The sequence below is a fragment of the Schistocerca nitens genome, chromosome 3 (genome assembly GCF_023898315.1).
Source record: "Schistocerca nitens isolate TAMUIC-IGC-003100 chromosome 3, iqSchNite1.1, whole genome shotgun sequence".
NCBI classification, from domain to species: Eukaryota; Metazoa; Arthropoda; class Insecta; order Orthoptera; family Acrididae; genus Schistocerca; species Schistocerca nitens.
Window position 1 is genome coordinate 480,166,455 of NC_064616.1, and position 72,089 is coordinate 480,238,543.

At 44.4% G+C, this 72,089-nt stretch overlaps 1 protein-coding gene across 1 annotated transcript; it reads left to right on the forward strand.

The window, feature by feature from the left end:
• Positions 1 to 5,036: 5,036 nt before the first annotated feature.
• On the forward strand, positions 5,037 to 26,340 carry LOC126249284 (uncharacterized). Its single transcript, XM_049950938.1, has 3 exons — positions 5,037 to 5,112; positions 12,891 to 13,367; positions 26,312 to 26,340. The coding sequence occupies exons 1-3, from the start codon at positions 5,037 to 5,039 to the stop codon at positions 26,338 to 26,340; spliced, it is 582 nt and encodes a 193-aa protein (XP_049806895.1).
• Positions 26,341 to 72,089: the final 45,749 nt, after the last annotated feature.

Sequence of the window (72,089 nt, forward strand, 5' to 3'; positions counted from 1 at the left end):
AAAAGTATATGTATTCCTCTGACAGAGAGATTTCTGCTTGTAGCTACAAAATGCCATGGTGGTGTGATAATTTGGGAATTCTCTGTGATTAATGTCTGCACCGCAATGACCCTGACACAGAACCATCCTGAACATGTACCACAATAATAAAGAGCAGATACACAAGTAAATCTCCTATAAGTCACGATCTTGTAAGCGCTGATTATCGGTTGACAAAGTTGCCTAGAAGGGGTACAATTCTCTACACGGCGCCTCCCTCTTTGAATATCAACATTTAAGGCTCTCTAACTCACTATATCTTAAATGACAGCGATTGTGAACCACTAGACTGTAACACTGTGCTACATGCATTAATCGAGCAACTGCTGCTGCGGGCCGAAAGGAGGTGCCATAGAGGATTTAAGTCAGCTTGGAAAATTCCTAATGTGCCTCAGCTGCGAGGATGCTCATCACGGACAGCTGACCATCGTGCGTAAACCCCGTGGCCGGTGCTGCAAATCTGCAATTCTGCGACCAGCGCGCCCATGAGTAGATTCGAATGTTGGATTGCGCCTTGATCAACGCCGCGGAGTGAGCACTTCGATCTTCACTCTAAGGTGTCGTTCGGCCAACACTCTAAATCTCTCTCAAAACCTCCTTCTCCAAAAAGCTCCAAGTGGAACACCTCAACAAATTCTCAGTACCAGCTGTACGCGGCAGGATTTTACCACACCAATTGCATAATCAAATACTGGCGCACAGTCTCCCTCTGTGAGATGGGCATAAATCACTCCCCCATAGAATGACTTGCTGCCACAGATTACTGAGGCCCCTAGTTCGTCTTCTGACATCACCGTCAGATCCCCAATCGTGACGCTTATTTTCAGTGCGCACGGGAAATAGCTTGGCGTGGGAACCCAAACATCTCAAAAAGTGTGCCAGGTGTGCTGGTGAAACAGCGTCAGGCAAGCTGCAGTGCGGGGCTGCTTCACACTCTGAGGAGAAACGTTTTACAATTGTAATAGATAGGATCTTCTTAAAAAAGATACTCTGGTAGCAGACCCGCAAATACCTGCAGATTCCAAAAAAGGTTCTCTCCAGACAGCGAACAATTTCCAGAGCGCTGGCCCATTGTGGGATTAAGTCTGAAAGTCGTAAAAAAAGTCCCGCGGCTAGCATTGGGAACAATACATCTTGCAAGGGGACCCTCCATACTGTAAATCACGGATTTTGATGCGCTTCAAATATGTTGTAGAGGCACTTATCCTGAGTACCTGGCTATCCGGTTTTTTTGCGATGGGCCTTAGTTTTTGAGAAAATCGAAGTTCATATCGCGCTTTGTATACCCGTAACATTACATTTATTTGAAGCAAGTGAGCGTAGCGCAGCGGTAAAGGTTCACAGTTACCGCGCTGGAGGTAATGTGTTGGAAACCTGCTCGGGTACTACTTTTGTTTTTTTTTTTTCAAAATCGACCGAATTTTTCAATTTCATTTCAAAGAATATCAACAAACAGTGTAAGGTGTGCGACATTATAAAGATATATTCAATTATTAATTTTTTCAAATATTCATTCCGTTTGTGGTTCGCAGTTGGAGTTCCAAATGTTCGTACAACGGTCGCTTCTTATATTACCTGAAATCGATCTCCGCCCATTATCGTCCCCTCTCCCGTGAATACCGTTAGCCGTAACGGGAACCCGAGCTCCTAGGCCAATGAGGATGCGAGTTGTATTCCTTTACGTTCGCATCTAACTACAGCGTCAGTTGCTCGCAAAGCGTCTCTAGTGCCGTGTGTTAGAAAAATTCCGTGAAATGGAAGAACCAAGTGTTTCTGCAGTAGTGCAGCCAGAAGAAGATCCACAAGTAGAGGAGTTGAACGAAGAATCAAAAGGTGAAATCACAAATGCCATTAAATACGCCGAAAATCTACTCCTCGATTTGAATCTCGTAACGAATACACCACCTAGCGTGATCGCTGCCAATTCCGTTGCAATTGGCGATGTGAGATGTATCGCAATACAGGATCTCTTGGCCGAAAGACAGATCATTATTGATGATGAACTGATAGATTTCAACGAATAAGACGAATTGGGAGAATATGATGCGAACCACAAACGGAATGAATATTTGAAAAAAATAACAATTGAATATATCTTTATAATTTTGCACACCTTACACTATTTGTTGTTATTCTTTGAAATAAAACTGGAAAAATTCGGTCGATTTCGAAGAAAAGTACACGAGCAGGATTCGAACACGGTACGTCCAGCGCGGTAGCCGTGAATCTTTACCGCTGCGCTGTGATGACTTGCTCGAAATATAGGTAATGTTACGGGTATACAAAGCGAGCAATAAAATTCAAAATCGATTTTCTCAAAAACCAAGGCCCGTCGCTAAAAAACCGAATAGCCAGGTGCTCAGCGTAAGTGCCTGTACAACACATTTGAAGCGCATCAAAATCCGTGATTTACAGTATGGAGGGTCGCCTTGTAAGTGCCATTGTACTTGCAGACGGGTGCTTCCACCTTCCCAGAACGGCGGCCCATTAGGGTTTCATTGTAGCAGCTCTCTGAGCAGCATGTCTCCCCACAGAGAGGCAACATAAACAGATCACAGGATTTTTGTCATCAGAAAGAAAGACCTATCACCTCTAATTACCCACTGCAACTGGATACCAAGGCAAGCAATACGCAGTGACTGTCAACGCATTTCGTAAACCGTCATAACTCTCCTAGTCCCTTCCTATTTCAATAATAGTGCATTAAATATGCCTGTAATCATGACTGGAATTAATTAAAAATGAAAGGAGACAAGTTCTACGAACTTGCCACCTTTCACAACTTTCGAGGATCGGGGTACCTTACCTCAAATTTATACATTTACCCCTCTCCATTATAGTAAGTGCATCACACCTGAGGTTGTCACAAAATAGTCTTGTTGGCACGCGGAAAACCGTGTTGTAAACTACTCGAAAAAATGTCTGCTACTGCCAGTAACTTTGGTAAGCGGCCTAACTGAAGGTCAGTTGAAATATGTAAAATATATGGTTCAAATGGCTCTGAGCACTATGGGACTTAACTGCTGAGGTCATCAGTCCCCTAGACTTAGAACTACTTAAACCTAACTAACCTAAGGACATCACACACATCCATACCCGAGGCAGGCAGGATTCGAACCTGCGACCGTAGAAGCAGCGCGGTTCCGGACTGAAGCTCCTAGAACCGCTCGGCCACCGCGGCGGTCTCTGAATAAAAGAAAACTCAGAAAAGTGGACAAAGTTGTAACTGTGTGTCATAAAGGAACACCACGCCTGCCCATCTTTGTGACAGATGAATTATCCATGTCCGAGGCTTCACCTCACAATGTTGTCGTGAACTGGTTAGTATACCCTCCACCATACTGAAGGGGATATGTAAATATAGAAAAAAATTCTACCTTTTGAGAATTAGAAGCCCTCGAGCAACATTCATGGTCTCCTCCATACCTGAATGTGCGCAATACTGGGCCGTTCTCTACAACCGACCTAGTGTGCTTAACGTGACTGAGTCAAGCAGTATACCCTTAATACTATGTTTCAACGTTACAGGAATGTCTCTTCGCCCTTCCATTCACATCAACTTACATATACTCACATTTCCAAAAATTCCATCCACGTTATCCTTAACAACGAGATTATCCTGTGCATAGATCGCTTCCCTCCCTATCTGACACAACGATTGTGTACATCTCCGCGGGACGCCAGAAATTTGATGAACACGCGTCGTCGAGGATAATGTACTGAGTTCCATCAGTTAACATTCATTGTTTGAGAAAGTATTCCAGCATTTGCAACAAGATTTTGGTCTGTAGTACACTGCCTGGAAAAAACGTGAAGCACTCAGAGGGCGTGGTCAAGTGTCACCATAACCTCACCTCATCTCACCCCCCCCCCCCCCCCCCCACACACACACACACCAACCATCAGTACGTATGTCAATCGTCAGAGTTTTGATTCCCTGTGATATGTAGAACAGCTACCAGAGTGCATTAGAGTTGTTCTTGTTCAGAACTATTACCTAGCCTGGTGGGTATATAAGGGGCTTGAATAATGTCAGATATTGAGTGATCACTGTTGAACACACGGAAATGGAGGCTTTGTCAAGAGCACGCCTATGTTAATTATGAGGGAAGGAGTCACTGTGGATGTAGGATTAAGCCACAGAGCATTAATTTGAGGTTCAAAGAGAGCCCTAGTGGAAGCACCAATCCTTGCACGTCCCGATCTTTCTAAGGAGTTCTGAATAATCATGGACAGTGCGAGGATGGGATTAGGTGTAGTTTTCTTCCAAGAGTTAATGAGAAAGGACATGCCTTCGGTAGTAGGCTACTGTCAAAGTGTGAGAAAAACCACTCGATTAGAGAGCTTGAAGCATTTGCCGTCGTGTGGGGAATCGATAATTTTTATGTGGAAGGAAACCTGGAGTCCATATGGATTGCTAGGCACTACAGTACTTGTTAATTTTCTAGCTATCTCGTGGTCATTTACTTGGTACATCTGTGACCCTGAGAACTCTTGTAGGTACAGTACCGAACCGAGTCAGTGAACATTCTTGCCGATGGTCTACTGCTCTGTCCGATCGGTTTTGCAGAGACTGCTGAAGAGAAGCTGGAGGATAATCCCTCCAGCCCCTTTTATATGAAGAATGTGGCATTCGAGAACTGTGCGACCGTGTAACTCTGCAGTATCGCAAGCGAATAGGATTGGAACCCAGCACTACAGAGTTGAAGAACAAAGTGAGGGACAGGGAAGAAATAGCAATCCAGCAATTTCATCTACTGCAGAAGGAAGTTTTATTTTGGCAGCAGAATCTCAAAGAGTCGACCTGCCTGCTTTGCATACCTGAAGAGGGCCAATCTGCTTTCCTCATTAGAGTTATGCCCACTTTGGACTGTCAAAGTTTTTCTCGAAGTTATGTGCCAACAACAAGGAGCTAGAAGATGCGGGTGGTTACATTGGTATGCAAGCTGTGTCCAGACATCGCATCAGATTCCACTATTTCCGATTGTCCCAGAGGGATGTCAGCTTGGGGCCACGGAACTCCTAGGGCCACTACCGAGGACGAGAAGTGGCTTTTGCTACATGTTGGCCACGGTACAGCTGATATCGAAATCTGTGACGTTGGTGCCATTACGCATACCTACTGAGAAAAGTGTTTGTATGCCGCTCCAGTAGTTACTGATACAACACGTTGGAAGAGAGGAGATGTTGATCTCTGACTATGGTCCGCAGTTTCACTCCAATACATAGAAAGCAACACTGAGGAAGCAAAAGATTAGCCCAATCATTATTTCCTCCTTCCACCCCAGTAAGAACCCAGTCAACAGAATTATCGGTATGTGTGAACTGGGCTGTCTTTGTTGGCTGCATTGTGGAAAAATCATATATCGTGGAATATCTTTTTACCCGATTTCCAGGACGTTACGAATAATCTTCCACATACAATCTCTGCTCTTCCACTGATAACGATACTTAAGAACCAGGTGGCAGAACACAGGATCATGAACTGTTGGAATTTCCACTCAGCCGACATCATGCCATAAAGAAGTAATCTCCTTGACCACACAGAGAACACCCGAGGCTGCAAGGAAAAGAAACGAACGAGCTGATAGAATTGGAAATTTTAGGGAGTACCACGTCAGTCAGAAGGTGCTTATCAAATCGCATATGCGCTTTAACTAGCTAAACAGCTTGAGTAATAAGTTTTTACCACTGTACTATGGGTCCCTGTGCATTAGATGCTTTGAACATACTAACGTTGTGAAACAGAATCTCTGAAATCACACACGTCCTGTGGTACACGTCATTTGAGCAATGTTAAACCGTTTATGGAATAGATGTATTAGACTTAAGCGTCGAGTATTTTTAGGGTTTTGGTTACATGTGGTTAGCCTACTGGGAATTAATTAGTTGAGGAAGAGCTTTCTGTTGTATTTGTGAGTAATTAATTGAACCCAAAGTTTGGTATACGTATGTGGAAAGGCGAACGTTCTCCAGATTGAATGAGGTGGCGTTTTGTGGCGTTTTGTCTGAAGCACTTTCAGGTGATTTGCGAGGCTGCTGTTCACATCGGTTAGTTAACTAAATGTTCCACCGAGGTTCAGCCTCTGAAGACTTTAAGGGACTGTTCTCTCTCTCTCTCTCTCTGTGTGTGTGTGTGTGTGTGTGTGGTGGTAATGTACTCACCATGACGATGCTCACACAGGAAAGGAGGAGACATGATGGATTTTTTCAGGTGCACTAGGTGCAGTCCTAATTTGTGAGTTAACATGTGGCGTAGGTGTTGTCATTCTTGGTGTGGTGAATAGGAGGGAGCTTGTATTAGTGTTCAGGTAGAAAATATAGCGTTCATGGTAACTGCAGTATGGCGTAAGCTTCATTGGTGCGACTACTTTGAGTACTCGACCTTGTCACATGATGTCCGGAAGTTGTTACGATTATTAGAGATAAGTGAGGATGTGAGTGAGCCGTGCGGGATTAGCCGAGCGGTCTGAGGCGCTGCAGTCATAGACTGTACGGCTGGTCCCGGCGGAGGTTCGAGTCCTCCCTCGGGCATGGGTGTGTGTGTTTGTCCTTCGGAAAATTTAGGTTAAGTAGTGTGTAAGCTTAGGGACTGATGACCTTAGCAGTTAAGTCCACACATTTTTTGAGGATGTGAGTGATGTTTACATGCCCGCGCTAAAGAGCGTTTGTGTTTGTTCACGGAGTTGTGTTTATTTTTGCCCCATGTCGAAGGATCTGTAGACGACATTTTGCTGATTTTGTTGTATTTTGTGTTGTAGTCTCACGGAGCCAGTGAGAGGATGATGACGAACAAAGGAACCTGCCATATTTTAGTGAAGTCAGAGTTGTGAACGAGGGAGAAATTTCATGTGCTTTGTGAGGCGTTCAACTGCTGGCATAGGTGCGTAGGTGAATGGTATGGCAGTACTCGTGTAACGCTATCATTTTCTGTTTCTTAATAGTAGATGCAAGAGATCCACCGTGTAAGGAAGAATAGAAGGGGAAAAATATGAGATGTGAGAAAGATTCCGTATTTTGGGCAGTGGTAGCAGATTTTTCCATCTTAGAATATGTAAAAGAGATACAAAGTGGATATAACAATTAAGGAATCACACCAAATGAGGCACGTTACCTGTGTTAAAAATAAAAAAAGGGGGATTTTCTAGCTTGTCGTTTAATTTTAAGTTTGGGCCAGATTTGAAATTTCAGCAGGGTGACGACGATTTAATATTAAGATAAAGGGTAAACTCTTTTTGTTTTCTTTTTGAGATTTGCGTGTGTTGTCAGCTTGTTACAGATGGAACTAGGAGGTAGAGGAGCCAGTGCATGCTGAAACCGACGAGATAAGGGGATGTCATTGACGTCAAAGGATGAAATTTAAATTTGTTTTTTCAGCATGGATGGGAGCATGAGGTCGGTATTATGGTGTGTGATTAATCAGGGAATTCTTGTCTTTTACTATTTTTTTAATTTCTTTTAGTATTGTGCATGACTAAATATAGGTGCATGAGTGGAAGGTATTGTAACATAATGAGTTAGAATAACACATGAACTCTTAACTAATAATCGTCGCTAATCTTGTTGCGTTGCCTCCATACAGGAGCAAGAAGGGCTAAGTGCCTTGCTTTATGCGTGTTCCTTCTATGACACTATATTACTTGAATGTAGAGTCCCCTATGGACGATTAAGATTTGTCACTTTAAATTTTGAGATGATAGGAATGATAAACATCTGAGACCATCACGAAATTATACAATGTTTTTTGTATATTAACATAGTTTCTCTCTCAGCGTTTTGTTGGAAGTGGATTTTCAATTTTTCTGTATATAACTGAGATTTAGTAAATTGTTGAGTTAGTGTTGATAGTTGTAAGATGACGCATTTGAGCAACCAATGCTGAGGCCGTTGGCAGCTGGACACTGGGCACATGGCATCCAGCACACAAGGTCGCTTGGGTGCAGTCTCAAGTGACGCACTGGGTGTTTTCCCTATTGGCCAACTGGGAGGGTGGTTTGAATGGGCAAAGTGGATGCTGTTGCAGTCCCCTGGGCCAGTGCCTGACCACACAAGAAACGGGCAGTCCGCTCCTGAACTGATTCAAGGAGCCAGAGTTTCCTAAAGAGTGGATGATTCGGAAAAAATGAATGGTAGTGTTATATCCTAGCCAGTAATGCCAACCGAGCCCGCTGCCAAAAAGGTTGGCAGCATCAAAGTCCGGACGCCGTCCGCATAAGCAGCGCCAGCGATACAGGAAATCGCCGCAAGTCTGCACGCGCCACCGCTGGCTTCTGGCTTCTTAAGCGCTGGAGTCGCGAGCGCTAGGACAGTTCTGGATTCGCCGCTCAGTTGTAGACTCGCCACCGAATTGTGTACTTGCTAGTCAGTTGTGTGTTCATCGCAGCAGAGTTGTTGTCTGTCGTCAGCTGACGCTGACCTAGCCGCTCCGACTCGAACTAGACAGATTCTGTAGACCATGTTCACCACTGTGTTCTGTATCGTCGTTAATAAAGATAAGTACCGACTTTCATTTAATCCGAGTGTTTGGGTTCATCTTTCTGTTCACTGTTCCAGCGGACCGGTCGGCCCGCTATTAAAAGTGTGGCAGTGACTTCGTAGGCCGTTTCTACAGCGAAGTGTTGTCGCTACGAAGGCCGTCACAAAACTGGCGACGAGGACTTCCGAACTCGTGTGCAGGGCTGGTTTAACTTGTTTCTTGAGATAGAATTTTGGGGGCTGGTTTAATTTGTGTTCACTATGTCTGCTGAATTACAACAGTTGATCTTGTTACAGAGTCAGCAAATACAAAGTCTGGTGGAAGCAATCGCCAAACAAGCGGCTAATCCACCACCACACAAGGAACAAGCACAGGCAGCACCGCCTTTTCGTGCTTTTGAGGCATCACGAGAAGAATGGCAAGAATATTTCGCGCAGTTGCAGGCGCACATGTCAGTCTACAAAATCACAGGTAATGAACGGCAGCTTTATTTAATTTCCACTGCAGGCGTGGAAGTCTATAGACTACTTTGTAAGTTGTTCCCGGAATCCAAGCCAGAAGCTTTAGACTATGACGTTGTTGTTACCAAGCTTGCTGAGTATTTCGAGTCGCGAGTTCATGTGGCAGCGGCCAGATTCAAGTTCTTCAGATTAAAGAAACTGCCACATCAATCTAATAAACAGTGGTTAACAGATTTACGGGGCCTCACCCGTCAGTGCCGATTTAATTGTGTGTGTGGAGCTTCCTACAGTGATGTCATGTTACGCGACGCTATTACTCAAAACATTGCAGATTCTCGTATTCGTGCTGCTATCTTAAAGTTGCCTGACCCGTCATTAGAGACTGTGATGAACATTATTGAAGCCCAAGATACTTTTGACTATGCTGAGTGTGAGTTAGATCAGCCATGTATTTCTCAAATTGCCTGTGCTAAGCAAGTTATGTCACGCCCGCGGCCCCACCGGCAGTCAGACTGTAAACAATAGCCGGCCGCGTCATGTTAAACACATTCGTCAGCCGCGTGTGCAAAATGATAGACTTAAGTCTTGCCCTAAGTGTGTTCTTGCTCATCCTCGTGAACGTTGCCCGTTAAGAAACGCGGTTTGTCACTTTTGTCACAGGAAAGGACACATCCAGACTGTTTGTTTGCGTAAACGCAAGAACAATTCTAGTGCTGCCCAGCCCATGGATATTCATGTTCTTCAAAGCCAGCCCGCCCAGGAGGTCGCCTTTAAAGACTCTTCCACGGTTCGCGTGGGTAATAAACTTGTTCACAATAAGCCACCCACCCAGCCCTCTGCTATGCGACCCAAGCGTGATTCAAACGCTGTAAAAAGTAATGTACAGACTGCAAGTGAAGCGGGAGTTGTTGTTCCACCCGCCCAATCCACGAGTTGTAAGCAGCGAACACGCGCTAAACGCGCTGATTTTGTGTCTTCCGCCTCCGCTGCACCGATCCAGAGACAGTGTAATAAACTATTTGTGAAGCTACGCATCCAGGATAAGACCTTCAATTTTCAATTAGACACTGGTGCGTCTGTGACTCTCATAAATAGTGCTACGTATGCGGCTATCGGCCGCCCTAAACTTTCAGCGGCAAAACATTCTTTGGCTACTTATAGTGGCGAACACATTCCTGTGTTAGGTGTATGTAGCGTGCCAGCCACATTCCGGGGCAACACAAAAACAGTTTCATTCACAGTGCTCCGCGCTACAGACAGTGTAAACATTTTCGGATTAGACTGTTTTGACTTGTTTGGCCTGTCTATCCAAGACAATGTGTTGCAACTTAATTCTGTTGTTGTTCCTCAAGACAGCATAACCGATTTGTGTAAACGATACAGTGACATATTTAAAGACGAACTCGGTTGTGCTGCGAACTTTGCCGCTCATATTACGTTAAAAGATAATGCTCAGCCTCGATTTTTTCGTGCTCGTCCAGTGCCTCACGCCCTCCGGGCACCTGTAGAAGATGAACTTCGTCGTTGGCAAAACAACGGTGTTATTCAACCCGTTTCAGCGAGCCAGTGGGCTTCTCCCTTAGTTATTATAAAGAAACCGTCTGGAAAGTTACGTTTGTGTGCTGATTTTAAGTCGACAGTTAATCCTCAGACTGTCATTCATTCTTTTCCTTTACCTAGACCGGACGAGCTGATGGATAAGTTAGGGGAAGCTCGTTTCTTTTCCAAAATTGATCTCCGTGAAGCATATTTGCAATTGCCCCTCGACGAGCAATCACAACAGTATTTTGTCATAAACACGTCGTTGGGGTTGTTCCGTTTTCTGCGTTTGCCTTTTGGTTGTGCGTCAGCTCCAGCTGTTTTTCAGCGTTTTTTGTCCCAACTTTTGGCTACTGTGCCATCGTGTTGCAACTATTTAGACGATATTGTTGTGTCCGGTCGGACGCCTGCTGAACATATCCGTAATTTGGAGTGTTTGTTTACAGTGTTGTCTCAGGCAGGCCTACGTTGCAACATCGATAAATGTTCATTTTTCCTTACGGAGTTGGAGTATCTGGGACATGTTATTAATGCTCAAGGCATTCATCCCTCCCAGTCACATTTAGCAGCTATTCGTGATTTGCCCGCCCCTCGCAATCTGCATCAATTGCAAGCAGTTCTTGGCAAATTGACATATTATATTAGGTTTATACCTAATGCATCACAGATTGCTACACCGTTGCATCGTCTCCGCCGTAAGAATGTTCCGTTTGTGTGGTCAGCTGATTGCCAATCAGCCTTTCAGCAGCTAAAAGAGGCTTTATTGAATGATCGTTGTCTGGTCCATTACGACCCTAACAAGCCTCTGGTGTTAGCTTGTGATGCCTCTTCTTTCGGCCTCGGTGCTGTGTTGTCTCACCGAGTCGGTAACACCGAACGTCCTATTGCGTTCGCATCTAAATTGCTAAACAAAGCTCAGTGTAATTATAGCCAATTGGACAAGGAAGCGTTGGCTATTGTGTTCGGTGTCACAAAATTCCATCACTACCTCTATGGTAGACCATTCTATTTAGTAACAGATCACAAGCCTCTGACTTCGCTGTTTCATCCGTCTAAACCAGTTCCTCAGCGGACAGCTCAGAGACTACAACGTTGGGCTCTTTTGTTATCACAATACCAGTATGAGATACTGTATCGCCCTACAGCTCAGCATGCAAACGCTGACGCGCTTTCTAGATTGCCGATTGCTGCGGATGATGTCTTCGATTCCTCTGACGACTCTTGCCATCAGATTGACGCCGATGAGCATCAATCCCTCCGGGATTTTCCGATTGATTATCGTCAGGTGGCACGTGAGACAGCTACGGATCCTCATCTGAGTTTACTATTACGTTTTGTTCAACGTGGTTGGCCGTCCAAAGCAAAGGACATATCGGATCCTGTGGTTCGTCGCTATTATCCGCAACGTCATCTGTTGTCTGTTTCGCACGGAGTTTTGCTGTTACGCACCGAGAATGACCAGCTTCGTGTAGTGGTTCCCCAAGTGCTCCAATCCAAGGTCCTCGACTTGTTGCATCAAGGTCATTGGGGAGTGGTCCGCACCAAGCAGCTTGCCCGCCGTCATTGTACGTGGATCGGCATTGATAAGCAGATTACGCAGATGTCTACAGAGTGTTCGACGTGTGCCGAACACCAAGCTGCTCCGCCTCAACGCTATTTTGAGTGGGCACGCCCTGCCGGTCCCTGGCAGCGAGTACATATTGATTTCGCTGGTCCATATTGGAATTCTCGTTGGCTCATCGTGATAGATGCATTTAGTAATTTTCCGTTTGTTGTGCCCATGCAGTCTACAACGTCTGCACAAACTATACAGGCGTTGACTTCAATTTTTTGTATTGAGGGTCTTCCAGAAGTTTTAGTGTCTGACAATGGTCCACAATTTACCTCTGCTGAATTTGAAGGTTTTTGTTCTGCCAATGGCATTCGCCATGTTCTTACTCCGCCGTTCCACCCTCAATCGAATGGTGCAGCGGAACGTTTTGTACGCACATTCAAGAATCATATGGACCGCCTTCGTGCTACGCACTCTCGTCAGCAGGCCCTCATCACGTTCCTGTCGTCGTACCGGACCACGCCGCGCGACGGCCCTTCGCCTGCGGAGCTTCTCCACGGCCGTCGTCATCGCACCCTACTACGGTTGTTGCACCCCCCGGATCGACCCGCCGCTTCTGAGCATCGCACACGTTTTCAGCGCAACGACGCCGTTTTTTTCAGAGTTTATCACGGTCGCCGTCGTTGGGAACGTGGTACCGTGATAAGTGTCCAGGGTCGCGGTTTTTATACTGTTCAAGGTGCTACTGGGGTGCACAGGAGGCATCAGAACCAGTTGCGCCGCGCTGGCCGCCCGGATTCTGCCGCTCGTTCTTTGTCCACAGATTTGGTCCGCGGCGGGTTCCAGCCGCGCCTTCCGACTTCGCTGCCGCCCCCAGAGCAGCAGCAGCAGCCGTCGCCGCTACCACGCCGACAGCCCGTCCCGTTGATGCCTCCCGCGCAGCTTCATGCGGGAGCGCCCCGGGTGGTCGCTCCGGCGCCTGCGGTCCCTCTTCAGTCGCCACCGCCTTCGGAGCTGATGGACGTCGACCCCTCAGCCGGGCCGCCTTCCCAAGCGGTGGCTGTGCAGCCTGTACTGCAGCCGCTTTCCTTGGGCACCCCCAAGGAGTCTGACACCGCAGCGCCTTGTCCGGCGCCCACTCAGCAGCCGTCGACGCTGCGTCAAGAGACGCTGCCTCTCTTCGTGGGTCCCGACGCCCCGTCGCGTCCAGTACCAGAAGCTGCGCCCGTGGTCACAGGCGTGCACCCTGACCTCGGTTTTCAGTCGGTGTTTCCCGAGGCCCCGCGCAGCCAATGCTGGGGTGCGGACCGGGGACTGCCACCGATAACGGTCTCCGCCCCGGTCTCTTCTGCTACGTCTGCGGCCAGACCCCTCCCCCGCCGTCGACGCTCGCCACGTCATTATTCAACGACGGTGCGGCGATTTGGGGGGGGGGGGGGAGGAGTGTTATATCCTAGCCAGTAATGCCAACCGAGCCCGCTGCCAAAAAGGTTGGCAGCATCAAAGTCCGGACGCCGTCCGCATAAGCAGCGCCAGCGATACAGGAAATCGCCGCAAGTCTGCACGCGCCACCGCTGGCTTCTGGCTTCTTAAGCGCTGGAGTCGCGAGCGCTAGGACAGTTTCTGGATTCGCCGCTCAGTTGTAGACTCGCCACCGAATTGTGTACTTGCTAGTCAGTTGTGTGTTCATCGCAGCAGAGTTGTTGTTTGTCGTCAACCGACGCTGACCTAGCCGCTCCGACTCGAACTAGACAGATTCTGTAGACTATGTTCACCACTGTGTTCTGTATCGTCGTTAATAAAGGTAAGTACCGACTTTCATTTAATCCGAGTGTTTGGGTTCATCTTTCTGTTCACTGTTCCAGCGGACCGGTCGGCCCGCTATTAAAAGTGTGGCGGTGACTTCGTAGGCCGTTTCTACAGCGAAGTGTTGTCGCTACGAAGGCCGTCACAAAAGGTAGCTCACCTGATTTCAAAATTCGTCACTCGTGGCTGTAATGAGCGGGATGAAAATTCTGCACTAGGCTGCTGCAATGGCGGCTGACCCCACATTTTTAAGAGGACGTTTCGCAAGCTACAAAAAATGTTGTGTAGTCCATGTGCACATGTGGATTTACATACCGTATTAGCACACAAAGTTTTTCTCATCCATGAAAGCACAAAATAAAGAAAGCTTCTTTTTTCCTCAATTTATTGGCTGTCAGGCAGTACCCATTCAGCCATCACAATAGTAATAATAATTATGACGATATAAGGAAGCATAACACAACACCCAGTCTCTGAGTGGAAAAAGAAGTCCACTCAACTAGAAAGCTACCGAGGAAAACGAGCCAGAGGTGCTTCAGTACAATACGTTAACGTGGAAAACACTTCCAGGATCATGTTTGCGCTCTTAATTTCAAAAGAATGTGTCAAATTTCAGAAGCTCAATAAATATTTACGTATTTTTGAGTGAGCTAATACTTCTTATCTTTTGACTTACCATCACACACAGAATGTGTGACTAGTGAGCATAAAAGCTGCAGTTGGAGCATATCGCAATGCTGCCCAGGGATCACTTCCCTCCCAACAGCTCGGCGCCCCCCACCACTTTCACCGATCGGACCGTAAGACGTCTCTCTAGCTCACTGCTCCCCACCATTCTCAGGGAACGGATTACAAGGTAGCTAACTAGTTCATTGCTCCCCCACCACTTTTACTGATCGGACTATAAGGCAGCTCACTGCTCTCCCCACTCACGGACGAGATCGTACGAAGCAGACCACCCGGTGACTTGAGACGTCACTCTGTCCTCTGCTCTTTTGGCACAGTGATGCAGTTTGCAACTTGCTTTCTTGACTGAACAGCTCTCCAACCGAGTTCAGCTCTTTATTCTTTGTATCCCTTGTTCTAGTTGTTGGCTTCTTGTGTTGTTGCTCTTCTGTTTTCGTTTCGTGTGGGTGTGGGTGTTCTTGTTAGGTGTACTACTATGTCTTCTATGTCTGTTGCATTTATAGCTGCTGTTGTCAGTGTCTTGGTAGCCTTTACGCAAGTTTAAATTACTTTGGGTGGATAGGATACTAAATATAACGGCATGTATAACACACAATTATTTTAAATTACGTGATAGTCCGTGTATAAAGGTTGTCTAAGGAGAAATGGTCAATATTCAGAGATATGACAGGAACAATCATTTGAAGCAAAAAACTAAATATGAACATGTGCCCTGTTCCAGATGGTTTCTGAGATGGAACATATATAAAGTTATTTTTGTACGTTTTTCTTAATTAACATAAAATCCGCGGCCTCTAGCGAAAACTTGTCACAGTACAATTATTTAACTACATTAAATTTCCTTTAAAAAGGTCCAATTCATTTTTTCTCGAGAACTTACATGTTCCGTGAAGAGAGCAAGAGAATACGGAAAATCTTGCACAACGTACATGCGTTGAGGTGTAGGTACGCAGTTTGCGGTAGTTTCCCAACTTGATAGACCACATGTCCTATATCAAATTATTTGTCTCGGCTTTGTATACAGTACTATGGTACGTTGTAAACAACAACAGTATGCTGAACAATAAAGAAAATAAATAACAATGTACATTAAATACGTTCTATCTCAGAAACCATTTTCTCGAAGTTGTGTGCCAACAACAAGGAGCTAGAAGATGCGGGTGGTTACATTGGTATGCAAGCTGTGTCCAGACATCGCATCAGATTCCACTATTTCCGATTGTCCCAGAGGGATGTCAGCTTGGGGCCACGGAACTCCTAGGGCCACTACCGAGGACGAGAAGTGGCTTTTGCTACATGTTGGCCACGGTACAGCTGATATCGAAATCTGTGACGTTGGTGCTGTTGTGTCTAGTTCATACAGCATAGACACAATGAGGTAGCTAGGTGCACGCTAAACTAACGCAGACGGGCTTGAAGTACTGGAACAGGAGACTTATTAATGCACTAAAGAAAAGTACGTAGTTTTATAATACTTATCTTTAATTCTCTTGTTGGAATACATCTCTCTTGAATATTAGTACGCTATAAGCACTGATACAAATGGCGCCTTGCTAGGTAGTAGCTATAGACTAAGCTGAAGGCTATTCAATCTGTCTCTCGGCAAATGAGAGGAAAGCTTCGTACGTCTGGTCGCAAGCTATGTTGTCCGTACAACTGGGGCGAGGTCTAGTCCGTGTCTTGTGACCTGCCATGTGGTGGCGCTAGGTTTGCGATTACACAGTGGCGACACGCGGGTCCGACATGTACTACAGGACCGCGGCCGATTTAAGTTACCACCTAGCAAGTGTGGTGTCTAGCGGTGACACCACAGGTGCCATTACGCATACCGACTGAGAAAAGTGTTTGTATGCCGCTCCAGTAGTTATTGATACAACACGTTGGAAGAGAGGAGAGGTTGATCTCTGACTATGGTCCGCAGTTTCACTCTAATACATAGAAAGCAACACTGAGGAAGCAAAAGATTAGCCCAATCATTATTTCCTCCTTCCACCCCAGTAAGAACCCAGTCAACAGAATTATCGGTATGTGTGAACTGGGCTGTCTTTGTTGGCTGCATTGTGGAAAAATCATATATCGTGGAATATCTTTTTACCCGATTTCCAGGACGTTACGAATAATCTTCCACATACAATCTCTGCTCTTCCACTGATAACGATACTTAAGAACCAGGTGGCAGAACACAGGATCATGAACTGTTGGAATTTCCACTCAGCCGACATCATGCCATAAAGAAGTAATCTCCTTGACCACACAGAGAACACCCGAGGCTGCAAGGAAAAGAAACGAACGAGCTGATAGAATTGGAAATTTTAGGGAGTACCACGTCAGTCAGAAGGTGCTTATCAAATCGCATATGCGCTTTAACTAGCTAAACAGCTTGAGTAATAAGTTTTTACCACTGTACTATGGGTCCCTGTGCATTAGATGCTTTGTACATACTAACGTTGTGAAACAGAATCTCTGAAATCACACACGTCCTGTGGTACACATCATTTGAGCAATGTTAAACCGTTTATGGAATAGATGTATTAGACTTAAGCGTCGAGTATTTTTAGGGTTTTGGTTACATGTGGTTAGCCTACTGGGAATTAATTAGTTGAGGAAGAGCTTTCTGTTGTATTTGTGAGTAATTAATTGAACCCAAAGTTTGGTATACGTATGTGGAAAGGCGAACGTTCTCCAGATTGAATGAGGTGGCGTTTTGTGGCGTTTTGTCTGAAGCACTTTCAGGTGATTTGCGAGGCTGCTGTTCACATCGGTTAGTTAACTAAATGTTCCACCGAGGTTCAGCCTCTGAAGACTTTAAGGGACTGTGGTGGTAATGTACTCACCGTGACGATGCTCACACAGGAAACGAGAAGACATGATGGATTTTTTCAGGTGCACTAGGTGCAGTCCTAATTTGTGAGTTTCCACGTGAAGTTTTCTGCTTCACATGATCGTTCCTGTCTTATCCCTGAATATTGACCATTCATCCCGGGGCAACCAATATATTACGTTTAATTTTTTATTTGTTCATTTAACCGGAACAGATTAATGGCTTCGTGAGTCTCCTAACATCAGATAAGATTTTTTACATGTAATTAAAAAACTTATTAAAATCACAGTTACGTACAAAATGTTGAACATAATCTCTCTTGTTCTTCTCCTCGTAGCATATATTAGGCCTGTTACGCCCTCTTGGTTGAAATTGTCGATTTTCTTCGGTCTTCCAAAAAATCTTCTGCCCATTGGGTATTAATTATCAGTAATTTTGTTAATCTGTCGCCTTCTATTCTCATGACATAACCCTTCCAGTTGTTTCTGTATTCTTTAATCTGCTCATTTAAGCTTTTCACTTTCAGTCCTTTTCTGATGTCTGCATTCACTCTCCCGTCGGAAAGAGTGTATCCAGCTAGTCTTCTTAGCAATCGGATCTCTAGTGTTTGTATTCTGATGGGAACGACTGTTTCTGCTGTGTTGCCTGGGCAAGAGCTTCAACGTCTAGGGAGCAGTAATTATTATGAGCAGTGGTAGGTCAACAATAAGCTTGATCATTTGGACTGCGACGTTGGCCTGTACAGTAAATGATGAGCTGAAGGATTTTTCGACAGTATTGTCAGCTCAAGAAAGAATTTTTCGCAACTACAATAATTTACCACCGTGAAATAATTCACACTTGAATTTCACAGTGAAGGGCAGAATGTTTATGTTAGTGTTCCTAGCATTATTTGTTTGCTTCTAAGTCGGATCGAACTTTGAAAGGTCAGTTTTGAAAAAGGCTATCCCATCTACTTTCGGAGATCTGTAGAAGACGCACATCAGACAAATTTTCTTAAGGGATCTGATATTTACGAACATATATTTGTTTTGTTTGTCTTCATTACTACTGGATGTTAGTAGCACCGTCGGTAATAACTCAAAGCGTTTTAATGCCACTATTCCATCTGCTCATCTGTTAATTCTGTGGTGTGTTAGGACAGTGGAGTATATATTTAGGAAACTGGAGAGCATGCTTGCTTGAGTCGGGTGTCCACGTTCGTTAGAAAAAAAGACATGGATGTCGATATTCTGAAATACACTCCTGGAAATTGAAATAAGAACACCGTGAATTCATTGTCCCAGGAAGGGGAAACTTTATTGACACATTCCTGGGGTCAGATACATCACATGATCACACTGACAGAACCACAGGCACATAGACACAGGCAACAGAGCATGCACAATGTCGGCACTAGTACAGTGTATATCCACCTTTCGCAGCAATGCAGGCTGCTATCCTCCCATGGAGACGATCGTAGAGATGCTGGATGTAGTCCTGTGGAACGGCTTGCCATGCCATTTCCACATGGCGCCTCAGTTGGACCAGCGTTCGTGCTGGACGTGCAGACCGCGTGAGACGACGCTTCATCCAGTCCCAAACATGCTCAATGGGGGACAGATCCGGAGATCTTGGTGGCCAGGGTAGTTGACTTACACCTTCTAGAGCACGTTGGGTGGCACGGGATACATGCGGACGTGCATTGTCCTGTTGGAACAGCAAGTTCCCTTGCCGGTCTAGGAATGGTAGAACGATGGGTTCGATGACGGTTTGGATGTACCGTGCACTATTCAGTGTCCCCTCGACGATCACCAGTGGTGTACGGCCAGTGTAGGAGATCGCTCCCCACACCATGATGCCGGGTGTTGGCCCTGTGTGCCTCGGTCGTATGCAGTCCTGATTGTGGCGCCCACCTGCACGGCGCCAAACACGCATACGACCATCATTGGCACCAAGGCAGAAGCGACTCTCATCGCTGAAGACGACACGTCTCCATTCGTCCCTCCATTCACGCCTGTCGCGACACCACTGGAGGCGGGCTGCACGATGTTGGGGCGTGAGCGGAAGACGGCCTAACGGTGTGCGGGACCGTAGCCCAGCTTCATGGAGACGGTTGCGAATGGTCCTCGCCGATACCCCAGGAACAACAGTGTCCCTAATTTGCTGGGACGTGGCGGTGCGGTCCCCTACGGCACTGCGTAGGATCCTACGGTCTTGGCGTGCATCCGTGCGTCGCTGCGGTCCGGTCCCAGGTCGACGGGCACGTGCACCTTCCGCCGACCACTGGCGACAACATCGATGTACTGTGGAGACCTCACGCCCCACGTGTTGAGCAATTCGGCGGTACGTCCACCCGGCCTCCCGCATGCCCACTATACGCCCTCGCTCAAAGTCCGTCAACTGCACATACGGTTCACGTTCACGCTGTCGCGGCATGCTACCAGTGTTAAAGACTGCGATGGAGCTCCGTATGCCACGGTAAACTGGCTGACACTGACGGCGGCGGTGCACAAATGCTGCGCAGCTAGCGCCATTCGACGGCCAACACCGCGGTTCCTGGTGTGTCCGCTGTGCCGTGCGTGTGATCATTGCTTGTACAGCCCTCTCGCAGTGTCCGGAACAAGTATGGTGGGTCTGACACACCGGTGTCAATGTGTTCTTTTTTCCATTTCCAGGAGTGTATATGGCGGAGTTCCTCGAAATGAGTTGAAAGGGATGGCCAACTATATTCTACAGTAACAATACAGACATGCTAGTAGAACTAGTGTCTGCATGAGTAGACAAGTTTGTAGCTCCTTGAACATAGGCTTCAGAGTTCATTTGCACTGCTTTTTTCCGACTTTTTCCTCCGATCTCTTGTTTACGCTCAATGTAGCCCTAATTCGGATATCACATTATTCAAAATTTTTTTCTTTCAGCAGTGATATTCTCGCATATTGGCTTGTCTTCCCGAGTTTCTTAATCACTATGACTATTTGAGACGTTTTCGTGTATGATACGAACTTCACGATTGTGGGGCTAGGTTTCGGGAGATATAATATAATATAATTTTGTAAATATAATTTCTGATTATAAAACGTGCTGCATGTATATTTGTTCTCGATTTAAGCTTATACAATTTAAAATGGCTGTGTTAATAGTAAATATTTTAATTTTACTAGTGTACTTTCACTGCTGCACCACAATATGTCATCCACAATGCCTTCGCCTAGAAGAATTACGAGCGATGTTCGGTACCAGTACACAAAAATGGAAGGAAAAGGAAAATGCCGCTACTATCAGCAGATAATTTCCGTGGCTTCGGGCTCATTGCCAAACCTGAAGAGCCATCTAAAATAAAAGCAACCTACAGTAACTCTGCAACTATGTGGGTCAGGAAGCCGATCAAGATCGCCATCAATCGATGCAGAAATTCAAGAAATCATTTCTCGTGAACCGTCCTCACTGACGTCTACTTCTGCCTCGGGTGAAGGTATCCCCTCAGAAAGGCAAATTGAATCTCAAGCTGTTTCCAGCCCGCCAGTGTAGTCAGGTTCTGGACCAAGTCCTGATTTATTTCCTTTTGTGATGCCTTTGCCCCAAACTGCTTTCTATTTACAACGACCAATAAGGAATTGTTTTAACATTACGAATCCGCTCACATTAAATAAAAGTATAGCGTTACATGTACAGCTTTTGTGAAGAGACAGAATTTAAGATTATATATACAGGGTGTTACAAAAAGATACGGCCAAACTTTCAGGAAACATTCCTCTCACACAAATAAAGAAAAGTTATGTGGACATGTGTCCGGAAACGCTTAATTTCCATGTTAGAGCTCATTTTAGTTTCGTCAGTATGTACTGTACTTCCTCGATTCACCGCCAGTTGGCCCAATTGAAGGAAGGTAATGTTGACTTCGGTGCTTGTGTTGACATGCGACTCATTGCTCTACAGTACTAGCATCAAGCACATCAGTACGTAGCATCAACAGGTTAGTGTTCATCACGAACGTGGTTTTGCAGTCAGTGCAATGTTTACAAATGCGGAGTTGGCAGATGCCCATTTGATGTATGGATTAGCACGGGGCAATAGCCGTGGCGCGGTACGTTTTTATCGAGACAGATTTCCAGAACGAAGGTGTCCCGACAGGAAGACGTTCGAAGCAATTGATCGGCGTCTTAGGGAGCACGGAACATTCCAGCCTATGACTCGCGACTGGGGAAGACCTAGAACGACGAGAACACCTGCAATGGACGAGGCAGTTCTTCGTGCAGTTGACGATAACCCTAATGTCAGCGTCAGAGAAGTTGCTGCTGTACAAGGTAACGTTGACCACGTCACTGTACGGAGAGTGCTACAGGAGAACCAGTTGTTTCCGTACCATGTACAGCGTGTGCAGGCACTATCAGCAGCTGATTGGCCTCCACGGGTACACTTTTGCGAATGGTTCATCCAACAATGTGTCAATCCTCATATCAGTGCAAATGTTCTCTTTACGGATGAGGCTTCATTCCAACGTGATCAAATTGTAAATTTTCACAATCAACATGTCTGCCTGACGAGAATCCGCACTCAATTGTGCAATCACGTCATCAACACAGATTTTCTGTGAACGTTTGGGCAGGCATTGTTGGTAATGTCTTGATTGGGCCCCATGTTCTTCCACCTACGCTCAATGGAGCACGTTATCATGAATTCATACGGGATACTCTACCTTTGCTGCTAGAACATGTGCCTTTACAAGTACGACACAACATGTGGTTCATGCACGATGGAGCTCCTGCACATTTCAGTCGAAGTGTTCGTACGCTTCTCAACAGCAGATTCGGTGACCGCATGGATTGGTAGAGGCGGACCAATTCCATGGCCTCCACGCTCTCCTGACCTCAACCCTCTTGATTTTCATTTATGGGGGCATTTGAAAGCTCTTGTCTACGCAACCCCGGTACCAAATGTAGAGACTCTTCGTGCTCGTATTGTGGACGGCTGTGATACAATACGCCATTCTCCAGGGCTGCATCAGCGCATCAGGGATTCCATGCGACGGAGGGTGGATGCATGTATCCTCGGTAACGGAGGACATTTTGAACATTTCCTGTAACAAAGTGTTTGAAGTCACGCTCGTACGTTCTGTTGCTGTGTGTTTCCATTCCATGATTAATGTGATTTGAAGAGAAGTAATAAAATGAGCTCTAACATGGAAAGTAAGCGTTTCCGGACACATGTTCACATAACATATTTTCTTTCTTTGTGTGTGAGGAATGTTTCCTGAAAGTTTGGCAGTACCTTTTCGTAACACCATATATATATATGGCGAGTCACCTAACGTTACCGCTGGATATATTTCGTAAACCACATCAAATACTGACGAATCGATTCCACAGACCGAACGTGAGGAGAGGGGCTAGTGTAATTGTTTAATACAAACCATAAAAAAATGTACGGAAGTATGTTTTTTAACACAAACCTACGTTTTTTTTAAAATGGAACCACGTTAGTTTTGTTAGCACATCTGAATATATAAACAAATACGTAATCACTGCCGTTTGTTGCATTGTAAAATGTTAATTACATCCGGAGATATTGTAACCTAAAGTTGACGCTTGAAACCTCCGACGTTCAGTTGCGTGTTGTAACAAACACGGGTCACGGTCGGCGAGCAGCATCTGCAGGGACATGTTTACGATGACGACCGTGTTTACGAGTGTGGCTGTAGTGCACTGTTGTGGTTTGGTCTAGCTGTCAGGCCAATAGATGTTCAATGTGGTGGCCATCATTCGCTGCACACAATTGCAATCTCTGGCGTAATGAATGTCGTACACGCCGCAGTACATCTGGTGTAATGTCGCCGCAGGCTGCCACAATACGTTGTTTCATATCCTCTGGGGTTGTAGGCACATCACGGTACACATTCTTCTTTAACGTACCCCACAGAAAGAAGTCCAGAGGTGTAAGATCAGGAGAACGGGCTGGCCAATTTATGCGTCTGTAGAAACGCGATGGTTGCAGCTGTTTGGGCCCCTGCAATGAAGTGAGGACCAATGAGGTGGTCGCCAATGATTCCGCACCATACATTTACAGTCCACGGTCACTGTAGCTCTACCTGTCTGAGCCAGCGAGGATTGTCCACGGACTAGTAATGCATGTTCCGTAGATTCACTGCCCCGTGGTTTGTGAAACCTGCTTCATCGGTAAACAGGTAGAACTGCAACGCATTCTCTGTTAATGCCCATTGACAGAATTGCACTCGATGATTAAAGTCATCACCATGTAATTGCTCATGTAGCGACACATGAAACGGGTGAAAGCGGTGACGATGCAGTATGCGCATGACACTACTTTGACTCAGTCCACCGGCACTCGCAATGTCCCGTGTACTCATGTGTGGGTTCATGGCAACAGCAGCTAACACACCAACTGCACCCGCTTCTCCTGTGACGTGCCTGTTACGGACCCGTTTGCGTGCTACGACCATGCCTGTTCTATACAGTTGGCGGTAGATGTTTTGCAATGTGCGGCACGTTGGATGCTCTCTGTCCGGGTACCGTTCTGCATACACCCTGCAGGCTTCAGCTGCATTTCGTCGACACTCGCCATAGATGAGTATCATCTCCGCCTTTTCAGAGTTCGAATACACCATGGTCACAGTTCCTACAACACTACACTATCACAGACGTCTGGTAACACGGTGTACTACAGTTGGTCTGCGTGCGGAGACGAATGCAGAATAACAATAGCAGTAAGCGCTACATGCGGACACTGCGACAGCTAGACCAAACCACAACAGTGCACTACAGCCACACTCGTATACACGGTCGTCATCGTAAACATGTCCCTGCAGATGCTGCTCGCCGACCGTGGCCCGTGTTTGTTACAACACACAACTGAACGTCGGAGGTTTCAAGCGCCAACTTTAGGTTACAATATCTCCGGATGTAATTAACATTTTACAATGCAACAAACGGCAGTGATTACGTATTTGTTTATATGTTCAGATGTGCTAACAAAACTAACGTGGTTCCATTTAAAAAAACGTAGGTTTGTGTTAAAAAACATATTTCCGTGCATTTTTTTATGGTTTGTATTAACCATTTACACTAGCCCCTCTCCTCACGTTCGGTCTATGGAATCGATTCGTCAGTATTTGATGTGGTTTACGAAATATATCCAGCGGTAATGTTAGGTGACTCACCCTGTATGTACTTGGTTAATTACAATTTGAGCAAAGCATATATATATATATATATATATATATATATATATATATATATATATATATATATATATATATATGTATATATATATATATATATAATCTTAAATTCTGTCTCTTCAGAAAAGCTGTACATCTAATGCTATACTTTTATTGCTTGGCTCAAATTGTAATTAACCAAGAGGAAACATGTTGTCAATCTGTCTAATACCCACTCTGCATCATGAGTTATTTGATAAAATTAAAAGTGTTTTGACTAGCGCAAAGTCAGTGCATCTTTCATCTGATGCGTGGACAAGTGTAAATAACGTTAAATTCTATGCACTCACTGTACATTTCGTAGGTGATCAGACTAAGTCATACCTTTTCGAGTGCTTACAATTCGAAGACAGACACACTGCAGAAAACATCTCAAACTGGGTAAAGTCTGTTATCCCAAATACAATATCAGTTTTAAAATCACTTTCATAATAACAGAAAATAAGTCAAATATGAAATTAACTGCCATGCTTCTGAAACTTCCACATATCCCACGATTTGCACATTCTTTTCACCTCACTACGCAACATGCAATTCAGAAGTCCATAAAGAAAACAGTTGAAGATGTGAAATGAGTTGTTATCTTTCTTAAGGAGAGACCCTTTGCTTTAAACAAACTTGCTGAAAGGCAAAAAATTTGAAAAAAGACCGACTGAAACTGAAACAAGATGTCCCAACCAGATGGAACTCTACTTACGAAATGTTGCAAGGATTTACTTTAAATAAAGATCCCATAATTTCTTGCCTTGCTGTTTTAGGTGGAAAATCGATCACCTGTAACTTAAAAGGTACATCCTGGAAGATAATGCAACACGCTTTAGAGGTTTTGACAGTTCTTGTTGAGGTAACAAAAGAAGTGTCCTCAGAAAAACAGTCTCACTTTTAAAAACGAAAATCTTGCCAAGATTAATGGAATGGCAACTAAAATCTTTTAAAGACAAAAATAAAGAATGTCCCCAAGAAACAGAGTCATTGGCTGATAACTTGCTTCAAGGTTTATCATAGTGGTTTGGGGTTATCTCCAGCAATGAACTGATTAGTCAAGCAACGTTACTCGACCCCCGATTCAAAGGCAAGGGTTTTCAGACGACAAAACATTTCCGTACTTCTACATGAAGGCTGTTGCAGAAATGAAAGCGTTGATTGTTCAAAACAGAGCTCATTTCTGAGCCAGTTAATTAGACTTCTTCGATCTGTGAGGAGTTCAGTGAAACCATTAGTAAGCTTCAAGCAAGTCACGACCCAGAAACTACGGCAATTGACGAACTGGACAGATGTTTAGTGGAGGGATATTTGCCTAAAAACAGAAACGCCTTAAAATGCTGGGAGACAAGAAAATTGCTGTGGCCAGCGCTGTATCAGTTGGTTCTACTGTAAAAGTATTATGTATCACAGCAACATCAGTGGCCTGTGAACGAATATTTTCAAAAGCAGGACAGATGCGCACTAAGAAGAGAAAGAGACTCACATCAACTGAAACGGGTGAGATTTAATTTATAAATGAAAATATTGATTAATTTTTCCTTTATGGGAACACATATGGTAATACTGACTGTAAATGATAACTGCAGATACACTTCAACTACAGTTGTAATAACTTTTATATTTTTTCAATAAAATATCAAAATGTAACAAGAATCAGTCTTCATTCTTAAAATTTTTCTACTTGAGATAAAAATTTAGGATTTTGTTGTAATAATTATAATTTTCACAGCAGATGAAGTTGAAAAATTTTGTATCTGAAAATTACTAGGGATATCACACAAAATTATTACCCCTCTTTATATGCTCTTTCCAAATAGGACCAAACTAGATAAAAATACAGGTTTAGAGGCCTGAATTAAAAAGGCAGTGTACCTTCTTTTTAGTTATTTTTGTGAGTGAATGGTGGGTCCTGAATCATGAAAAAATAGCTAGTCCATTCCAATGAACGACCAGGTCTGGTCAGATCTCTGAAAAGAACAGTTTTGCCCATCTCTAGGCCACACCAAAGGTGGTAACACAAGCCGCTGCTTACCAGAGTACACTGACCTAGGCTGTCACATTTGCTGAACTATCTGATGACAGACGACTCAGCTTCACCCATTCCAGGTAGCAGCCTGGCTTTACAACTGAGTGGCTGTCCCGGTCAACTTCTCTTACGGCCTGAGCAGGCGCAGAACACCGAAACTAACATTTGCACCTGCATGCGTTGCTTACACAATGCACTGGAAAACCCATGGTGTACGCCGCAATTGAATCTAGTGCTTGAACCTGTTATTGTTCTTTGTGTGGGAATCACCAACCCTTCCTCAGCTGATATGCTTCGGTTTGAGTACAACACCTCCATATCCCCTATGGACACAACATCATATTAGGTGATTCCTGTTGCAGATGCCATAGAAATTTGCTCTAAGAGCACTAATTGTGATTCCCTGTTGTCGCAAGATCTAGCAACAACCAGAAATTTGCATTATGCATTTTTAGATTTCACTTGGTACAGCCAGCATATGAGTCACTCCATGGTGGGGTAACCATAATATGCACCTTGTGTATGAAGCTGGGCACTGTGAAATAGAATCCAGTCACCTCGTCCCTAATGAGGCCGGCGGTACTGCTTCGTCCCGGGACAGCAGTGACCAACAGCCAGCTGTCACTATGCCAGCTGGATGGAGCTCGAATACAGGATGATGGGCGCTACAACACAGGCATAGAGAGGCTGCGGATACAGTCGTCTTTGACAGTAGCAACCTCGCCCCTTTTTGGTGACTCAACTGTCCTAACTCTGCACCTTTCCATGTGTCAATGTCGCGTGACGATATACGAGGGCAGTTCAATAAGTAATGCAACACATTTTGTTTCTGAAACAGGGGTTGTTTTATTCAGCATTCAAATACACCAGGTTATTCCCCAATCTTTTAGCTACACAACACTATTTTTCAACGTAATCTCCATTCAGTGCTACGGCCTTACGCCACCTTGAAATGAGGGCCTGTATGCCTGCACGGTACCATTCCACTGGTCGATGTCGGAGCCAACGTCGTACTTCATCATCCGCGTAGTGCCTCCCACGGATTGCGTCCTTCATTGGGCCAAACATATGGAAATCCGACGGTGCGAGATCGGGGCTGTAGGGTGCATGAGGAAGAACAGTCCACTGAAGTTTTGTGAGCTCCTCTCGGGTGCGAAGACTTGTGTGAGGTCTTGCGTTGTCATGAAGTTCGTTCTGATTTTTGTGCCTACGAACACGCTGAAGTCGTTTCTTCAATTTCTGAAGAGTAGCACAATACACTTCAGAGTTGATCGTTTGACCATGGGGAAGGACATCGAACAGAATAACCCCTTCAGCGTCCCAGAAGACTGTAACCATGACTTTACCGGCTGAGGGTATGGCTTTAAACTTTTTCTTGATAGGGGAGTGGGTGTGGCGCAACTCCATTGATTGCCGTTTTGTTTCAGGTTCGAAGTGATGAACCCATGTTTCATCGCCTGTAACAATCTTTGACAAGAAATTGTCACCCTCAGCCACATGACGAGCAAGCAATCCCGCACAGATGGTTCTCCTTTGCTCTTTATGGTGTTCGGCTAGACAACGAGGGACCCAGCGGGAACAAACCTTTGAATATCCCAACTGGTGAACAATTGTGACAGCACTACCAACAGAGATGTCAAGTTGAGCACTGAGTTGTTTTGATGGTGATCCGTCGATCATCTCGAACGAGTGTGTTCGCACGCTCCGCCATTGCAGGACTCACAGCTGTGCACGGCCGGCCCGCACGCGGGAGATCAGACAGTCTTGCTTGACCTTGCGGCGATGATGACACACGCTTTGCCCAACGACTCACCGTGCTTTTGTCCACTGCCAGATCACAGTAGACATTCTGCAAGCGCCTATGAATATCTGAGATGCCCTGGTTTTCCGCCAAAAGAAACTCGATCACTGCCCGTTGTTTGCAACGTACATCCGTTACAGACGCCATTTTAACAGCTCCGTACAGCGCTGCCACTTGTCGGAAGTCAATGAAACTATACGAGACGAAGCGGGAATGTTTGAAAATATTCCAGAAGAAATTTCCGGTTTTTTCAACCAAAATTGGCCGAGAAAAAAGTGTGTTGCATTACTTATTGAACTGCCCTCGTATGATGCCGTACTGCATGTGTTATGTTATGACCAGACTACAGTCGTCCAGCCATTACCGTGGGTTCTTTGATTGATCTGGGAGAAGGCTCATTAGAACAACAACAGATGAAATATTAGTTCACTGTATTACATGAGTCATAAAAAGATTTGCTTAACTTAATACAATACTTAGCCACATGTGTGATTGATAATTTGCAACTGTCATAGACAATTAAAATATCACTTGATGCACTAATTAACAAACTGTTCTTGTGAAGTAAAATTTTCATCGTTTACCGAAGTACATCACCATCTGAGACTTGAATAACACTTCAGTCCTACTCGATGATATTGATTTCTTCAGGTGAGGTCATTAACTGGGCAGAACGGTTCCATGCTTGGCTCTGTATTGACCTCCATGCCAGAGTACTGCTGTTGTGAGAGAGAGGGCATGTCTTCTTCAGCCTCTCCAATTCGCCGTTGTGATTACAGCAAGACATCGCTAATATCTATGGTATCCAAGTGCGATTCTGGCTTTGGTGTGGTGCTGCGATCTTTGGACGATCCCACATTCCTCGCCCCCCCCCCCGCCCCCCTCCACCCCCTCCCCCACCAAAGCTCCACATCGGCGTCGGGTACGACATATGCACGTGACGAGGGTGGGGATGGGGGTGGGGAGGGATGAGGATTGAATGCAGATGTGAACGAGCAGGCAGGAAGGGTAACTGCGACTACTGGCGCCTCACCTCTCGCACCCCGGTGTCCACCGAGCAGTCGATGAGGAACACTGGCCGAAACACTAGTGCAGGGTACACGCCCATATCCAGAGACACAGACACTGTGGTTGGCTCGACGGTAAGAGGATTTTCTGGAGCGGTGAGATGACCTTCCGGGGGTAGCTCGGCCACGGACATCAGTTTGGGCAGCTGGGCGGGTGCCAGCACTGGTGACGTCATCGGCAAATGCTATGGTGGAGGCGGGGCGTCGATTTCCATGGGCACCACAGTCGAACGTATTGCTCACGACCAGCCGACAGACGGCTGCGACCGTGGACAAACATTCTATGGCAGAATCATTGACATACTCATACGCGCAGTGCAGCTGGTTTAGATGGCGCTGCCGAAGCCCAGCGCAACTGTTGACGACTTAAGATGAGCGCCTGATTGCTTTCGTAAAAGTCTTTGTAAGAGAATTCATCCTGCAGCTGAAACTCTTACCGACCTTGCGGAATGATTTGCTTCCGCGGCGACTGTAGAAGATGCAACAAGGTATGGTGCTTTCAGCCGTTTGACAGTTCTGCTAGTGACTTTCCGTCACGTCGCGACGAGTGATAGGACACAAAAATTTTCACTGCTTGTTCCCATGAGCGGGAGGAACGGAGTTTCTCCATGTGACTTTTGAACGTTCGAATGAACCGTTCAGCCTCAGCATTTGACTGTGGATAAAAAGGTGTAGTGGTCACATGGCATATGCCATTTGGTCGCACAAAACTGTTGGCGGCTCTATATTGACCTAAATGTGAGGGCGCTGCTATGCTAAGAGAGAGGGCGTCTCTTCTTCAGCCTCTCCCATCCGTCATTGTGGATTGCAGAAAGACGTCGCTAACGTCTGTGGTGGTCACCTCTGGAGTGGCACCGTGATCTTTGGACAGTAAAACATATTAAGGGAATCTGTATTCATCCTTCTTATGTGATATGTTTTTTGTTAATGAAGACTTCATTTATTTATGTGTAATGTTAGTTTGTTGATGTGTGAACCGTGTAAAATTTTGTGTGTAATGATGAGTTTTTATTGATGCTAATGAATCTTTCACATTCGTGGATGCTCGGTTTGTTGCCAGAAATTTTGTCTTATGCAATTGATATCTTGATTGATTTGGTTACTTAACGTAATTTGTTTAATGTCATGACACGGAATTTTGCTAACATTAATTTTTACACTTTTGGACGAACTTCTCGTCATGGAATTCGGCTTATGTGACTTGCCTTCTGGTAGCTTGTGTTGTTTCTCTTAAAATAGTTCATTAAGGATTTACAACCATCTGAGGAGTGTTCATTTACCTCATTAAGTGACCACTTGGGTCACCATGTTAAGTATACTTTGCAATTATTTGTGTCGATGTTGCCTCATTCAATTCTACACATATTTCGTAATCATGATGCTTACATGTAAATTATCATGGCTTAAACCTATGAGTTTTCCATTGAATTTCTTTTATGAGACATCATTATATGCGGGACTGTGTAATATTTTGGATAAAGATTTTGATGTGAAGTTGGGTTGGTCATATATTGTGAAATGTATATGTTTGTTTATCTGTGTAATAGTTTTTGGAAGAATTAAGTGCTGGAGCAGACGAACCATCACTTAGTTTTCTTGAGTGTATATACACCATCCTCAATGCTGTGAGAATGTGTTGTCTTACTGAAATGGAATGTTTGTGCTCAACAGTACGGGATTGTTGTTGAATCAGATCCTGCGGTAATGTATGATCTGGTTATGTAGGACATGTTTTTGATTGGTTGTAAAATGAAATTTCCCTCAACTATTGAATGTTTGAGGGTAGTGTCTTGACCCATACGCCTGAAGCATAACATCAATAACAAAAACTGAGCCAAACATATACAGAACTATTTTACTTTTCCCTTCGTTCTTTTCTGGTAACGAATTGTAAGAGTGTGGAGGCTGAAAAAGTTAATTGAATTTGCTGTACTAGGACCAGTCTAAGTACGACAACCTTGGCACAAATTTGTAACTGTCTGGGAAGGTGATGACACGATGGATCAGTAACACGATAGGTAGATCTTCTTGACGAGAATGTAATGCATATAATGTGGGGCTTAATTCTCAAGGGCCATGTGTGATGATTGCTGAGATTACTCATTCCTAATTTTAATGCACCTTGCTGCACTGAATCTGGGAAAGCAGAGCTCTGGAAGGGGATGTCGTTAGGGTAGGGCTGGAGGCGAGGTTGGAGTTTGAGAAACCGGTCGCTTGCAAGCCATTGCATAGACAAGAGTCGTAGGCCGTTTCGCTATGGTCCTTCAGTTGGGTTTCTATGTTTGAGGAGATAAAAGCTTCATACAACTAGCGGTGCCTGGATTGGCGTGTTCCGCCAGGCGCCCACCGCACTTCCGCTAGACTGCAATATTTTGTACAGAGTGTCCTAAAACTGCTATTTGGCCACCCGCATAGTGGGCGGTAGTGTTCGGCCGGAAAGAGGTAAAAGCGTGCGATTCTGGGCGCTTTGGCAAGATAAGATCACATCATTGTATTGTATTGTATTGTATTCTATGGGACTGGGGACCTAGAAACGACAGAGAAGCTTCGTCCCCGCCGTAGCCTCAGTGGTACACAACGCCACAACAGGCTTCAACAGTCCACTCACCCCACCGCCGCTCCAGACCGAACCCAAAGTTATTGTGCGGTTCGGCCCCCTGTGGACCACCCCCCTCCCCCCCACCCCCGCCTCACACCAGACGAGTGTAACCCCAACGTTTGCGTGGTAGAGTAATTATGGTGTACGCGTACGTGGAGACAGTGTTTGCGCAGCAATCGCCGACATAGTGTAACTGAGGCGGAGTATGGGGAACCAGCCCGCATTCGCCGAGGCAGGTGGAAAACCACCTTAAAAACTATACACAGACTGGCCGGCACACTGGACCTCGACACTAATCCGCCGGGCGGCACACCTTCACGTTGGGAAAGCAGTGCGTTAGACCGCACGGCTAACCGGGCGGGCAAGGTCACATCATAATATGAGAAGAGCCAAACTCCACTATAGCTTGCTGATGACTCGCTGGGGCTGCTATTAAAGACCAATCCGCATGGAGTATAACTTGGAAAGTGAGGCTGAGTTACGATTGTTCGGCGTTCACAAACTATTGGAACGATACCTTACCATTTGTCGGCGCTCACAGCTTCCCAAAAAAAGATCAGATTGTTTTCCGTAATCAGTGCACCATTTTTGAGACAATATTTCCCATTGGCAGAGCTAGAGACGTTCTTTTAGGTGGGCTTACCAGTAGTTTTTGGAGCCATCGTGGGGGCAGAAAAGGAAAGTGCAAGTTGAGGAACACTGAGACAGGAGTCCTAATGAGTGACAGCCAGGAAGAAGCCGTCTTCGGAGACATTTGAGGAGACCAGAGGGCAGAAGTTGAAATGTCACACACTTGACAGACCATCACCCACTGCACTTCCTCTCACCTCGGCTCCGTTTAACATGTGTAAGACCACGCAGAAATGTGGCAAGCAAGTGGCACTTACCAAATCGATGCAATCAACACAATCAGAATTAACCCGTGTAGAAATTGGATTAGATTTTGCGTGAAGCTTTATTACCAGAATAATTCCAGTTCCTTTATGAGCCATTCCGCTCACCACAACAGTTAACGTGATTATTTCATGAACTGAGGTTTGACACTCATTTCTTGCTAGAAAGAGAGTTTGGTTAGTTATTTTTGTCAATTCTTTTGCCAATAAATAATAAGGCTTCTGCATTCCTGTTTCAGTCTAGGTGCCATCTGTCCCCAACACTCCTCTCATATATCTTAATTTCATACAAGAACCACAGCTATGGTTCATATTTCAGGGCAGTCCTTTCTTTCTGTTTCCTTACACTTATATCACTACCATACATTTGAATATCGAGAGCGGATTGTATTGTATGGAACCGGGGACCTAGAAACGACGAGAGGCGTCGTCCTCGCTGTAGCCCTCAGTGGTTCACCTCCCCACAACAGGCTACAGCAGCCCACTCACCACACCGCCGCCCCCACACCGAACCCAAGGTTATTGTGCGGCTCGGCCTTCAGTGAACCCCCCTCCTCGGGAACATCTCACAGCAGACGAGTGTAATCCCAATGTTTGCGTGGTAGAATAGTTACGGTGTACGCGTACGTGGGGACAGTATTTGCGAAGCAGTCGCCGACATAGTATAACTGAGGCGGACTAAGGGGAACCAGTCCGCATTCGCCAAGGCTGATAGAAAACCGCCTTAAAAACCATCCACAGACTGGCCGGCACACCGGACCTAGACACTAATCCACGCCGGGGACCGTCGAGAGGGGATACTCTGCATATCAAAGGCACATTTAGTCAAGTATAGCCATGGCCCCAGTGGCGTCTTGCAGTATGCATCTATGGCGATGTACCTACTCTTCCTCAGATCGCGAGTACACCAACGAAGCTCGTATGTCTCATACATCCGAAGATAATATAATGTTGACAAGTTCTTGTACGCTTTCGCGTTCTGAATATGAGCATTAGTTTTGTAATGTACCAGGTAAATACAATAATTTGCCAAATAAATTCTAAAACCAATCGCAACCAGATTCGTCGATTATCCTGTTGCTGTACTGACCCAGAGATCACGCTTAGCTGCAGTATTCTTTATGATCCGTGAATTCGTCTAGTCACAATACCTCTGCTCTCTAAAAACTCTTAATTAGCGTCACTTTAGTTTCTTTATACAAGTTGTCTCTTTTTGATTTGAAATATTCTTCACCAGTTGAAAAGATAAGGGCCTATAACATCGTGAAATTTTTCTCTTTTTATTTATAATTGGGGTTGGAACCGCGGGACCGCTACTGTCGCAGGTTCGAATCCTGCCTCGGGCATGGATGTGTGTGTTGTCCTTAGGTCAGTTAGGTTTAAGTAGTTCTAAGTTCTAGGGGACTGATGACCTCAGAAGTTGAGTCCCATAGTGCTCAGAGCCATTTGAACCATTTATAATTGGGGTTGTTTGTTTTCACCGGAGGTCAGCATTACTTCTACACTGTCGAATAACATAGGCTCTTGTACGTAATATCCTCGTTTCAAATTGAGTGCAAATTGTATTTAAATGTCAACACTCAGTTCACTGAACTCCTTAGATCAGGGGCTGCCAAGAATTCGGTCCATGAGCCATGCCCTGGCACGAATGTCATAGTGCACAGCCTCGCTTCACACTTCCCCCGTCGCCAAGCTATGCTGTCTGAGTTCGAGGAGGTGGAAGAGGAGAAAACTGCAAACACGCCGCATTTAAATGACAGTGTAGTTACGCTGCGTATGACTTGGTTTTATATTTCAGATCACAAACAAAACAAATTTTCAGTATTGTGCAATTCTTTTTGGCGTGCTGAGACATAAAATAATTTTTCTGTGGCACAAACTGTCGGCGTAAATACAGACACAGACAATTTCACTCAGATTGCCAAGTTCAACATGGCTCTGAGCACTATGGGACTTAACATCTGTGGTCATCAGTCCCCTAGAACTTAGAACTACTTAAACCTAACTAACCTAAGGACATCACACACATCTATGCCCGAGGCAGGATTCGAACCTGCGACCGTAGCAGTCGCGCGGTTCCGGACTGAGCGCCTAGAACCGCTAGACCACCGCGACTGCCAAGTAATCGTGACTTACTTAGCTCCATAATCGAGAAAAGATCTTTCTTACAAATATATTCATCGGACATTATCGAGACACATTAAATGCATTCACAATTGCGAATCAAATGCATTAACCATTGCGAATAAGGACAACCATCAGCTGTAGAAACCCTGCACGATTATGCAAATGGTAAGGCGACCGCTCGAACTGAGCGGGAAATACGCGTTCGAGTCCCCGTCCGGCATAGATTTTCATTGTGGTCATTCCATTCTACAGCTGATGGTTGTCCTTATTAGCAATTGCGATTCCATTTAATGTATTTCATAACGGCTGTAGTCGCCGCAGTGTCCAATGGAACTTTGCATTGTAATCAGAATAACACAGGCATTGCAATACCGTATTCGTATCATTATAGAGACCTGAAAACTCTACCAGAGGAAAGCATTGTAGACATCCTGGGCTGTTTTAACGTAAAACGATATATCATTAAAACGAGAATCATCTTGCAGGTCAGTCACTTACATCTGCGCATGCACAGGGGCGCTTGCAACTGAAATGGCAAACGATCTCGAGAGCAGTGTGAAAATGATGTAAGATTACTGGTGTCCTCAAAACGATTAGGGAACGATCCTTGTAATTCTTTCAATGCCACAATGAGTTCTTCACACCTCCCATTTTCTTTAACGGCAGTGCGCTTAAGGAACTAGACTGTGGATTACAGAATCTGTTCCTTCCGTGACGAGATTTTTTAAAAAATAAAAGCATCGCCACCAAATCCGAAAGAAGTTGTTTTACACCTTGCAGTGTCTTACTGTGGGCAGTGTGCAGTCAGGTTCACTGAAGATACGAAGTCTGCACTCCATTCCGGATGTTCTAATTCTCGTTCCTGCATTCCTTGTCCCTTCGTAAATTGAACAACAGCGGGTTTTAAATCACAACATCGTCGTTCCAAGCATTCTCCTCGACGTAACCAACGTACTTTGCAGCCATTTATAAAGTCACCATACTCTTCGTTCAGCTCTTTCGAAAACTGTCCCAACTGACTGTAGAATAATGCGTTCTACTTTAGAAATTTTACTACACTCCTGGAAATTGAAATAAGAACACCGTGAATTCATTGTCCCAGGAAGGGGAAACTTTATTGACACATTCCTGGGGTCAGATACATCACATGATCACACTGACAGAACCACAGGCACATAGACACAGGCAACAGAGCATGCACAATGTCGGCACTAGTACAGTGTATATCCACCTTTCGCAGCAATGCAGGCTGCTATTCTCCCATGGAGACGATCGTAGAGATGCTGGATGTAGTCCTGTGGAATGGCTTGCGATGCCATTTCCACCTGGCGCCTCAGTTGGACCAGCGTTCGTGCCGGACGTGCAGACCGCGTGAGACGACGCTTCATCCAGTCCCAAACATGCTCAATGGGGGACAGATCCGGAGATCTTGCTGGCCAGGGTAGTTGACTTACACCTTCTAGAGCACGTTGGGTGGCACGGGATACATGCGGACGTGCATTGTCCTGTTGGAACAGCAAGTTCCCTTGCCGGTCTAGGAATGGTAGAACGATGGGTTCGATGACGGTTTGGATGTACCGTGCACTATTCAGTGTCCCCTCGACGATCACCAGTGGTGTACGGCCAGTGTAGGAGATCGCTCCCCACACCATGATGCCGGGTGTTGGCCCTGTGTGCCTCGGTCGTATGCAGTCCTGATTGTGGCGCTCACCTGCACGGCGCCAAACACGCATACGACCATCATTGGCACCAAGGCAGAAGCGACTCTCATCGCTGAAGACGACACGTCTCCATTCGTCCCTCCATTCACGCCTGTCGCGACACCACTGGAGGCGGGCTGCACGATGTTGGGGCGTGAGCGGAAGACGGCCTAACGGTGTGCGGGACCGTAGCCCAGCTTCATGGAGACGGTTGCGAATGGTCCTCGCCGATACCCCAGGAGCAACAGTGTCCCTAATTTGCTGGGAAGTGGCGGTGCGGTCCCCTACGGCACTGCGTAGGATCCTACGGTCTTGGCGTGCATCCGTGCGTCGCTGCGGTCCGGTCCCAGGTCGACGGGCACGTGCACCTTCCGCCGACCACTGGCGACAACATCGATGTACTGTGGAGACCTCACGCCCCACGTGTTGAGCAATTCGGCGGTACGTCCACCCGGCCTCCCGCATGCCCACTATACGCCCTCGCTCAAAGTCCGTCAACTGCACATACGGTTCACGTCCACGCTGTCGCGGCATGCTACCAGTGTTAAAGACTGCGATGGAGCTCCGTATGCCACGGCAAACTGGCTGACACTGACGGCGGCGGTGCACAAATGCTGCGCAGCTAGCGCCATTCGACGGCCAACACCGCGGTTCCTGGTGTGTCCGCTGTGCCGTGCGTGTGATCATTGCTTGTACAGCCCTCTCGCAGTGTCCGGAGCAAGTATGGTGGGTCTGACACACCGGTGTCAATGTGTTCTTTTTTCCATTTCCAGGAGTGTATTTACATCACCAAATTCTTCACGTGCTGCATGCCTACAAAGTTAGCACAAAGAGCTTCTTATTATAAAGGACATCGAATCCCGCCTGTCGATCGTTGTGATTTGTTGTTATTTCATAGTCAGCGAATATTGTTGGCAAACAGCCACTGGACTTGTGAAAGTTCTTCATATTCGAACAAATAGCCGGGGTTAGACAGCGCTGAAACCACGATTCTGCCGAAACTGGAGAGGGTTGTATCGACCGAAGAATGCCACACTACGATACTAAATGAAATTACGCGCTGTACCGAGTTCTCCCGGGATGAACGGGCAACGCCGACACAGGCCGAGCGTTGGCCTACACGCGGCCCGTATACCCAGCCTGTGTGAAGGGTTAGGTGCCCTGGCCAGCCGTGGTTTAGATCATTCTAACTGAAGAATAGAGGATGGTTATAATTAAACTTCCGCTACTTGAGCGAGTGTAGATGGAAAGCTATTTACGGCCTGGGTACCCGACTCTATAACAGGACAATTAAAAAAAAAAAAAAAAGGAAAATACTGGGGAAGCCTATTTTGGATTGCGAAAGTGTAAAGGGAAGAGAGATGCAATAGGTTGCCTGAGGATGATTTGAGAAAGTATGACAGATATGAAGAGGAAGATGTAAATTTTTTTCTGTCGACTAGAAGGCTTTTAATAGAGTCAACTGGAGTATACTGCTGAGAATTTTAAAAGCTGTAGGTACAGACAGAAAAATTTAATGAAACAAATGTATACAAAGCAAAAAGTGACAGGAGGAGGCAGAAGAGATGGAAAATGGAGGGAATGTAAGGCAAGGATGCTACTGTCACCGAAGCTATTCAACATATACGGAGAAGAACTGATAGTTAATGGCACAGAGGATGTAACAGGCATTATAATTGGAGCAGAAAGGATAAAGCCTATAAAATACACAGATGGTTAAACAGTGCTGGTGGAATCAGAAGAGGAGCTAGAAAAGATGTTGGAAGAGTATTTAAAAATGTTCAAATGTGTGTGAATTCATAAGGGACCAAACTACTTAGGTCATCGGTCCCTAGACTTACACACTACTTAAACTAACGTATGCTGAGAACAACACACGCACCCATACCCGAGGGAGGACGCGAACCTCCGGCGGGAGGGGCCGCGCAGTCCGTGACATGACGCCCTAAACCGCGCGGACACTTCGCGCGGCGACTATTTCAAGAAGGCGCAAAGAATTTGGAATGAAGATAAATTTAGGAAAGACAAAAGTGCCGAGAATAAGCAAGAATGAAGCTCCAGTTGATACATTCCTACACAGAAAAATGATAGAACAAGTAAAATCCTTTCTGTACCTTTGGAAGTTTAAAGGCAAGGAAAGGAAGCTGTAAGTTTAAAACATGGAAATGAAGCTGCACAGAAGAAATAAGGAGGAGGATATTTAGAGTAAAGAGAGAATTTGAAAAGATGAAGTAGTTACTAATATCTAGAAGAATTCCAGTGGAGCTGAGGAAGAGTTTCTAAATGTTATTTGTGGAGTGTAGTGTTATACAACACCATGCACATTTAACAAGAAAGAAGAAAGACGTTTAAAAGATTCTGAAATCTGGGTTTAGAGAAGAATGCTTAAGGTGAAATGGACTGATGGACTTCTGAATGACGAAGTAATGAAGAAAATAGAGGAAAAAAGAAGATTACTGGAAGTGATCAGAAAGAGTAATAAATATTGGCTGGGACATATACTGTGTAAGAATTGTCTGTAATAAAGAATTATAGACGGAAGTGTGTAAATAATGAGGTAAAGAGATAGGAAGAGAATTGGAAGAGGACGAACATACAAACAGATGAAGGAAGATGGCCAGAGCAGGACACGATGAAGAGCCTCCAGTTGTGGTCTGTCAGAAGACAAATACACCAAAGAAAAAGAAGACCCAACTTCATAAGAATGACTTTCAGACTATGCGCCGCAGGATTTGCGTTGTTACTAGTGCTAGTGTCATGTCCTGCTGTTAGGCGCCGGTACTGGTACGGCAACGTAAGACTGAAACACAAGCATTAGTAGGCATAACAGATGCAGTCAGTCAACATGTGTCTGCACATGGTGAACAGGAGATTACGCGTAAAGCTGTTTTATCAAAACAACAGCAGCAGTGCTGCTGCACTTCGCGAGTATCGATGCATGAAAGGGAATACGGAGGGGCTGTAACACCGAAAGTGCATGATGCATGCCACCTGCTACCGATATATAATTTTTTTTTTTGCAGTATTGTTTGTAAATATTTGTAATTTAAATGCTTTTTTTAATAAGTAAGGACGTTGCTTCACTGTATGTGTAAATTTAGGTAGAAGTCTGTTCACATTTCATTGTATTTACCTGTGTCTTACTGTGAAACTTATAAGCTCTGGGGAAAAGCCAAAAGATGTTCAAATGAGTGTGAAATCTTATGGGACTTAACTGCTGAGGTCATCAGTCCCTAAGCTTACACACTACTTAACCTAAATTATCCTAAGAACAAACACACACACACACACACACACACACACACACACACACCCATGCCCGAGGGAGGACTCGAACCTCCGCCGGGACCAGCCGCACAGTCCACGACTGCAGCGCCCTAGACCGCTCGGCTAAGCCCGCGCGGCAAAAGCCAAAAGAATTGTTATTTGCATCGACTAGCAACGATAATAGCTGTGCTTATGCATTGTAAAATCTTTGGGTAGATAGTTGTTGCGTGGAGCGTGCGGGGGGGGGGGGGGGGGGAAGAGAGAGAGAGAGAGAGAGAGAGAGAGAGAGAGAGAGAAAGAGAGAGACGGGTTCTAGCACTTATAGTGTGCGGAAGTGTGGTGTTAACGCTCTCGCAGTAGAGTGAACCATTTCAGCGGCATCATGTACACGCGTCAGCCAGATGTCTAGTAACAGGAGTAAGGACAGTGGACGGGTGGAAGAGGCTGTATTAATTACGATTGCCCGTTCCTGTAATTAGCCGTGCTCCACAAGGTGCTACCGTCTTCAATAGCAGCAGCAGTTCCAGAAACACAGATTCGTAGTCAGCTCTGAGTTTCGTCGTATGCACAGCACTGAAGTAAAACTGTTCATTGGTAGAAAGTATTAATGGCTAACCCAGCAGCACAACTGAATGTGATTTGATTGATAAAATTTATTTAAACAGTAATCAGTTAATCTCAGGGCGATTGTGCCTTCATTGTCCTCAGACATTGTTACCAACCAGGGTCCTTGTTCCTTTTTTTCCTTATATGCTAACCGAGTATCATAAAAAAAATTGAATAGTTACAGCCAGTTTATTAAGGAATAATTTCACTTTTAAGAATTTTAACCCCAGTCTACTTTCAGTTAACTGTTGTACGACAGAGGCTTCAGTATATGAGTAAAGTAAAGCAATTTAATTTTTTAAGTTTGAGAATCAGTCACTGGAAAAAATTCAAATCTAAAGAAATGCACAAATTAAGAGTGCGGAAGTTTTATTTATTTTATCTATAGATTGGAGCACATGGCTGTTTGGTTTGGTACGTGTTCTATTATTGATTTCTGTTCAAGTCAGTAAAAAAAGGCTCAATTCTTCAGACAATAATTTGAAATCCAATTTGCAAAATAAGTAACTGCAAAGTAAAAGTGCTTGCTTTTTTTCTAAATGTCTTTGATGAACTTACGTTGAGGTCACTGAAAGTCATTGTTCACATAACGAAGTTAATTACTAGCATACAATTTGATTGCATATTTTCAAATCGTTACTCGATTGTTTTTTTTTCAAAATCTAATGACAAACATGACGTAAGAGTGACTTCTCAGTTTTCTTTGTCATTACATACTCACTTAAAATTAGTGTTAAAAAAACGTGACAACCTTAAGTTGCCACGTCTGTGTTTAACAATACATGATTCTCTTTCTCATCATCTTGTACAGGATTTTGGATGTAAATTACCCTAGTGGGCTGGCGACCGTTAATTATTTCCTTTTCGCCGATTAGTGTAACTTTTGGATTCATGATCAGTGGTACCCCTTTTCTGTCCGGTGTTGTTCGTGAGTGAATGCACAAAATAACTTTTATTTTTCCAAATTACAACCCTGTTCCGTTTAATAACTTTTTTTATTTTTAGTAGAATTTAAATAAGAAGGGTCTGTTGTACACTTTCCTCGTACTTATCGGTATTATTTCTTCAGGAGAGATAGCCTCATCCAATTAGTAAAAATCCTTTAGGCATACATGTGATCCACAGTCATATTTTATATCGCAAGCAGAAGGTTACACGTGGAGACGCAGATGACAGGAAAATATCAGTTTGGTATTGTTCTGGGCACGAATTTGCATTGTACAGTTTTGTAGCGAATAATAACTTTTTGCTATAAACAAAGTCGCTCATGTACAATAACAGTTAGTGGCAGAAATAAGCCGCACATTTAAATTTCACAGTAATCAGCAAACTCGGCAACATGAATAAAATAGGCGAAACGAGTAATTTGATTGTACCAAATGCGGAACAATCGGTCGAACAAAGGACGACCCAGGAAGCGGGACTCATTGTTCAGAGTTCGGCGGCTAGCATCACAGACGCTGCTGCTGAAAATCGAACAACAACGGCAGAAATGGAAATTCAGGCACTTGCAAATGCTACGGAATACGGAATAAAAATTAATACAGAACCTATTGATGACGGATACGAGGAATCTATTAAGACAGAACCGGTGTTGCAACCTGTGATTTCGGGAAATAAAGATTTGTTCAGTTTGTTAATCAGTAAAATTGATACCCAGTCGGCAGCAATGAATGCTAAAATGGGTGCCCAATCAGCAAAAATAGATGACCAGAATAAAGCAATTAAAACTGTTAACAGTAATATTGGAATTGTTAACACAAAGGTAGATAAAATTGGGGCGTAAGTAGTAGCATTGAGTACCGAAATCGGTAATCTGAAGCGTGATGTGGAGGAAGCCCAAACAAAGATAGGAGGCATAAATAGCCGTTTCGAAACTGAAGTAGGGAGTATAGAACAGAAACTGGTAGACTGTTGGTCTCACAATAGAGAGCAAGGTAGCTGAAAAAGTGAAAGTAGCTCGAGAAGAGGATGTAGGGAAAATAACGAAAAAAATCAAATGGCTCTGAGCACTATGGGACTTAACTTCTGAGGTCATCAGTCCCCTAGAACGTTAGAACTACTTAAACCTAACTAACCTAAGGACATCACAAACATCCATGCCAGAGGCAGGATTCGAACTTGCGACCGTAGCGGTCGCGCGGTTCCAGACTGTTGCGCCTAGAACCGCTCGGCCACCCAGGCCGGCGGAAAATAACGAGTTTACAGACTTTAGTATCCGGCATAGGTGCTAAAGTAAATAGACAATCGGTTGTGTGTAATGAAAAGAAACAGGAGGTGGAAACATTATCAGTTACCACTTGCCAAGAAGTTACAAGGAGTTAGAGAAACGATTGGGAGAAAATCAGCACTATGTGTGATACCACGCACATAGCGCAGGAATATTAGCGGAGGAGGAGCGTTTCGATGTAAACGCGTACTGCTCAATGAAAGAGAGTTGTGAAAACTGGACCAGCAAATTGGAATATTTGCGCGACCGGAAAACTGAATTGAAGATTGTCTGGGAACTGTGGAAAAAGCTTCCAGATGACTCCAAGAGATACATTGGCAGTAGTTCGAGAACGATTGCTGCGTTTTTAGAGAAAGTAGAAGACGAAGACAATTAGTGGAATATCCACAAAAATGTTAAAAGCCATGGTAATGGTAACAATGTCCACCATAGTCTCAACCAGAACGATAGCAATAACCATGGCAATAATGGTAGCAACCACCATGGTAATAACAATCCACAGCACTAAAACAATAATGGTTATAGTAACAATAACAACTGTAGAAATGATAGAGGCCAGTATCAAGTAAATATGGTATGTGGTCCTTTGAGGCATGATAGTAGACAGGAGCGGAATGATACAGCACGGCCGCGCGGGATTAGCCGAGCGGTCTGAGGTGCTGCAGTCATGGACTGTGCGGTTGGTCCCGGTGGAGGTTCGAGTCCTCCCTCGGGCACGGGTGTGTGTGTTTGTCCTTAGGATAATTTAGGTTAAGTAGTGTGTAAGCTTAGGGACTGATGACCTTAGCAGTTAAGTCCCATAAGATTTCACACACATTTGAAAATTTTTTGATACAGCACGGCAGTCTGGTAACAATGGTCTGTCGAAATTACTCAGTGAAACAACTAGCCGCGCCAGTTAGGGGCCCACCGGGCGTGGGGAGACCTTGGCAGCCCAAACGAAAACCTAGACAATACCACCATGATAAATCCGAAAGGATAATTCAGCGATGGGAGAATGTGCAAGAGAGTAAAGAGAGCGACACACCTAGAGTAATGATAACTGAGCTGGAAACGGCAGTCGACGCATCTGTCACTGCTCATAAAAGTAATAATGGTATTGTGTACTGGTAGGGGAGAAGGAAGCGGCCTCTGTTAAAGCAACAGTGGTTACGCAAGTTTGAGTAGAGTATGAGTCGCCAGCGGAAGTAATAGAGCCAATCTCAAATAAAGTTTCCGTTATTGAGCAGGGAAATGCAGAACGTGAGGAAGTGTGGTTAGGTCGGTTCAGTCATAAGTACGACGAACTGAAAAGTTATAGAGGATTGTATGGGAGGTGTGCAAATGAGGAGAGCGGACAGAAATTGACGCTACTCAGCCTGCAAGAAAATAGTGTTTTTGAAACGGAAAGCTCTGTACCTGAACATCAGGCTTGTCCAAATGATGTTTTTGAAGTAGCCAACCCTATTGAAAACCGAGGCGGATGTTACAAGGAGTGGCAAGATGAATTTGGCGATAATGACCCGGTACAACTAATTGAAAGCCACGTAGATTACAATATCTACGAGGTCAAACCTGATGTTATACATTCAGACGAGCATGATGAGGGTTGTGTGAGCTCGGAAGATGAGACAGAATAGAAAACAGAGCACATTTCTACAAAAATCTCGGAAGATGATAGCCATCTTTCCAAAGAATACCCACCTGATATGACACTTAGCGAACTGTTGGTTAAATAAAGTTCATTAATCGATGAAATTGATATTAAGATTACGGTGTTGAGACTAAAACAAGTTCAACTACTGCAGGACAGACAAATAGAGTTAAAAAACGTTCAAACACAAAGAATTGGAAAACCGCTGGATAAACTGCTGAACAAAAACGAGACCTATATGACGTAATAATGAGAAATAAGAACGTGTTTTCAAATAAACTGGGGTTTGTTACTGGGTATCAGTGCAAGTTAAATGTAATACCCCATGAACCATTAAAGAATGCAGTATCGCTATCCAAGAAGGAGGCTGTCCAACAAGAGATAGATTGCATGTTAGAATGGAATGTTATAGAGAGGAGTAGCATCCCCTATAACAATCCCTTAATAATAGTAGGAAAGAGAGATGGTAGTGTCAGGATTGTGATAGACGCACACACGTTGAACGAGGTCGCTCAACGTGAGGCGGATAGACCAGAAAGGATGGAAGAGATACTGCAAAGATTTCACGATGTACAGTTTATGGCTAGCCCGGACCTCACACCGGGTACTGGCAAACAGGCTTAGAAGAAGAGTATAGGAAATGTACAGCGTTTTGATATGCAGGCAGGTGTTACCAGTACAAGGTAGTGCCATTTGGCCTGAATATATCTGTTTCTGTCTTTATCAGGGCCCTAGATAAGGTGTTAGGCGCTGCCCTGAGCTCAAAACTGACAGTTCAGTAAATTCCTACACACCCAAACTTTACTATCGTTTTCCCGGCCGCTAAAGCACAAATTGCGGCGGGTCGGGGTTTAATTTCTCGTGTCTAATCATCATTGTCACTGTGCATGCTGCAAATTAAAATTCACCTACCTCAGAACGGCATCTGCTCAATGTCCCTTCACTCGGCAACGTAAATACTTAGAAGATGATGTAAAAGGAGTGTTGATAAAAAACACCACGTAATATCTAGAATTACTGAGGCCACACATCTCTGGTTATGAAAGAAAGTTCTGTAGAAATACTGTCATCCAATTTTATCGGGCAATAAGAAAATGGATTGGTTTCTGGAAAATAGTGTCCGAAATTTCCACACAATAATGTTTATTTTGTCCTTGATAACCAAAGAAACGGTACTATTTAGTCCACATTTTAACTATTGGCTATTTCTTCCCAGTTCACGATTCATACACACATTTCACACGCACAGCAGGCAGAAATCTGTCCAAACCCGACCCAAATTAAACAAGGTTTTCACAGTCATTAATTTCACCACTAATATGAGTTATTACATTCGGTCCTTCTTGTGGATTTCTAAAAAAGACATTGATCGCCAAAAATTCTCAGTAGTTGAATACTGAAACATGCCATGCAGATTCTATGAAGGCCAATATTTCACATGCTAATAACTGTCCAACAGATTTAGTCAAAACCTCTGAAATTTCGTCAAGCAGTCCTCAACGACAACTGCTATCGACTTAGCTCACCAGTAACTCAAACACTAAGTAATTCTTCATCTTACCCATTATTTTTACTGGCACTAGTAACATGGCTGTCCACATTCAAAGCTAGCGAGTGACTTCCTTCTTCCAGCCTCACTCCCAATATAACTATCAGGCAAGGAATATACTATCAGGCTATCAGGTAATGAGCGGGAACCGTCTCAATTCTGATTGGCTGACCATACTGACTGCCAATCAGAATACTCACTCGTGATCATCCTCGCGCCAAAACTTGTCTGCACCAATACACAGATGCATTTGCGTCAATCTGACATCAAATAAAATAGTAATGTTTCATAAACGAAAACGAAAAGACAATAATTCTGGAAATATTCTTCAGATACAAATTTTACTTCAGCTGACTTTCTCGCTGCTCTGTTACAATAGCAATCACACCTAGACATACGTCATCAGCAAAGCGGGTAAATCCCATAGGATCATATTCCCACGACAGGCTTGTGTAACTCTTGCACGTTAGTTAAGACGGTATATAATGCAATACTGAAATTTGACAAATGTCCCACATACACACTCTAATTTACTCACATGATAATAAATATTGATTTTAATAGTTTTTTCTGAAGCTATTCTAGATTTCATACAACGAAAATTGTAAGGAATTTGAAATTTTTTAAATAAAAGTTCCATTAAATAATTCTGTACCCTGATGCTTCAGGTGAGTATTTCAATCGACAACCAGAAACAAGTCATAAATGTTCCCAGATGAATTTCCTTTCTGAAGTGTAATTTTTCTAACTTTAAAGTAAATTTTTATATCTCCGAAAATATGCCCGCTAGAAAGCTGAGATTTTCACACCACCTTTCTATTAATAACAAAGTGCAGTATACAAATTTTTAAAGCGATTACACAAAAACTACTATCCTTTATTTAGATTCTTATAGGTGGTGAATGTGCGCATTCAGAAAGAGACATTGAATAGCTTTCCCACGGCAGGCAGTGACATGCATGTGTGTCTCCCGGGTAGGTCGCTAGATGTGAGCCCCCGAAGTTACATACAGCAAGTTAACCTAAAACAAACGTTCGCTTTGAACAAGTTGCGACGCTAGACACCCCCTAAGTAGCAAAAATTTCTTTTAATTACATTTTATGGTTCTTACTGCGTCCAAGAGTTGGCTGGCTGCCTTCGACGACGAGGGTTCAAATGGTTCAAATGGCTCTGAGCACTATGGGACTTAACATCTATGGTCATCAGTCCCCTAGAACTTAGAACTACTTAAACCTAACTAACCTAAGGACATCACACAACACCCAGCCATCAGGAGGCAGAGAAAATCCCTAACCCCGCCGGGAATCGAACCCGGGAACCCGGGCGTGGGAAGCGAGAACGCTACCGCACGACCACGAGATAGCGGGCAAGAGTTGAATCTTTAACTACCACACAGATCATCAAACTTTTTTCCTTAATTAACCAAATATCTGAACTACATGAAGGTATTATATACAAATACATCGAATATCAAAAGCTAGGATTGAATAGCATACAGAATTATTATAGAAAAATAATTTACAAAAAATTTCCATCTTTTTCCAAAATCACCTTTTTCTCACGAAATTATACTCTTGAATATTTTTCTCAAAACTGAATTAGCAAAATATGTACATTGAACTTTTCTTTCAAACTTGAAATCAAATATTTAATGATTTTACAAATTAGTTAAAATTTTTTTGAAATTATATTTACGCACTGTTGAGTGTGTCCACGAAATTTCACTGCACTATGGTTTCGACACTGTGGAGGGTGTTCAAATGTATAATACTCGCTATGAATGGCGTTTGTAAACTCTTAACACTTTTTTCACAAAACTTTGTCGTTCAGATAACGTTAGTTCAACACTTACATACGGGTAGCATTATGTTCTCGTCACTGGGATACATAATCCAGCTCTCAGTCACAAATTGGAGTTCTCCCTCAGTCTTGTATTGGGTTCTGTACAGTTTTTTTCGTACCTGCAAAATACAATACGTCTAAGTGTCCATGCTTCATATCTACATCCTAACCTAACACACACACATATATACTTTAGTCAGCAATTGCTGCTCTCAATTCAAAAGCAAAGAACTCCATGAAAAGTTTTTCCAAACTTTTACTGTTCTTTTAAATTTACTTCTCTGATTTACTAAAAGCTTTTTGCTCGGACAAATTCATTTTCTGATAAAATCCATCATCTTATATACAGTAATTAAATTTAATAGTAATCTTGTCAGTGAAAACTGAATTAACTGTTTCCATAAAAAAAATCAACAGTACCCAAAATTGGCACCACCACTGAATTCTTTTTCCAAAATCTGTTTTCATCATTAAGCAAGTTGCTGTTACAAATCTTGCTGATTCAAAAATCCACAAATATTTTTCTCTAGGAATTTTAACCTTTAGTAATTTTTTTACAGTTAGTAATTAAGCACCATAACTTTATATAAAATGAACTATTATACCTCAAGAAAAACCCAATATCATTAAATATACTGAATTATTTCTGCCGCCATCTGCGGCTCTGAAAAACATCATTATACGTTACATAAAGAATAGAAAATTACTGAATATACTGAACACCATTCAGACCACTTTCTGCAGTTCTGCAACACCTCCTACATACATGATATAAAAGGAGAAATCAATTTTATAAAATTACTGAAAATTACTCATGCCTACGTCAGTAGTTCCGAAAGAACATCTCACCCACATATTATACATAGAGAATACCAAACTAATGAATAGTCCTTATAAAATTACTGAAAATTATTCTCGCCAGCTTCTGTGGCTTTAGCAAAGTCCTCACATTAGACACATATTATATAAGGAATACATTATTATTGGCAAAGAATATCAAAAGTCCATGTAGAAAATTTGAACATAGCTCATACCACCTCTGTGGCTCTGTATTTTTCGTATACAATATTCTACAAAAATAGAAATAGTCTTTATTGTAAAGTACTGAAACCACTAGCCAATTACTGTGGCTCTTCATTACATATTACTGAATCTAAATGCAACCAACTTCTGTGGCTCTCAAAACACCTCTAACACCAGTCAGTTACTGTGGTACATATGTAGTACATACAAAAAAGGTCCTTATAGATACACATTAAGCACAACTCATGCCAACTTGTATGGCTCTCAAACCCATATGGCACATTACATTCAAGAGAACATAGATTACTGGCAATATTAAATACACTGAGGTCCACCTCTCTGTGGCTTTCAAGTCATCTCATTTACATTTATGTTAGGTTTGGTCAGTATTTTAGTTCATTATTAGAATAAATGTGTCAATGTAAGTTTGTGCTGTTTGGTTGAAAAACCGCTCTGCTGATCACCTACTCCACGGATAGGAGGGAGGAGCATTGTTTCCTCAGTCATCTCATCACTCAACAAGTCTGTAACGAGTTGTTATCGTTATGAGTCCATACAAGGGCCTGCACAAGAATGAGAAGAGCATCTAAGAACGCTATCAATGGTTTAACCAAGAAACAGTACTGGAAAGCGGTTCTGCTTCTTCCTCACGCCAGGGAAAAAAAGAGGGAAGCATTGTTGCCGTAGTGTTCACATCACTCAACAGGTCCGTAACCCGTTGGTAGTGTTGAGTGGCAATGCAAGGAATTGCAGTGGGTAGTTAGAAAAGTGATCCTTCCCCACTCCCAAAGAGGGGGGCAGGGTGGAAGCAAGGACGCATAGATTAAAGAGTCACGTGGGCGACCAGTTTACGAAAACGAAAATTGATGGAATAAACCGATCAGCTGGGCACTTTGCGGGCGCTAACCGCAACGTGCAAGACACACGGCCCTGGAGGAATAAGACAGGACGGAGAATTGGGTAGGAATCCAGTGTAGTTGCTAAAGTTTTAGACTTCTTTCTGAATGTATCTCTTTAAATCAATAATGTTTCTTAATCCAAATAGTTTGTGACTCCACATACTCCAGTCAATAGGCATTTGCATGCGGTCTCTCTATAACTCTAAAGGGTCCTACATACTCGTCTCTAAATTTCTTAGCCGGCCGGGGTGGCCGAGCGGTTCTAGGCGCTACAGTCTGGAACCGCGCGACCGCTACGGTCGCAGGTTCGAATCCTGCCTCGGGCATGGATGTGTGTGATGTCCTTAGGTTAGTTAGGTTTAAGTAGTTCTAAGTTCTAGGGGACTGATGACCTCAGAAGTTAAGTCCCATAGTGCTCAGAGACATTTTTTGTAAATTTCTTAGCTTCAGCCGCAAGTTTCTTAGATTTTTCCTTAGTCTTTACTAGCACTAGATCACTAATCTGAAAGCTCGTTGGACTTGCTCTTGCATCATGTCTCCTTTTTCTTTCCAACGCCTTTTTTCTAATATTGGCACGAGCTACCTTCTTCTTTTCTTCCATAGCCAATTCTGTAATTTTAGGGAATTCTACTAAATCAAATAGGATGATGTTAGGTTTAACCCTTCCCATTAATTCTACTGGAGCAAAACCTGTCATTTCGTGTTTTAAATTATTAAGTACTTCCTCAAAGTACCCCAAGTAATTAGCCCATGCTGAGTGCTTCTTATGACAGTATGTCATACAGAGACGGTTAAGTTCTTTCATGTTTCTTTCACACAGGTTCCCCTGTGGAAAACAGGCGGAAATGTTGATGTGCTCTATGTTCTTCTTACTTAAACATTCTTCAAAACGCTTAGATATAAACTGTGGACCATTATCTGACAAAATAGCTTTTGGCACACCAATTCTGACAAAATAGTTTTTCTCTAATTTACTTACAATTGCCTTAGAGTTAGCCTTCTTAAGCGGATAAAATTTCACATATTTAGTAAATCCATCTACCAGTACGAACACATACTCACAATCTCCTCCTGAAACTGGTAGTGGGCCGAAAATACCTATTGCTACTAAACCTAGTTTGTTTTGGGGTTCCACAGAGTACATCTGTCCCTGTAGAATTCTGTTACTAGCTCGTACATTTTGACACCTGTCACAGTGTTCCAGCCTCTTCTGCACTCTGCGCCACATGTTGTCAGATATTACAACTTTACTTAGCTTGGCAATGCATTTACGCGCTCCATAATGCCCATATTTATTATGTACAAAATCAATTACCAGATCCACATGTTGTTCAGGGAAACAAATACGCCAATCCCCGTTAGTGTTCTTTCTCGTCCTAAAAAGAATATCTTTGTAAACTTGGAAATATTCTGCTAGCTTTGGAAAATCGGGGTGGCCTGTTCTACTTTTCACCACTTTAAGATTACCATCCTGATTTTGTTCTCGTCTAAGGTTCTTACAGATGCGTTTAATCGGTCCCTCTTCCTGTAGTTGAAAGACTGCGATCAATATCTCATCACAATCTCTGTTCGCTACAGGATACACCCTTTGCTCTTTGTTCTTTACACTTCTGGATACCGCATCTGCCACTACGTTTTCAGCACCCTTTTTATGTACTGCATTTCATAGGTAGTGTTGCAAATACATAGACCACCTCCTGAGTCTACCATATTTGAGCTGACAAGTATTTAAATAAATTAGAGATCTGTGATCCGTAAAATCAATACTTTATGCCCTAACAGGTATTGCTCAAACTTTTGCAAACCGAAAATAACCGCTAAAGCTTCCAGTTCAGAGATGGTATACTGGTAACATCGTCCTTCAAACAGGAACGCTGTATACTTTCTGGATTCAGTGGCCAGAGGTAGATTCCAGTATCCACACCTAACATACACAGAAGTAAAAAATTTGGACCCTTTAAACTTCTGTAATCGTTCTTCAATGTTTTATGGCCTGTCAGTCTCTGGTTAAACAATCTTATTCAACGCCTTATCGTCTAAAACCAGCCTAATTGAGCCGTCCTTCTTAGGTACTACAACAAATGGTTTATTGTATACACTAACAGTCTTTTCAATTATCCCCCAATCGGGAATTTTCTGTACTGAGTCTCGAACGGCTACCTTATGCACTTCTGGAACCTCAAATGGTTTTTTGAAAAAATGTGCATCTCCTTTCTGGTTAATTAGCATTCGTAATTTCGAACTAATCCAGGCTGATCTGAAAATACCTGCCGGCCGAAGTGGCCGTGCGGTTAAAGGCGCTGCAGTCTGGAACCGCAAGACCGCTACGGTCGCAGGTTCGAATCCTGCCTCGGGCATGGATGTTTATGATGTCCTTAGGTTAGTTAGGTTTAACTAGTTCTAAGTTCTAGGGGACTAATGACCTCAGCAGTTGAGTCCCATAGTGCTCAGAGCCATTTGAACCATTTTTTGAAAATACCTCACAATGTTTATTCAGAATTTGTCTTAAATCGTCCTTTTGTATATCACTTAATTCCTCTAGTTTTTTATCTATGCTGACATTTTCTAGTTCAGAAGGATTCACATCCTCCCTTTCACCATATTCGTTATAGCCTTCGATCAATGTAGCCGCCCTGCTGTATCGTATTGGAATGTCACTTTGTTCTTTGTTTACACTCTGTCTTTTTCCAATGAATGGAATAACTACAGGTTTTCCATTTATTCTTATAATTACATCACTGGATCCAAAATTCACCCATCCTTCATATTTATGCAAGAAGTCGGCACCTACCAACATTTCCACACTGAGTCCATTTATAACTAGAAAATTCTGTTTTATGTCTACCCGACTTACAGTTGTGGGTAATAGGACTTCTTGTTTAACCACTTTCTTAGTTTTTCTAGTACCTACAATAATGTTTAGATCATTCACTGGCATTACAACTATTTGTTTATTCTTTGGGAGAGCATTTACAAAATTCTGTGATACAGCACACACTTCCGAACAGGTATCAATTAGACAAGGAACTTTTTCTTGAAACATCATTACTTCAATAATCGGTTGTCCTACATACTCTCTCCTGATTACATTCTCAGGCTCCTCTAACAAATCCTGCACCACTTCTCGTCTGTCGAATCCTACCTCCCTTGTGGAAATCATACTTACATTTACTGGGTCCTTCTTTTGCTTATTATTAGTAGTGGCAGCTTCCACAAGTCTGTCCACTATTGACAACTTAAAATACTCCTCCAACTTATCACCATAACTTTCCTCTGATTCTGCAACGCCTTCCAAGGTATTGTCAGAAATTTCTACACCACTGTCTTCTTCCCCTTCTTCCGATTCTCCATTCTAACTTTCAGAAATTACTTCAATTAATTTACGCAAAACTTCCTCGACCCTCACTCCCGCATTAATTCCACAATTCATTGGTAGCCTCTCATCTGTTTCGCAGTGCTGATTCACCCCCATTTCCTGATCTGAATCTTTACTTAAATTTACTTGTTCCTTAACATTATGGTCCTTATGATCTTTGTTTGCACTGCCTCTATCATACAATGCTACGTTATTTACTGGATATTCCTTTAGTTTCTCCGTGTCACTCTCCTCTGCTCTATTAGTGGCTAATTATTATTACCAATATATTATTTTGTAGGCTCATTCCTTACAAAGGGTGCCGCTAGCGGGTTTAACCTGTAACGTTTTCGTCTGCGAGCGCCAGCTTCATCGCAGACCACTTAGAGTTTTCCTGCCGGGTGTTGTTATGTCTAAGATGCCTGTCATCGGGCGGGCACCGCCTCTCTGTTACGTCATCAGCCGACAGCTGATTGGTTGGTTTGTGGGATTAAAGGGACCAGACTGCGATGGTCATCGGTCCCTTTTTCCAAAAAATTAAAACCGCCCAAAGAGAATAAAAAACGAACAGCAGGAAAGACGTCAGACGACACAGGACGAGAAAGACTCCGACAGAGATCAGATAAAACAAATTAAAACACACAGAGTGCGACGGTGGTTGGCCGACCATAGAGAAAAAAAAGAGGAAAAGCCAACCACCAAGAACACATTAAAAACTCAGTTTAAAATCAGAGGCTAAAAGCCAGAATCAACACTACAGAACATAAACACTCAGATTAAACTATAAAAACCCCCTGCCCGAATAAAACGCAAAACTAAGTCCACCATGGCAGAGTCATCTAGTAAAAGGGCAGGGAGCGTATCAGGCAGCGCAAATGTCTGCCTGAGCACAGTTAAAAGCGGACAAGTTAATAAAATATGCACCACCGTCAAAACCGCCCCACAGCGACAGAGAGGCGGGTCCTCACGACGCAATAAATAACTGTGAGACAGTCGGGTGTGGCCAATGCGGAGCCGACAAAGAACAACTGAATCTCTGCGAGTGGCTCGCATGGATGACTGCCACACACGCGTCGTCGCCTTGAGAGAACGGAGTTTGTTTGGCGTGGGCAGATTGCGCCATTCAGTGTCCCAAAGAGAGAGAACTTCGCGGCGGAAGACTGCCCGCAAATCAGTCTCCGGGAGACCAATGTCCAGGGTGGGTTCACTGGTGGCCTGTTTGGCCAGGAGGTCAACATGTTCATTGCCCGGGATACCGACGTGACCGGGGGTCCACACAAAGACCACAGAGCGGCCGCAACGCCCAAGAGTATGCAGGGACTCATGGATAGCCATCACCAGACGAGAACGAGGAAAACACTGGTCGAGAGCTCGTAAACCGCTCAGGGAATCGCTACAGAACGAAGGACACCTGAGCAGGAGCGGATATACTCTAGGGCACGAAAGATGGCGACCAGCTCAGCAGTGTAAACGCTGCAGCCATCCGGCAAGGAACGTTGTTCGGAATGGTCCCCTAGAGTTAGCGCATACCCGACACGACCAGCAACCATCGAACCGTCAGTGTAAACAATTCCAGAGCCCTGATACGTGGCCAGGATGGAATAAAAGCGGCGGCGGAAGGCCTCTGGAGGGACTGAGTCCTTCGAGCCCTGTGCCAAGTCGAACCGAAGGCAAGGGCGAGGAACACACCACGGGGGTGTACGCAGAGGTGCCCGGAAAGGAGGTGGAACAGGGAAAAACCCAAGCCCGAAGAGAAGCTCCTTGACGCGTACGGCGATCGGACAACCCGACCGGGGCCGACGGTCTGGCAGATGGACGACTGACTGCGGGAACAGGACACGGTAATTTGGATGTCCGGGCAAGCTAAAAACATGGGCAGCATAAGCAGCCAGTAATTGTTGGCGTCGTAACCGCAGTGGAGGGACACCTGCCTCCACTAGTATGCGGTCCACAGGGCTGGTGCGGAAAGCACCAGTGGCAAGGCGTATCCCGCTATGGAGGATTGGGTCCAGCACCCGCAATGCAGATGGGGAAGCTGAGCCATAAGCCAGGCTCCCATAATCCAGACGAGACTGGATTAACGCCTGGTAGAGCCGGAACAGGGTAGATCGGTCGGCGCCCCAGCGGGTGTGGCTCAAACATCGCAGAGCATTGAGATGCCGCCAACACGCCTGTTTGAGCTGCCGGATATGAGGCAGCCAAGTCAACTGGGCATCGAAAGCCACCCCCAAAAACCTGTGTGATTCCACCACTGAAAGAAGTTCGCCGTTAAGAGAAAGCTGCGGCTCCGGGTGGACAGTACGTCGCCGGCAGAAATGCATAACGCAGGTCTTGGCTGCCGAAAACTGGAACCCATGAGCTACAGCCCAAGACTGCGCCTTGCGGATAGCGCCCTGTAGCTGACGTTCAACAACTGCAATGCCAGTAGTGCTGTAGTAAAGGCAGAAGCCGTCAGCATACAGGGAAGCGGAGACAGAATTTCCCACGGCCGCAGCGAGCCCGTTAATGGCTATTAAAAACAGGCAGACACTTAAAACAGAACCCTGTGGCACACCGTTCTCCTGGACGTGGGAGGAACTATACGAGGCCGCGACTTGCACGCGGAAGGTACGATATGACAGAAAATTGCGGATAAAAATCGGCAGAGGACCCCGAAGACCCCATCCATGAAGCGTAGAAAGGATGTGATGACGCCATGTCGTATCGTACGCCTTCCGCATGTCGAAAAAGACAGCGACCAGGTGCTGACGGCGGGCAAAGGCAGTACGGATGGCCGACTCCAGGCTCACCAGATTGTCGGTGGCGGAGCGGCCTTTACGGAACCCAACCTGAGACGGAGCCAGAAGGCCCCGAGACTCCAGTACCCAATTCAAGCGCCGGCTCACCATCCGTTCAAGCAACTTGCAAAGAACGTTGGTGAGGCTAATGGGACGGTAGCTGTCCACCTCCAGAGGGTTCTTTCCAGGTTTCAAAAGGGGGATGACAATGCTTTCCCGCCATTGCGACGGAAACTCCCCCTCGACCCAAAGACGGTTGTAAAGATCGAGGAGGCGCCGCTGGCAGTCCACTGAAAGGTGTTTCAGCATCTGACAGTGGACGCCATCTGGCCCAGGAGCGGTATCAGGGCAAGCGGCTAGGGCACTGCGAAATTCCCACTCACTGAATGGAGCATTGTAAGATTCTGGGTGGTGGGTGCGAAACGAAAGGCTCCGACGTTCCATCCGCTCTTTAATGGAGCGGAAGGCCAGTGGGTAATTGGAAGAAGCGGAACTAAGAGCAAAATGCTCTGCCAAGCTGTTGGCAATTTCGCCGGAGTCTGTACAAACTGCTCCATTCAGTGAGAGCGCAGGGACGCTGACAGGGGTCCGATAGCCATAGAGGCGTCGGATCTTGGCCCAGACCTGCGATGGAGAGACATGGAGGCCAATGGTGGACACATACCGCTCCCAGCACTCCTGCTTGCTTTGGCGGATAAGGCGGCGGGCCCGCGCACGCAGCCGTTTGAAGGTGATGAGGTGTTCAAAGCAGGGATGTCGCTTGTGACGCTGTAGCGCCCGCCGGCGATCTTTAATAGCTGCAGCGATCTCAGGCGACCACCAAGGCACAGTCCGCCGCCGAGGGGACCCAGAGGAACGGGGAATGGCAGATTCGGCGGCAGTAACGATGCCGGTGGTGATCGATTGAACCACCGCATCAATGTCATCATTAGAGAGAGGCTCAATAGCGGCAGTGGAGGAGAACAAGTCCCAGTCAGCCTTATTCATAGCCCATCTGCTAGGGCGCCCAAAAGAGTGACGCCGTAGTAGTGACAGAAAGATCGGAAAGTGGTCACTACCACACCGGTTGTCATGCACACTCCATTGGACAGACGGTAAGAGGCTAGGGCTACAGATTGAAAGGTCAATGGCGGAGTATGTGCCATGCGCCACACTGAAGTGTGTGAAGGCACCATCATTTAAAATCGAGAGATCGAGCTGCGACAATAAATGCTCAACGGTGGCGCCTCGACCTGTTGCCACTGACCCACCCCACAGAGGGTTATGGGCGTTGAAGTCGCCCAATAGCAAGAAAGGTGGCGGCAATTGGGCTATCAGCGCAGCCAGGACATGCTGCGAGACGTCACCATCCGGTGGAAGGTAAAGACTGCAGACAGTAACAGCCTGTGGCGTCCACACCCGAACAGCGACAGCCTCTAAAGGTGTTTGGAGAGGGACAGACTCGCTGTGCAGAGTGTGAAGGACATAGAGGCAGACGCCACCAGACACCCTTTCATATGCTGCCTGGTTCTTATAATAACCCCGATAGCCACGGAGGGCGGGGGTTCGCATTGCTGGAAACCAAGTTTCCTGAAGAGCAATGCAGAAGAAAGGGTGAAGGCTGATAAGTTGGCGGAGCTCAGGTAGATGGTGGAAGAAACCGCTGCAGTTCCACTGGAGGATGGTATTGTCCATTGCGGAGAAAGGCGTGACGGGACTGGGAAGGAAGATTACGCCGCTGGGTCACCTGCTGCCTCCGATGGAGCACCCGTGCAAGTGCCATCCATTGCGTCTGAGGGATTGGCGAGATCGAGGTCCTCAGCGGACGCAAGGATCTCCACCTCATCCTCAGACGCAGAGCTTTTAGGTAGCGGTGGAGTAGGTGCCACCACAGGTGTCTTGGACTTACGGGTCTTCCAAGTCGTTTTCTCTCGCTGTTCCTTTGGTTGCCGTTGTTGAGAGGGCTTATTGGAGTCAGTCTCTGGGACTGAAGAGGATCGCGAAGCCCGTCGACCAGCGACCTGTGGCTTCTTCAGCCACTGGTTAGTGTCTGCTGTACCGCTGGTAGGATCCTGGGAAGGGAGTGACCCAAGGGATCCCTTCCGAGCAAGAGAAGCCGAAGAAGACTTACGCTTCTCCGGCTTAGAAGTGGGGACTGGTTTCCCCGGTGGTTTAGTGGGTGCTGCTCCCGAGGTAGATGGTGTGGAGCAACAGCGAGAGAAGGGGCCCCCATCGTCAAGGGGGCAGGTGAGGTCCTCTGACTCTGAGAGCTGACTGTATATCTTGCAGCTGAAGGAGCAGGAGTGACAGTGGAGGCATAAGATGACATCATGCGCACGGGATGTAGCCGTTCAAATTTCCGCTTAGCCTCAGTGTAAGTCAGTCGGTCCAGGGTCTTATATTCCATGATTTTGCGTTCTTTCTGTAAGATACTGCAGTCCGGCGAGCAAGGGGAATGAGGCTCTCCACAGTTGACACAGACGGGAGGCGGAGCACATGGAGTATCGGGATGAGATGGGCGTCCACAATCTCGACATGTGAGGCTAGAAGTACAGCGAGAGGACATGTGACCGAACTTCCAGCACTTAAAGCACCGCATCGGGGGAGGAATATAGGGTTTGACGTCACACCGGTAGACCATCACCTTGACCTTCTCTGGTAAGGTATCACCTTCGAAGGCCAAGATGAAGGCACCGGTAGCTACCTGATTGTCCCTCGGACCCCGATGAACACGCCGGACGAAATGTACACATCGGCGCTCTAAATCGGCGCGCAGCTCGTCATCAGACTGCAAAAGGAGGTCCCTATGGAAAATAACACCCTGGACCATATTTAAACTCTTATGTGGGGTGATGGTAACGTGAACATCCCCCAACTTGTCACAAGCAATTAACCTGCGTGACTGGGCAGAGGATGCCGTTTTTATCAAAACTGACCCAGAGCGCATTTTGGACAAGCCCTCCACCTCCCCAAACTTGTCCTCTAAATGCTCTACAAAGAACTGAGGCTTCACGGATAGAAACGAGTCACCATCAGCTCTGGTACAGACGAGATACCTGGGCGAATACACGTCACTGTCATTCATTGCCTTTCGTTCCTCCCATGGAGTGGCCAGGGATGGGAACGATTTGGGGTCATAAACGTTAGCTTTAAAATGAGCCCTCGAACGCTTAGAGACTGCTGGTGGCTGGCCGCCAGCGAGAGATGATGTACCACGCTTCATTGCGGGTCATCCGCCCTGATGCCACCTACTCCGACCAAGGGCCCTCCCCTCGGGAGCCACCCAGCCGCAGCAATAGCCACCTGGCAGGATGGCCATTGCCAGGAGTCCTGATGCCCCAGGGAGATGGGCATCTACTCCTTGGCATACGTGGGGAGTTAACGGCGCAGGCATCAGTAGAGCGATCCCTGTGTTGTCAGGGGGCTACAACCAACAGGGTACATGGCGGCCCCACCACAACGGACTGGCTACCGTGCTGGATCTTAGGTGCAAAAATGTCCAAGGTCGTCGTCGCAGGTAAAAGGAACACTGCAGAGTGCAGCGTGGTAATCGCACCCAGGGACGTACCCTCGCCCAAGAGATGGAAAACGAGCGGGACACCATTGCAACGACGAAAAAGCCAGCTAAAGGTCTCAATGCACGACGGATACAGTGCACCATGTAAGGCGCTCTTCCCCAATTGGCTCGCTCTTCGGAATAATTTAGAAAGATGGAGGTCAAACCCGAGAGGGGACCATCACATAAGACCGAAACATTTGAGACTCCGTTTAGTCGCCTCTTACGGCAGGCAGGAATACCGCGGGCCTATTCTAACCCCCGAACCCGCAGGGGGGCCGACAGCTGAGAGCAGTCTTAATACTAAACCCGTTCCTTGAACCTATTCCCACCAGTACCTCCTTGTTCTCTAAATCTACCTCTGTTTCCATTACCTCTTTGGACGCTGATTCTGTTTACATTTACTTCATCTCTATTATCATTCTTTGTGACAGGAGGCCTATATTCTCTCCTGGCATTTTCTTCTTCCTGTAAAATACTTTATATCCTTTCCAGATAGTGAATAAATCTATCAAGATCATCTCTAGGAGCTGAAATTAATTTGTTTCCCCAGTACAATGGCAGCTTATTTTCTGTCCCCATAATTATTACCTCAGTCGCTACTTTTGCATTTAAATATGACGAAGTAGTTAACAATTTCTGTATAAATCTTTTAATGCCCTCTCTCTTAGGATCATACTTTTCCCCTGACCAAAATTTATTTAAAACCTCCATTTGTTTTCTTTTTCCCCAATACTCATCGAAAAAATCCTGTTTGAACTCCACGAATCGGTCATATTTATCTGAGGCCAGGTTTCCTCAAATTATTGCCTCTCCCATAAAATTTGAAGTAATGAATCCTATCTTTTGTTTATCATTCCAAGATTTAGGAAAACATCCTCAAAATCACTCCAAAATTCCATTGGATGAACATTTTTACTAGAATCAAATCTCAAAAATTGGCGATGTGTTACATAGGCAATTTCAGATGATTCTACTACACCATTAGTTACTACACAGCCACTATGGTTGTAAACATTTTGCTCTACTCGGGTTAGTGTACCCTCATGCTCACACAATTGCTCATTCACATTAGTACTGAATTGTTGGATATTAGTTTCTATGTTAGTGATTTTACTATCCACTTGCATACCCAACTTAGCACACATCTTTTCCATGTTTAACTTGACTTTTAATGCAACATGGCAATCCTTACAGTGTTTTTCTATATTCTGAACCTGTACATGAACTTTATTTAGTTCTGAATTTACTTGCTTTTCCAATTGTTTGCTATCCTCAACAACTTGCTTAATCTGAACAGTCAATTCATCTTTTACTGTTACAACTGCCTGGTTACATTCTCGTTTCATCTGATTAAGTTCACATTTCACATTATTACTGAACAAGATCATATAATTTTTCCAAGTATCCCTCAAATTCGAAATTCTATCTTCCATCATAGCTTCCATTTCTATTGACACGTTAGCAAACCCTTGATCAATTTCAGAATGTGACTCATTTATTTCAGAGATTAAGGAAGTTTTTATGTCACTACCTATTTTATTCATTTAAATGTCGATATTAGACCCATTTTATTAATTTTGGTCTCAATATCAGAACTTAATGAAGGTTTTATATCTGAACCCATCTCCTTCATATGTTTGAGAATATTCGCAAACATATCTGAAACACTATCTTTTGGTTCACAAGCCACTGTCATTGGTTCCTGCCTTTTTTTATATACAGTTATGGGTATATTTTCAGCTTTGTCTCCCATCATGTTTTGTTCACTATCATCAGTCTCACAATTAACATACACTGAATCTGGCAAACTATTACTAACATTTGCTTGTGACACATCAAAACTGAAATTACCAATCATGGAATCATTTTCATCTTTTACATTCCCCAAATCTACCCCTAGTCTCTCCTTTACTATCGCCTGATTATTTTCAGCCATTTTGCAAAGTTTCTTGGCACACACATACAAAACTCGAAGTAAAACACTACTTATCCTTTTCTTCATGTTGTTGATACGGCGAGATGGTACCGCGCGTCCATACACCAGGCTCTGCCCACGTCGGTCCAGAGTACGGGTCACCGCTTCCGCTACGGCTACGAACTACTACTTATCCTTTTCTTCATGTTGTTGATACGGCGAGATGGTACCGTGCGTCCATACACCAGGCTCTGCCCACGTCGGTCCAGAGTACGGGTCACCGCTTCCGCTACGGCTACGAAATACTCCCACTCGTCTGGTTTGTTTACTGCAATAGCACGGCGCCTGTCGATTGTCAGTTGTCGGCACGTCGTCTGCTACAGCGCACCGTCTGTTGTTCTCGCTGCAAAGTACACTTCACTAGTAACTTTGCACTCGAATTCTTTCCTGCTGCGCTCCAAGTACAATTTATTAGTACACGTGTCTATTGTTCTACAATAGATTTTTATTCTATCGCGTGTGAACACTTTACGTGTCCATTTAAACACTGCTACTCTTTACAAAGTTCCTACACACCCGAACTTTACTATTGTTTTCCCGGCCGCTAAAGCACCAACTGCGGCGGGGTCGGGGTTTAATTTCTCGTGTTCTCGTGTCTATTCATCGTTGTCACTGTGCAGGTTGCAAATTCAAGTTCACCTACCTCAGAACGGCAACTACTCAATGTCCCTTCACAAAGATACTTAGAAGATGATGTGACAACAGCGTTGATGAAAACACCACCTAATATCAAAATTTACTGAGGCCGCGTAAATCTAGTTATGAAAGAAAGTTCTGTAGAAATACTGTCATCCAATTTTATCGGGCAGTAAGAAAATGGATTGGCTTCTCGAAAATAATGTCCGAAATTCCCACACAATAATGTTTATTTTGTCCTTGATAACCAAAGAAAAGGTACTATTTAGCCGGCTGGGGTGGCCGAGCGGTTCTAGGCTCTACAGTGTGGACCCGCGGTACCGCTACGGTCGCAGGTTCGAATCCTGCCTCGGGCATGGATGTGTGTGATGTACTTAGGTTAGTTAGGTTTAAGTAGCTCTAAGTTCTAGGGGACTGATGACCTCAGAAGTTAAGTCCCATAGTGCTCAGAGCCATTTAAAATTTGTACTATTTAGTCCACATTTAAACCATTGGCTATTTCCTTCCAGTCCACGATTCACACACAAATTTTACACGCACAACAGCCAGAAATCTGTCCACACACGACCCAAATTAAACAAAGTTTTCACAGTCATTAATTTCACCACTAATATGAGTTATTACATTCGGTCCTTTTTGTGGAAGATTTAGTCAAAACCTCTGAAATTTCGCCAAGCAGTCCTCAACAACAACTGCTATCGACTTAGCTCACCAATAGCTCAAAAACTAAGTAATTCTTCATCTTACCCATTACTTTTGCTGGCACTAGTAACATGGCTGTCCACGTTCAAAGCTAGCGAGCGACTTCCCTCTTCCAGCCTCATTCCCAGTATAACTATCAGGTAACGAATGGGAACCGTCTGACTGACCGTACTGACTGCCAATCATAATACTCGCTCGTGATCATACTCACGCCAAAACGGGTCTGCATCTATCCTTATACAGAGACACATTTGCGTCACGCGACTGCTACGGTCGCAGGTTCAAATCCTGCCTCGGACATGGATGTGTGTGATGTCTTTAGGTTAGTTAGGTTTAAGTAGTTCTAAGTTCTATGGGACTGATGACCACAGATGTTAAGTCCCATAGTGCTCAGAGCCATTTGAACCATTTGAACATTTGCGTCAGACTGACATACAAATATTATAATAATGTTTAATAATCGGAAACGAAAAGACAGTAATTCTGGAAATATTCTTTAGATACAGATTTTACTCCAGCTGACTTTCTGGTTGCTCTGTTACAATAGCAATCACACCTAGACATACGTCATCAGCAAAGTGGGTAAATCCCCTAGGATCATATTCCCACGACAGGCTTGTGTAACTCTTGCACGTTACTTAAGACGGTATATAATGCAATACTGAAATTTGACAAATGTCCCACATACACACTCTAATTTACTCACATGATTACATAATACATAATAAAATAAATATTGATTTTAATAGTTCTTTTTGAAGCTATTCTAGATTTCATACTACGAAAATTGTAAGGTATTTGAAATTTATAAATTAAATAATTCTATACACTGATACTTCAGGTGAGTATTTCAATTGACGACCATAAACAAGTCATAAATATTCTCAGGTGAATTTCCTTTCTGAAATGTAATTTTTCTAACTTTAAAGTAAATTTTTATATCTCCGAAAATATGCCCGCTAGAAAGTTGAGATTTTCACATCACCTTTCTATTAATAACAATGTGCAGTATACAGATTTTGAAAGCGATTACACAAAAACTACTATCCTTTATTTAGATTCTTATAGGTGAATGTACGCGTTCAGTAAGAGACATTGAATAGCTTTACCACGGTAGGCAGTGGCAGATGCACGCGTGTCTCCCGGGTAGGCCGCTAGATGTCAGCCCCCGAAGTTACATACAGCAAGATATCCTAAAGCAAACGTTCGCTCGGAACAACTTGCGACGCTACAACGGCAGCTGAACATTCCATGATCCACCGATGTTTCGGGCAATAGCAGAGCAGTCTCTAGTGCTGTTACAGGCTATCGAGGACGCAGATACTCATCACATTGGGCAATGTTTTAAAATGTCTTTCTTTTAACGATTTATTCGTTATTCTCGTCCTCATGTCGTTAGAAATGTTTCCACAAAGTTTCATTGCCTTACGATCACCTTTTTCATAGCAGCATTTTCATATAGCAAAAGTTGAGTTATAACACCCTGTATTTCAGTATCTGTTGTCGCTTTTAACTGATTTCCTGTCACCAATCAGATTTAAAAAGTCCATTTGCCCACTTGCATAAGTATTATTTTAGAATCCAAAGATAATTTTATCTTTTCATCGGCGTGAATTTTTATCTCACCTTTAATTATGTATTCTCTTATAATTTCATTACTATTTCCAGTAGAGCTTCTTCTAAGTTTCTCTTTGCAAGCTTTTCAGACAAAAACAGAACAACAATATCTTACAGTCGCAGGTTCGAATCCTGCCTCGGGCTTGGATGTGTGTGATGTCCTCGGGTTAGTTAGGTTTAAGTAGTTCTAAGTTCTAGGGGGCTGATGACCTCAGATGTTAAGTCCCATAGTGCTCAGAGCCATTTGAACCATTTTAGCCAACAATATCTTCTGATTAATTCTAACAACTTTACAAAAGTTTTATTGGCACGATATGTATACAGCGTCGTGTAACGTAATAACTGTAAATGACAAGATCAGTTTACAACTCTTGATCTTCCTAAATCTCAAGACCGACTGGAAGTTGTTTCAAAACTTTGTATCTTTCTTTCTTTTAACATCGTTAACAAAAATAGGCGCAGCAAGAACTTGACGGTCTTGGCATCTTATTCATTCCTCTCGCTACCGACTTGATGTCGAGTATACGATATTGCAGTACCTGTGTTATTTTGGTTACGATGCAAAGTTCCTTTAGACATGCATGGATGTCCAAAGGAACAGGCATTGTGGTGACTAAAGCCGTTATGAAATACACTCCTGGAAATTGAAATAAGAACACCGTGAATTCATTGTCCCAGGAAGGGGAAACTTTATTGACACATTCCTGGGGTCAGATACATCACATGATCACACTGACAGAACCACAGGCACATAGACACAGGCAACAGAGCATGCACAATGTCGGCACTAGTACAGTGTATATCCACCTTTCGCAGCAATGCTGGCTGCTTTTCTCCCATGGAGACGATCGTAGAGATGCTGGATGTAGTCCTGTGGAACGGCTTGCCATGCCATTTCCACCTGGCGCCTCAGTTGGACCAGCGTTCGTGCTGGACGTGCAGACCGCGTGAGACGACGCTTCATCCAGTCCCAAACATGCTCAATGGGGGACAGATACGGAGATCTTGCTGGCCAGGGTAGTTGACTTACACCTTCTAGAGCACGTTGGGTGGCACGGGATACATGCGGACGTGCATTGTCCTGTTGGAACAGCAAGTTCCCTTGCCGGTCTAGGAATGGTAGAACGATGGGTTCGATGACGGTTTGGATGTACCGTGCACTATTCAGTGTCCCCTCGACGATCACCAGTGGTGTACGGCCAGTGTAGGAGATCGCTCCCCACACCATGATGCCGGGTGTTGGCCCTGTGTGCCTCGGTCGTATGCAGTCCTGATTGTGGCGCTCACCTGCACGGCGCCAAACACGCATACGACCATCATTGGCACCAAGGCAGAAGCGACTCTCATCGCTGAAGACGACACGTCTCCATTCGTCCCTCCATTCACGCCTGTCGCGACACCACTGGAGGCGGGCTGCACGATGTTGGGGCGTGAGCGGAAGACGGCCTAACGGTGTGCGGGACCGTAGCCCAGCTTCATGGAGACGGTTGCGAATGGTCCTCGTCGATACCCCAGGAGCAACAGTGTTCCTAATTTGCTGGGAAGTGGCGGTGCGGTCCCCTACGGCACTGCGTAGTATCCTACGGTCTTGGCGTGCATCCGTGCGTCGCTGCGGTCCGGTCCCAGGTCGACGGGCACGTGCACCTTCCGCCGACCACTGGCGACAACATCGGTGTACTGTGGAGACCTCACGCCCCACGTGTTGAGCAATTCGGCGGTACGTCCACCCGGCCTCCCGCATGCCCACTATATGCCCTCGCTCAAAGTCTGTCAACTGCACATACGGTTCACGTCCACGCTGTCGCGGCATGCTACCAGTGTTAAAGACTGCGATGGAGCTCCGTATGCCACGGCAAACTGGCTGACACTGACGGCGGCGGTGCACAAATGCTGCGCAGCTAGCGCCATTCGACGGCCAACACCGCGGTTCCTGGTGTGTCCGCTGTGCCGTGCGTGTGATCATTGCTTGTACAGCCCTCTCGCAGTGTCCGGAGCAAGTATGGTGGGTCTGACACACCGGTGTCAATGTGTTCTTTTTTCCATTTCCAGGAGTGTACAATAAATGTATTCGCCATTGCGAATAAGAACAACCATCAGCTGTAGAAGGGAATGACGACATTGAAAATTTGTGCCGGACTTGGGCTGGAACCCGGATTTCCTGCTTAATTCGAGCGGTCGCCTTACCACGACTCACGGCCAGACCCTGCACGGAAAGCCAAAAGATAAGGCGACCGCTCGCGATAAGCGGGAAATCTGGGTTCGAGTCTCTGTCTGGCACAAATTTTTGATGTCGTCATTCCATCCTACAGTTGATGTTTACCCTTATACGCGATTGCGAATACATTTAATGATGTCGAGTATGTCCGGTGGCTTGAAGTGCTGTCCGTTGTGAAAACTGGGGTAGCTGCCAATTTTTTGCTGCGGCGCTCTTGGAACAAAATAAAGAAACACCTTTCGTGCTAACAGGAAGCAGTACAAATTTCATAAAATTATAAACCATAATTACGTTAATGTATGAATTCTACTTACCATGTATCGTTGAGGCTGGAAAGACAAGTAATGATACTACTGAGTATTTCGTTAATTCTCCTCCCTCCCCCTTCCAAGCGCAACGACGCATGGGTAATGGACATTAATGATAATTAAATCTTCGGTGCTATTATAGTTTTGCAGTATGTATTTCCCTCTATACTATCGTAATTCTAGGTAATCCTAAGTAATATAGAATTCACACAGTTATCTTTTTGGAGTGGCATGGACTTGATTCTATTATCTTCTTTTTCTGTTCCTGGACATCTGTATTTGCTATATATTTTGTACTATGTGTGAAAAGTTAGTACAGTCAACTCACATTCATTCATGTTATGTCGTATACTTGATAACAAATACTCTTGTTCTTTATGGATAGTCTATTTCGTGTTATATGGGTAATTCAGAAAATTCATGTTTATTATTGCGTCCCATGTGTATGAGAAACATCTTTATTGTTTAAGAAATACATTGATCTTTATCTCTCTTATTAATTATTGAAACACTTATAACTTTCCCAAACATATTACAACTTTTTTCCATTTATACTAATTATTATGTACATTATAACATCATTTTTTACTGGGAAACGTCTTTAACTATTTGTTTAAACTTTACCAGTCACAGTATTTATGGTAATAAGTTTCTGTTTATATCCTTTCCTGACATGTTATACCTAATCTTAACAGAAAATTCAGTATTACAATCTATATCCCATAAAGTAGAAACAGCTACCGTAGAAATACGCTTTCTTAAACCTAAGTGAGCCATCTTTCAGTTCGGAAAGAGTCCTTAAAGTGAAATTATAATTACAGAACATTTCCGTTTCGTTTTATTTTCCATTTCCATCAAAATTACGTCAGCTCTCATTGTTAAAATCCGGGAGTCAACATACTGGCATATTACACTCTATACTTTTCTCCATGGTAACCAGTATATACTATGACCCTCTTTTCAAGTTAATGTATGTAAATAGTTGTTTTCTATATTTATTAAATACTTTTCTTTAAAAATACCTTTTGACTCTTGTGACTGTTCATTTCGTAGCTAATGGCATCTCTACGCCCGTCTTATAATTAGCAACACAGATTTCATTACTTTGATAAAATCAGTCGAGTGTGCGTAGGTTGGTCATGTCCATCTTCACACGCTGATCAAAACATTTTAGTACTAAGAGTTACGCAGCCACCACGACTCCACTTAAATTCGTTTTACATAATGACTTCTAGCTGTCAAACATTTATCATCCCGCTTCTACACCTCCAAGTAATGTTATTGACTACAGGCTTCTTTTAATAGTGTGAGGTGCCGGGGCTAGCAGTGTATTTAACACTGAATTCTTCTAGAATCTACATATGTAAATGATGCTCTAAGCCCCCCCTATTCTAACTCCGACTTTTGCTGTTGCACATGGATTAAAAATATATACGCGAACTGACTGTGATCAACCCTGCAAGTGGAGTAGAAAAGAGTTTGGCACCTGCAATAATTTAATTTGATAAATAAGTTAAATAAAGGAAGGTTTCATTAACGTAGTGAAAAATGATGGGTTGCTCTACCGATTAACAGAATGAAAGTTCTGTCCAAAATAACAATATGATTTATTAAGACTAAACACAAAATAATAAACAAAAACACATGAAACATTTATAATACATCAAATTGGCTCAAACTGGATACTCATACAAACACTGTGAAGGTGAAGTAGTCCCTAAACTAGATTGTGAGGTTTAAGACGAAGTGGTATGTGGAGCCAATTCCTTGCCACTCAAATCTTAAGAGAGACACACAGCTAACCCAACATTAATTGTTGCTACTCAAGACAGAACAAAGTTAGAAAAAGACGAACAGGCGCGCTCTGCTGAGCTCTGATTATCAGCTAGGAAAATCCCTATCTGCCGGTGCTGCGGACATACATTACCAAACTGTCTTCTTAACTGCCAGAACACGATCTGGCGTACCGGAGGCGATGGCTGGTTGCTTCGACGTCCTCGACCGAAAGGCGAGAGCCGACTCCCCCTGAGCACCCGTACAGGCCGAACACAGAACATTCCCGCATCCACGACAGTGGCCGTGGTTAAACGTTCCAATCAGCAACTCGAAAACCGGCGGAAAATTCCACTCCATTGCCGGAGCACTACCATTCCACCAATGGAGATTCTTGGCGCCAATTTCTGCGCTGATTTTGCTACGTCACGGAGCTATGCCCTGAGCAAGCCAATCACAGTTACTATTTTGCAGAAAGCGCGGGAATTTTCCCGCCACAACTGCCTGGGTACACAAGTCATTCCCACGCCTCGCTGGTAGCCCGCCAGAAAGTGTCTTCGCTAAGTTTCTGCGAAGTAACGGAACCTCTAGCCCAGCCGCTACTTCAGGCCCCTGCAGGCGTGTCTCTTGACAATGTAGGCGTCTGGAAAGCATTCACTCGACTCCCTCACACACGTCGGCTTAACCCTCTCGAGATCCGCAGAGCCCGCCTGTCACCGGACCACCTGGGTGACGAGAGACGCTGCGTGGGAAGTCCGCGTGTGAAGGAATAGCAACTTTTCACCGCATGCAATTAGAGACGAAAATCGTAAGATAGAAATATGAGAGGGGGCTCATGCCACCTCTCAATAGACACAGTCTAAAACAGCTGCTACTTCCAAGGATGGACTGATTTACTAACTTACATTAAAAATAAAGCATGTATAGTACTTGTATTAATTATTTTTCCTATCGCCATTGCCGTATTGCGAGAAAGCCATTACAGCCTCAGCACGACATTTCCCGGTCTCTGCCAGCTGTGATAAATCCCTCACATTACTGAGTTATGGAGAGACTCCTTCTCTGCCTGTCCTTAAATATTTCCATCTCCGGTCACGCCTGCGCCACTGCTAACAAGCCCTGTAACGTATCTTACATAGTCTTATCATGGTAGTGTTTTCTTAAATAGTTAGGAGTATTTACCGATTTATCATCATCTGCCCACGTAATATTTTACTGCTAACCTTATTTGTAACGTCTCGAAGAATCAATTTAAAATTTTCGTGTATGCCACTACGATACATTTACGGTATCACAGAAGGCGTAGACTATTTCTCACAGCAATAAGCATTTTTTTATGTTTGTTATTTCGCAGTCTTTGAAAGTCCCTTTTTTCTGACACGATACACTCAGAACCACTCTGCTAGTTTATAGCTTTTTGTACTCGAAACCTCTCATTACTTTCTGTACTTGTCCGATTAAATTGCTATTCTCTCTCGTGTACCTTGTTCTAACTGGTGTTTTTTGGTCCATTCCAACATATACTGTACCCTTTTATGAATTTCATACTGAATTTTTTCTTTCCGTATACAGGTAAAAAATATCCGTAACAAAATTTGAAGCACAGCTCTGCCATAAGTCATCTTTTCTAACGTTTTTAAATTTATTGTTTTGTTGTCCTTTCTCAAGAGCAAATTTCTACAATTCTGGATATGTTCGATATTGTAGAGACCTTTATATTCCTCTGTAACTGATCTCTCCGTGCTACTGCCTTATGGTGTTTAACCACCACAATTTTACCAGGTGTTTGATTTCTTGGATGAAGATTTTCTTTTCTTTATGGACTTAACACGTCAGTTGCTGCGCTTAAACCATTAGCATATCTCCAACATCAATATTAGGTCTTCTCGCTACATTATTATGTGCTCTTGCTCATTTCTATGCACTCTGCAAAAACTGCCTTTGTTTTGATGGTGCCCACCACAAATCCTGTATCATGTCAGTGACACTCTCTCCCCTATTTCGTGGTAATAAAAAACGAGCTGCTCGTCTTTGAACTTTCTCGATGTACTCCCGTTAACCTTATCTGTAAAGGGTCCCAGACCGTGCAGCAGTACTCCAAAAGAGGACGGATAGAGGTAGTATAGGCAATCTTTTTAGTACATCCGTTACATTTTCTATGTGGCCTGCCATTAAAATGTAGTTTTTGGTTTGCTTTCCCCACATTATTTTTTATGTGTTCTTTGCAATTTAAGTTGTTCGTATTGGTAATTCTACGTACTTAGTTGAATTTACGGCCTTTAGATTTGACAGTTTTATCTTGTAACCGAAGTTTAACCGATTCCTTTTAGTGTTCATGTGAATGACCTCACGCTTTTCATTATTAAGGGTCAACTACCAATTTTCGCAACGTACAGATATCTTTTCTAATTCGTTTTACAACTTTTTTTGGTATTCTGATGACTTTACTAGACGATAAACGGTAGCATCACCTGGAAACAAGCTAAGACAGCTGCTCAGATTATCTCCTAAATCGTTTATATAGATAAGGAACAGCAGAGGGCGTATCAGACTACCTTAGGAAACGTCAGAAATCACTTCTGTTTTACTCAATCACTTTCCCTCAGTTACTACGAACTGTGACCGCTCTGACAGGAAATCACGAATCCAGTCACATAACTGAGATGATATCCCAAGAGCACGCAGTTTCACTACAAGCCGCTTGTGTGGTATAGTGTCAGCGTGGTACAGTGTACTTTGTTCAACCACGTCATGAGTAACAGTTACCTTTCTTTTACACAGGGGCGGCTCTTTTTATTTGTTAATTGAGGCTCTCATGTTATACGATTGCCCAAGACTAATGATCTACATCTACATCTACATTCATACTCCGCAAGCCACCCAACGGTGTGTGGCGGAGGGCACTTTACGTGCCACTGTCATTACCTCTCTTTCCTGTTCCAGTCGCGTATGGTTCGCGGGAAGAACGACTGTCTGAAAGCCTCCGTGCGCGCTCTAATCTCTCTAATTTTACATTCGTGATCTCCTCGGGAGGTATAAGTAGGGGGAAGCAATATACTCGATACCTCATCCAGAAACGCACCCTCTCGAAACCTGGCGAGCAAGCTACAACGCGATGCAGAGCGCCTCTCTTGCAGAGTCTCCCACTTGAGTTTATTAAACATCTCCGTAACGCTATCACGGTTACCAAATAACCCTGTGACGAAACGCGCCGCTCTTCTTTGGATCTTCTCTATCTCCTCCGTCAACCCGATCTGGTACGGATCCCACACTGATGAGCAATACTCAAGTATAGGTCGAACGAGTGTTTTGTAAGCCACCTCCTTTGTTGCTGGACTACATTTTCTAA

Excerpts from the sequence above, each read along its gene's own strand:
- LOC126249284 (XM_049950938.1), top strand. The coding sequence starts at position 5,037 with ATGTCAGCTTGGGGCCACGGAACTCCTAGGGCCACTACCGAGGACGAG. Across the intron at positions 5,113-12,890 it reads TTTGCTACATGTTGGCCACG|ATTTGGTCCGCGGCGGGTTC; the intron begins GTACAGCTGATA and ends CTTTGTCCACAG. Across the intron at positions 13,368-26,311 it reads CCCGCGCAGCCAATGCTGGG|CAGATGAAGTTGAAAAATTT; the intron begins GTGCGGACCGGG and ends TAATTTTCACAG.